The sequence below is a fragment of the Chenopodium album genome, chromosome 13 (assembly GCF_948465745.1).
Source record: "Chenopodium album chromosome 13, dcCheAlbu1.1, whole genome shotgun sequence".
NCBI classification, from domain to species: Eukaryota; Viridiplantae; Streptophyta; class Magnoliopsida; order Caryophyllales; family Amaranthaceae; genus Chenopodium; species Chenopodium album.
Genome location: NC_137846.1, coordinates 8526522 through 8598610, shown reverse-complemented (window position 1 = coordinate 8598610; position 72089 = coordinate 8526522). Strand labels below are relative to the sequence as shown.

Below are 72089 nucleotides of genomic sequence, written 5' to 3'. Positions count from 1 at the left end.
CACGGCTAATACCCCGTGTACCCCAACCCCTGATTGTCATTACTCCAGATGTGCACAAATCTAGAGTTTTATTGCTCATCCATCTTGCACTTTACGTGATTTACAAGTTTAGACTTGGTGATGACTCATATGCAAGCAATACAATCAATCCAATATCCATTCAATCAAGTACACCAAATTTCCAATTCAATTCTTGATTAATTAGTGACAAGCAATGTTCATTATTGGTTCCTTTAACTACCTCGGTGTATAAACACCTTGAGTGCATAAGGCACCCCCAAAACCTTAACCTCGTCTCATAAGACTTGAGTTCTTCCTTTACTCATTCTATTTCAATAATCATAAATGAGTAATAAATAAATCATTTCACCAATCACATACCTTTGCCTCTAAGCGCACCTTGCATAATTAGAGCATAAACAATACTTGCAATATAGAATAGTGCACGTCATACGAAAATTCACAATGTATAACCAAACAATTTAACCCAGTCATCCCTATACATGATACTAAGTTCTCGATCAGTCCTTAAACATGCACCTAAAAGCAAGGTTTCGTAACTCATACGTACCTTGAATAAACGAATTGGTATGCCATTTTACTAACTAGAAATCACCTTCTATAAAGTCCTCCCCTAAACAAAACAACAATAATTTAATAAATACCCAAGCAATTAAATTTACAGCAGTACTAACTTACTTAAAAACCTTCAAAATCCAATTAAACAACACTTTAAAACTTTTCCTTTAGTTAAAATTAAAGGCTTATATATAGTTCTTTAAATTTTCTTCATAAAAACCTTAAAATACACTCTTATACATGAAATTATAGCAAGTTTAAAGTTTAATAAAAATCTAAAAATTATTTAAAAACCCCTAATAATCTCCCTTTTTAATGGGTGATTAAACCCTCTTTATAAAACATCAAAAGTAGTACTTAGAAACTATTTCCATCACTTTAGATTAATTAAAAACCCTTCAAAACTTTATCAACACATCACTTTTATACTCAATTAAAAGTCTCTTAGGAAATAATCACTTCCTAAAAAACAACCAACAATTAATATTACTAACCCAAGTAATTTCCAACAATATAATATGATGAAAAACCTCTTAAAGCTTCAATAAAAACATATATTTATGCTTAATTAACTTTAAACATAATTAATTTTATTAATCAAACTCAAGGATAAAATTTTAAGCATAAAAAAAACGAGGTTGCCCAGGTTACTCATCATGAGTAACATAAAATGCAACTCAAATGGCATTAAGCGTAAATAAGTGCATTGCTTGCAGTTAAATATTATTTTTAAATTTGGCTAGGTGATTTGGCAAGTGGGAATGTACAGTAAATTTGTTAACGTCGTTATTTTGAAGGTTTGAAGGGTAAGAAATTAGAGTAGATCGAAGAGAGACTCATAACACAGTAGGTCGACGACGGCGGTAGTTATGGTGTTAGCTTAGCTAAGCTTAGTGATCGGTGAATCTCCTCTGGTCGTTGGCTATTAACGGCTTAGTTTAAGGTGCGTAATTGCCGGTCTCTTGTACCCGGAAAAATTTAACTTTTTTATTTCTAATTTTTTCGGACATATTTGGTTGTAATTGTTTGAATGAAGTTTAAAATTGCTGATTTTGGGGTTGTTTGGTGAATTAATCGCTAAATTGATGGTGATTTTGGTTGGAGTTTGGTTTGGTTTGCTTTTGGTTGGAGTTTGCTATAGTTAGCTTTGAATTTTGGTCTGAATTGGTTTCGTTTGGGTGAATTAATCGCTAATGAGCTTAGCTTGCATTGAATTTTTGTTTGATCAAGCACTCCATTGCAATTGCATAATGATTTGGTGTTTCAATTAGTTGAGTTTGCATTGTATTTTCTTTTGGTTTGATTTTGTACTCCATTTTAGTGTGCTTGAGTTTAATGTTGTTTTGAAGCACTTGAAGAATGTTTGACTGTGCACTTATTACCTCAATTTTGTTTGGGTGTTGTAGCTTAATTTTCTGTTGTTTTATTTTACGTGGACGGTGGTTTGGTCTGCAATTGCAGTGTGGATTTGATTTTGTTTCTGGTTTAGTTATGGTTTTTAATTTGTGAATGTAAGGAAAAATGGATGCAATTGATGGTGATTTGAGTGATTCTATGGCATTTATGCAAAATGAGTTTTGTAGCAGTCCTAGTACATCCCCATTGGTTCCAATTCTTGAAAATAAATGCATTACTCCCCAGAGTGGAACTTCACTGGTTCCAGATTCTGTAGAAACTTCACTGTTGTCATGTCACCACCTATTGGTACTGTTCAAACAGTTGACACCATACATTCTAGTAATAGGGGTGTTCTTGTGTTAGAGCCTCCGAAGTTAGGTATGATTTTCAAAAACAAGTTGGTTTTGGGGTGACTAGGTGTCAGTGGTCTTCGTCTAAGAAAGACAAGAATGTAAAGCTTTGTTGTACTTGGAGGTGTGAGTGTTGGGGTGCACCTAACCTCAGGGCCAGAAGGGAAGCAAAAAAACGGGCGAAGGCCATGGGTGAGGGTAGTACTGGAGGTGTTGTGAATGGTGTAATTGGTGAGGATGAGCTTGCTCGTGGGAAAAGGAAGTCCAAGAAATGCTTTTGCCTTGCAATGTTATATGCTGGTGTTACTGCAGAAGGTTCTTGGGAGGTCCGGAAGGTTGAGTTAAATCATGTGCATGAGGTGAACCCTGATTTGTCTAAATTAGTCAAAGAATACCGTATGAAGAATTACACCGCTACATTGAGGAGGAGGTGCCTCAATTATTATGAAGTAGGGGTTCCTGTTAAAAAGATCCATGGTTGCTTAGCTGTGGATAAAGGCGGTGTTGAAAACATGCCAAATGTTAAGGACCTCCAACATGAGGTGTACAAGGAGAGGAGGCTTAAAATGCAAGGTGGAGATGCTGCAGCCATGATGAGGTACTTTCAATACATGCAACGGGACAACCAAAATTTTTATCATGCTATTCAGTTAGATGAAGAGGGTCGATTGAAAGACGTTATGTGGGTTGATGCTCGTAGCCGTGTTGCTTATGAGGAATTTGGTGATGCGGTGTGCTTTGATGCAACGTACTTGACGAACGAGTATGAGTTGCCGTTTGCTAATTTTGTGGGGGTCAACCATCACGGCCAATCCATCCTGCTTGGATGTGCTCTTGTCCCTCATGAAACCACAGAGACTTATATATGGGTGTTTAAGCAGTGGTTGTTGGCCATGAACAACAAACCACCCCGGGCAATACTCACCGATCAAGCACCTGCAATGTGTAGAGCATTGGCTGAAGTTATGCCCGGTTCTAGGCACAGATGGTGCATTTGGCATATTTTGAAGAAACTGCCAGAGAAACTTGGGAAGCTTGAGTTGTAAGTTGTTCACTTATCCTTGTTTGTGTATGTTTTAATGTTTATTAGTTTAGTTTAAAATTGATTATCCCTATATGGTTGCTGGTAACTTATATTGTTTGCAATGTCTCTTGTGTGAGAGGTCTTAGGCTCATTCTTTGCTATAGTTGGTTGCTCATTATTAAACTTGAAAGAACTTAACTTGTCATAATACATAAATAAGAACATGCATCTGACATCTGTCATAATACATAAATATCAATTGGGAAATAGATAAAATCATGATGACAAAGCATGCCATTATAAAGATTGTCAAACAATTTTTGTTATTCAATATTAATATTAATTTTTTTATGAAGCATATTGAACTATTATAGAATTTAGACCCTTAATGGTGGATATTTTATAGCTTAGATTATAACATATCATAAACTCTTTTGTTTCAGACCTATTTTTCTACAATATAGATTTGATGGTTAATTGCAGGCAACCTTTGTTGGTAATCTAATTGATTTTGTTTGCATTTTGCGGCCTAAACTTTTTAACACCATCAATCATTTTCCAATAATTATATACAAAGATTCCATTACTCGCTCAATGGCCATATATCTCTCTCATTTGTTTAATTGATACACATTATGCTCCCAAGTTTAGGATTCGATTTGCATCTAGAGGATGTTATGGAAATGATACAAGATTTGCCTTATAAATTGAGGTCAATAATCAAAGGGTGTCATGTGAATTTTAGCAAATCTATGTCCATCTTCCGTGGCTCTTGAAATCTAAAAATATTGATGTCAAGGTTGATTCATAAATTTTGTAATGTTTTGAGCAGATACCATGATTTCAAAAATCCCTTGAAGGCCGTCATATACGAGAGCTTTACGGCGGAAGAGTTTGAAAGTAGTTGGTGTTCTTTAATGAAAGAGTATGACCTTGAGGGAAATGATTGGTTGGAGGGTTTGTATGATGAGAGACACATGTGGGTGCCAGCCTTCATGAAAGATTATTTTTGGGCAGGAATGAAGACCACCCAACGGGTGGAAAGCATTAACAGTTTTTTCGATGGATTTGTTACAAGGAAAACCAAATTATTTAAGTTTCCACAACAGTATTGCAAAGCTATGGAGAAGCGTGTCGAAGATGAAACAACTGCAGATGACAAGGGGATGAAGTATGTGAGGAGGCTAGTTAGTGGTTTCAGGCTTGAAGAGTTATTCCAAAAACTTTATACCGATGCAAAATTTCAAGAAGTGCAACAGGAGTGCGCACGCATGTTGTACGTTGTTTATCACTTTCATCGACAATTAGATGAAAGTAATTGGGAGTATGTGATGGAGGATAGGGTCTGGATTGTTCCTGAAGGTTGTAGCGAGGAAAAACTGACGAAGATGAGAAGGTTGTACTCTGTGACATTTAATTCTGTCACAAAAGAAGTAAAATGTGACTGTTGCAAGTTTGAAACATTTGGCATCCTTTGCAAACACTGCATTCGTGTACTTGATCAAAATTACGTCAATGATTTGCCTAAGAAGTACATCCTTGATCGGTGGAGGAAAGACTTGCCAAGGAAGCATGTCCGGGTCGTAGTGCCATATCATGACCCCACCAAAAGTATTGAAGTGAAGAGGTTCAACTTGATGTTGTCTGAGTATGAGGCCGTGCTTGACGATGCAGCTACGGCCGATGATGCAACAGTTGAAATTGTTATGAACAATTTAGCTAAGTTAAAAATTGATGTCAAGGAAAGTAGGGAGAAGTTTAGGAACAGACAATTAATTGACTGTTCGGAATTACCTCCACCTTCTGAAATTGGATCTAACAGTCAACAGAAACAACATGGTAGTACTCCTACATCAGCTTTTGTGATAGGGCATGAGGCTGCGGGATCAGATTTCCCTTCGGTGATGGAGGTAGGTTTTCAGTCCAACAACACCAATATTGTGAAGGATCCAAAGACTTTGAAGAGGCCAAGGGAAGTAGGAACAAGTCGTTGGCGGAGACAGGTTTCAAGTTGCCTAAATGTAAACCGGGTGCTACCAACAAAAATGTTTCACGTGGACATGAAGTTCCAAATGTGCTTCCCAAGAATCAAGTCAGTTGTTTTGTTAATTTTTTTTTTTATTATGTTTATGTTAGTGTGTGTTATGTGTCTGTATTGGGGTAATGATTTTGTTGTCTTATATTTTGGGGTTATGAATTCAGGGAAAAAAAATTGCGGTAAGAGGTGTAACGGAGGCAAGGCTGCTACAGCCAGTAATGGAAACGGGAAGCGCGCAACAAAGGATGGAGATACTGTCGTGAAAAGGAAACGATATAAACGTGTGATTGATGTGTCATCTCCAACCCATTCATTTGAGTTCTGATGTGGTGGCCATATGGGGTGTTTAATTGTAATGGGCTATTGTGTAATTGTGTAATTGTAATGGGCTTATATATCCATTGTAATGGGCAAAATGATTTCCCAACATTTTGGACTACTATGGATTGTTCATCATTTTAGACCCATTTGTTTAAATATGGGTTGTATTTAAGTATGGATTGTATTTAAATTGTTATGTTTTTTAAATATAAACTTTTTTTATATGGGCCAAAATAGCTTTTACACCCATTTTAGACCCATTTGTTTCAATATGGGTTGTATTTAAGTATGGACTGTATTTAAATTGATATGTTTAAATATGGACCATTTTTTAATATGGGCCAAATAGCTTTTACACCCATTTCACTAGATTAGCCAAATGCCAAAATCATAATGGGCCAAATAGCTTTTACACTCGTTTCACCAGATTAGCCAAATGGCAAAAGGCCCAAGTTTTATCCAAACATATTGTATATAATTATTTAAATTCCTTCCAAAATTAGTTTGAGATCAATTAAATAACGAATATGGTAAAATAATATGATGTGTACTCTAACGAGATCAATTATCAAATATGATGTGTACTTATTTCAAATTCCACTAACATTCAAAATAATTGAAACAAAATCAAAATAATACCAATCACAAAAGGCAAAGTTACCAAAATAAAGAGTAACATCCCATCTACATCATAATATATTACAAAAGTTCATATCCAAATTAACCAAAAGTTGACTACTAACACATATTGGTGTACTAACATCAGACTACAAATCATCTAATGAACTTCAAACCTACAAGGATACTACCCACCATTTAATAAAGCAAAAGAAGGTGGATGTCAATGGAGTCCATGATACTCGAGGTTCACATTTGCCTTAACACTTCCAAAAGGGTGGACCTAATCCGCATCCAACTTAGTAAGCATTGTTGAAAGCCACCACCTTATCATTGTTACGAATCCCGGCATCGCTCACGGTCTGGCTTGGCTTTAAGTACTTTCTCTCATGCATAAGTGTGATGTTTGATGGGTCAGCTCCAATCCTGTTTTCCCACACGAAGAACACTCGATTCATGGAAGTGTGGATACGACCTTTCACCCTCTGTTCAATAGGATCCCTCGATATATCAACAATTGAAAACTTTTTTATTCTTGTATCAAGGTTGACTACGCCCACATGGTCATATAAAATACGTGTAAATCTTACTGCAATGTTGACTTAATTGATTAAAAAAACAAAAAATAAAAAAATTGCATACGAGAATTTTGAAAATTAAAAGGAGAATTTTGTATTATTTTCAAAAGGGTATAACTTTTGGGCTTTCACCATCCTAGCAATGTGATTGGCCCATCAACTTAGGCCCACTGCTAAAAAAACCCTACTTTTTTTTGTTTTTTTTTTTTGGACGGGAAACAAGCTCAATTATTATTAAGAAGAAGAGAGGCAGCAATAAGCCATTACAAGTTCATGAATATCACTAGGATACTCCTCCAACCATACACGAAGACTATCAAAGGTACTACTAAGTTTTGCCAAGCTATGTGCCACTTTTTTGCCATCACGTTTCACAAACTCCAACCCTACTATAAAGTTATTTGCTTAAAAATAAAACAAAGTCTCCATTCCATTCATGATCATAAATATATTTAGGTCGAAAAAAAATTAAATAAATAAAATGGAGCTTAGTGCAATTTTGACTTAATTTATTAAAACATTTGAATTAAAATATTAAAACAAAATATAATAAAAATGTAGCTAAGTGCAATTTTGGGATAATTAATTTAAACAAAACATAATAACATAAAATAAAAACAAAACATAATAAATAATAAAAAAAAAACAAAATAATTAGAAATACCAGTCCATGGACCAACAACACATAATAAAATAAAAACAAAATAATTAGAAATACCAGTCCATGGACCAACAACACATCCCCAGTATGAACACCCGCAGCTGCTGGTGTAGCATGGCGCACAATAAGGTTACCCAGCTTGAACAAGTTAATTTGATGAGGTCCGACGTCTATCTTTGATGAGTAGTCTCTGTAGATTCCCATGAAGGTTTCATTATCAGCAATCTCATACATAACTCCAAGATCACCTGGTTCTTCGCTCTTCACCAATATTGAATGTCGTGGAACTTCTTCTTCAATATTTGGATGCTCAAGAAGGTCCATATCAATATCAGGCGCGGGTTCCCTGATATTAGGTTCATCATCAGAGTCAGTAGTATCGACATCCCCATTGTAGACCCGCATATCAGCTTCAACAGGGATACCCGTAGTATCAACATTCATTCGTCGAGATAGTGTTCGTGCAAAGCTAGGAATCATGAAGGCTCGTGGGAGCCGCAGAGATTCCTCCCTGCTGATGAAGCGAATTCTCGGTCGTAAAGCAGGTGAGCCAGCAACAATCGGAATCCGACGAGGTCGTCTTCTTTTGGACCTCCTCCTATTCGAAGGTGGTCGGAGAGGTAGAGGTACAGCAGATTGTTGCTGCGCTTGGGAGGTAAGCGTAGGCAGTGTCAAAGGGGGGGGCTTGCGGCTGGCTACCTGAAGACTCACCTTCGCAAGTTATCGAAGGCAAAGTCAGGCGGGAACGCTTCTTGGATGGTGCCATGTTTGTAAATTTTATAATTAGTTTATTTTAGTGAAAGGTCTAGACAAAGAAGAAGAAGAAAGGTGCATATATATAGCAAAACTAGCAAAACAAATGAACAATATACCTTGGCTTCTTACCAAATTACCACTTGACACTTGTCATATTTTGGGCATATGTAGCAATTTCTCATTTATTAACCATAAAATGTAGAATACAAAGGATTAATCATAAAGTTTTTAGATTAATTGGAGTAAAAAAAAGTATTAATCATATACTCTAAATTAATTTAATTCTAAATAACTTTAATAATCAAAAGTAAGCATTATTGAACCTATTAAATTTGCGATTTTACATCAAACCATATGAATAATGTCGCTTTTCATAACTAGTCAATTTCATTAATGATCTATCGATGATAACTATTTGTATTTTGAATATTTACAATCATGTGATATGTACGGGTTTTTTGAAATTTCTATCGTTGATAAGTACCGGTCACATAAATTTTAACGGGACGATAATTATTTTATCTTTGTATGACTTATCGACGAGTTCTTATTGCAATCGATGACCTACCTTAGATTTGTTCTTAAGATTATTGAACTTATTAAATTTGCGATTTTACATCAAACCGTATAAATATTGTTGCTTTTCAATAATGATGACCTACCGTAGTCAGTTTCAATAATGATCTATCGATGATAACTATGTGTATTACGAATATTTATAATCATGTGATATGTACGGGTCCTATGAAATTTAAATAATGATCTATCGATGATAAGTACCGATTTTTAACGGGACGATAATTATCTTTGCTGTGGTGCCATTTTAATAATGACCTATCGACGAGTTATCATTGCAATTGAATTGAAATTGAAGTACAGGACCAACGCATTACCGATGACCTACCCTAGATCTTAAGATTATTGATGACATCATCATCTCAACTTCACACTGAATTCAACATTGAGTCAAATTGTTTTTAAAATGTTAAAAAAATATAATAATTTCTTTTATACTAAGTTGCGATACACTTTATCGAGTCATAAGGAGTCTTTACATATTCTTTACATAGTATTTTTATTTATAAAATTTGCATGATAAATTACATGCTTTACGTTTATACCATTACCTATAAATATAATAATCCAAAAATGTCGTAAAATTACTAATATAACATTATTTCAACAAATTTAAAACCCAAAAATGTCGTAACATTACTAATATAACATTATCTCAAAAAGTTTGTAATATGTTCCATTTTTTATTTATACTTTATCGCTCATTACCATAGCTAAATAAAATATTAATATCATTAGTTGTAAATAATATTGTCAATTTATTCCAATATTAATATCATTATCTGTAAACGTTTGTAATTTATGAAATTTGACTGAATATTTATAATCATATTCAATTTGCAAATATTTGTTTCTACTACAATTGCTAAATTAATATCACATTTGAATTGAAATAATAATATATTAAACACTTCTAGAGCTTCGTGCACAACACTTCATTACCCCAAGGGGTACTTTGTTACAGTCACATCTACTTAAAAAAGTACAATTGTTAACAGCTAATAAGATTTACTCTTATTTTAAAACAACAAATATATAGGATTACGAGAGCCATTGTACACATGGTTCAACCTTTAATAAGCAACAGTAGAACTAGTAGGATTATAAGAGCCGCCCACTTCATACAGCCTGCTCCAACGTTGTGTTGTGGTTGCGGGTTAGTCGGGTCAGGGTGGTCGCCACTTATGAGGTTCACATCACCTTTATAAATGACATCTGCAGGATTGATCCACCTGAAATACCCACAAGCAGAACAACAAAAATATGCCCTTCTCGGATTTGTAATAGTTGTTGAAACTCGGACATCAGTGAATCTGGGTGGGTGACAACCACACAAAGGTGTGTTCAACACCACTGGAGAAGCAAGATCATTAACTACTTGCGTGCGCCGCCCAGGTCTCATCATTGATTTGGCAAAAAAAAAAAAAAATAGGAGAGGTAGGAGTAGGTTTGGTAGGGAGTGGAGTGTGTTGGTAAAAATTTCAATTTATATAAAGATCTTGGTTGATAATATTGGGACACTTGTAAAGGTACTCTACTAGATTGTTGACATTTGTAAAGGCAAATTTTTTTTTGGAAGGGAAATGTCATACTTTAAGTTTGGATGTGAAAAGAAGTACATTAGGATTGACTCTCTATTAGACTACAAGACATGAATTTAGACTAGAACTCCACCTAACCAACCTTGAACTAACTTCTACATTTAATCATTCATTAAAAAAGTTTCAAAAATTACTTCCTGTATTTTGTTATTATTTCTAATTATTAATCCAGGTTTTATATTACGAGTACATAATAAATGTGAATGGGCTAATTCTTTTGTTAAATGTTTCATTTCTTTTATTAGAGGTCAATTATATATACGAGTACATAATAAATGTGAATGGCCTAATTCTTTTGGTAATTGTTTCATTTCTTTTATTACATAATTAGAGGTCAATTATATTAGGTTATTTTTTTACTACATATTTCATACTTATAAGTACTAGCCTATCAATTAGACTACATGAATGGACTTTAGACTAGATATTGCACTTCTCAATAAAATTAAAGTTGTGATTTAAACTAGAATTACAATTTTCAATATCTTATTGTGTCGATTTGACAACACAATGCAAACTTTAATTTTTAACATAATAACACAACACATGTATAGAGATTATGTACTAAGTATTAAAAAGTGTGTTGATTTGACAACACAATGCATATGTCTTTGTACCTTTTCAATCAAATTTCACATCAAAGATTTTTGAAGCTCAATGCCAGTTTCCACCAATTCAATTAACAAAGATGTCTTCATTATTCAAGATCAATTGTCTTAATTATTTGATTTATTTTTTCAACTAATAAATCAAAATTAAGAAACATACACCTTGTTAATTAATTTATTGATTTGTTTTAGAGAACCTATTATACTCCCTATATTAGTCTGTATGTAAATAATTAACTTTTTATTTATGCGCATTTTATAAACATTGGATTTAGTTCATTCTTGGAGTTTGTATGTTTAATTTTGCAATCAAATTGGCTCAATTCTTTAAATAATTTTATAAACATACGAGATACAATCGATCATATTATAAACATTGGGTTTAGTTCATTCTTGGAGTTTGTATGTTTAATTTTGCAATCAAATTGGCTCAATTCTTTAAATAATTTTATAAACATACGAGATACAATCGATCATATTCTTACATTCACACACATAAATAATTTTGTTCATGATTAGCATTATTATCTTCATAAGTTGATGCATATATATAGTTAGCTTTGTTAATATACATTACCTCAAATGTATTTCAGGTATCTAGTTGTTAACTGTTAAACTTTTCTTAAAGTGAAGTTAGTCAATTTTATTAATTGATTTAAAAAAAAAAACAATATTTCATACATATAAGTATTATCAATTAGACTTCATAAAAGGACTTTAGACCATATATTGCACTTCATAAAAGATGTAGTACTATTAAAATATTTTATGATTTGACAACACAATGCCCTTGACTTTCAACCTTTCCAATCAACTTTTGTAGTATAATTTCTTTTGTTTAAAAACTATCATACTCAAGAGTAGTACATTTAAAAGTAGTACACTTCTCACCCAATAAAAGTAGTAAACTAGAGGCTTCAATTAAAAAATAAAATAAAAATCAAAACTAGGCAACTAGGAGACTATGAGTCTATGACTGCAACAACAACAGTCTTTAGACTACAAAAATTAAAAAGGACTTTAGACTTTATACTACAAAAACAATATTTCATACATATAAGTATTAATAAGGACTTTAAACTACAAAAACAATATTTCATCATAAAAGGACTTTAGACCATATATTGCACTTCATAACAGATGTAGTACTATTAAAATATTTTATGATTTGACAACACAACGCCCTTGACTTTCAACCTTTCCAATCAACTTTTGTAGTATAATTTTTTTTGTTTAAAAACTATCATACTTAAGAGTAGTACATTTAAAAGTAGTATAATATTCATTTGTAATATTCATTTGCTTCATTGCATTCTTCAAGACAAAATATCAATCTTAACTAGTAAGCATTGAAACAAATCTCTTCCAAGATTTCACTTACTTTTGATTAATATCAAGATCCAACTTGAGGATATGGTCTTATATACTTCGTATTAGTTAAAAAATTTGGTCAAAATTTTCATACTTAGACTATAAAAGCTACAATGAGGCTAATAGAAAGGACGGAGGGAGTATAATTAACTTACCAAATGAAGTCAAAATACAAGTAACATATAAGCTTATCTATTAAAATGAAAAGGTTTATATACTCCGTATTATATTTAAATAGTCAAGTGAAACTTATCATATTCGTATATTGACTATATGTAAGACTTTTAATGTCTTTTACCAATAGATAATCAAAGATATGTAGATCATTACTAACTAGTAAAAATCGATGGCATTCCAAAGGTTGTATACATTGCTTGATTTGTTAGAGATGCAACATACTTACATACATTATTTACTTCATATGTTGGATAATCCTTAACTTAAAGTATAACCAACATAAATAGACTAATAATATATAATGTTTAACTTAAAGTAGACTAGGATTGATTATCTATTAGACTACAAGGACAGGCTTTAGACTAGATTTTGTACTTGTCTGTAATAAAAGTTGGGACTTAAAAATAACAAAAGTGTCGATTTGACAACACAATGCCAACTTTTGCTAAAACTAACCCAACTGATACACTACTCAAGTGTCTGGAATACAATAATGCTTTTGTTTTTTTTAAAAAAAAAATTGATTAAAATAAAAATAAAAAAGCAGTAAAAATACTACATCAACTACAAATCGTAATCATGAGACCCAATTGGCACATATATTACTTCAGCTAACAAAGTATATGAAAAGAAATTGTACGTAGAATATACGATTATATTGTTACAAATATAATTAAAATATTTAAAATGTGATTTTAAATATAAAAAAAAAATTATAAAAAAAATGAAACATTTAGGTAGTCGTGCACACTGCCTTGGTGTGGTAGAAAAGATTTTTTTGTGCTAAAATCAACACGGTCAAAGACTGTCACAATGGCACATGGTACTACACAATCTCCTCCTTCTATCCACCACACATCAAGGGTTCGAATCCTGCTACACCCCCCCATCCCCAATTTTTTTTTTTTTTTTTTTTTTTTTTTTTTTTTTTTTTGGTTATTGTATATTTTTGTTGCTTATTCCAATGTATTCAGAAATTATTTTTTTTTTAATATTTATGAAAATTTTGCCTTCGTGTTGTTAAAATAGTGTCAACTTTTATTTGTAATTTAGTAGTTGTGATATATTTCCTAAAAAAAAAAGGTTGTGATACATTGTCACATTTTACCCTTAACATTAGAATTAAACTAATAAATACGTAGTAGTACGAAGTACCTATAGTTTTTTTTAATTTTAATTATTTTAAGATGGAAAAAGTTAATTGGTGTTAGGAGTTAATTGGTGTGAACTTGTACTTGTCTTAGAACTTGTTTTAGACTACATGACCAAGGTGTAGACTGAAATTGGCAAGGGCTGTGAAAATATTGATAGGACAACTCACACTCTTACAAGGTGTGAATGTGTGATTGGACAACTCAGAACTGTGACATTGATTGGACAATGCAAATCTTACAAAGTTATAATGCATAAAGAGCAATATGGGACAATAATTAACGTTTAATTTATTAACAAAACATTAAAGAAGATCAAGTACAATGGCTTGTAACAATGTTCAACAACAATAGTTGAATTGAAGTAGCATGGCTTTTACAATTTTTAAAAAAAGATACGGATCAGACCATTTTTTGAACTTAATCCTAATGGTAATACATGTGAAAAATGGGAGGGTTGTCGTCGTAAAATTCTACAACAAATTCTTGCGTAGCCCGGATATTTTTTTTGTTGAATCAGATCCGTAATCCCCTTGTTAATGAAACAAGTAATGATTTTATTCCAACCATCACGTTCTATTTGCAAATTCACATCCCACTAATTATCTCCAAATCGTAATAAAGCAACGGTGTCCTCAGGGAAATCGATGAAGTTCTCCCGAGCGAATTCAATTGGAACACTCTACACAATAATGTAAACATCAATAACAAGTTTGACACATTTAGAATAATATGAGTCGGTTTAAGAAAAATACATTAAAAAATTGAATTAGCCTTTTACCATTATGCCTAGATGCATGTAAGACCTCGTAAAAGTTGACAAAAACCACGGTCTTTCTTCTTCTACAATGTTTGGGATATCATTTGGGGCTAAGACAATAGGATCCACAACCTCTACACCGGCTCTAAACACCCTAACACGAACACATGTGTTATGGCAAAAATAAATTTTTAAGACATCACCAAGTCTTATGTCATGTTCGGTCACAAAATTTTCCCAACCGTCTTCCAAAGAATACTTCCACTTGGATCCCAAATCCACGATTCGGAGGAGTACGTTCCACGATACGATACCATATCCCCTAAATACTTCAAGATTTCCATTCACACCTTGCATTTCTTCAATTAAAGTACCCGGAATACGCTACAATTCGGTGTCCAAAAAACCATGATTTTTTAAAAACAAAAAAAAATTTAAATAACGAATGCTAGATATTATAAAAACTTACCACGCCAACAAGCCTTCTTTCGTTCACCTCCACTTCAAAATTCAGGTGATTCCATGTCGCCTACAAAAAATTTTGAATAAATTGTTTAAACTTTAATGTTAAAGATTTAATACCTAACAAATCATACGGACGAAGTTCACACGAGATTACGAATTCAAAACAATACCATATCAAAATTATTGCTAACACTCTTATAAAATTTTGTAGATTTTTAGCGTTTGGTAATTTGTTGCTAAAACCGTAATGCTTGAGTTATGAGATTTGTCCATCTTCCTTTTATAGGATAGAAAAGTAAGTAACGACGAGACCCGTCAATAAAAGAATCTTGCGTACAATTATTGTGTTTTGTTGCTTGAAATTAAAAAGTAGAAAATAAAATTTGTAGCTTTAGCAATACTAAGTTACGTTAAGACGTGGAATGAGCGTACAATAAAACCTTATTTTGTTGTTATTTTTAATAATTTCTGAATTTAACCATACTTAACCGCACTAATTTAATTGACAAAAACCAGATTAACTATACCAACTATTTCAAAAATAAAAATTTGCAAAAATAATAATTTATACCATACTTAAGCATTTCCAAATTGACATCCAATAGACTTGATTTGATGTACTTGTGCACCACTCAATTGTGGTGTTGATATTAGGTTAAAAAAGCACTATTTCCATCAATGACAAGTCACATCCAAATAGGCATCTAATCTAATAAAACATTTCTAGTCTAAACTAAGTTGCAATGTAAGGGCCTATTCTCTTCCGTTGAAATTCAGTTCAGTTCAGCTCCTAATTTATGTCTAATGATATTGCTAATGATATAAAGCCAAATTTCATTCTTTTAAGCTCTTATTACAACAACAACAACAACAACAACAACAACAATAATAATAATAATAATAATAATAATAATAATAATAATAATAATAATAAGTAATAAATAATAATAATAATAATCATTAATAAATAATAATAATAATAATCAATAATAATCAATAATTAATTATATTAATAATAATAATAATATTAATTATATTAATAATAATAATAATAATAATAATAAATAGTCAATAAATAATCAAAGATCACTAATCCGTAGTTAAATATCACTAATTAATAAGTTCAGTTCAGTTCAATTCAGTTCAGTTCAGCTCAGTTCAGTTCAGTCAGCTCAGTTCAGTTCAGTTCATTTCAGTTTAGTTCAGCTGAATTCAGTCAATCAGAACAGGCCCTAAGTGTAATGCTCAACCTTTGCCAATTGTAACTGTATCTGAACTACATGTGTATTGATTTTGTAAAAATTGCTTTATACAAAAAGTGGACACATTTTATTTTCCTTGTTTATTCAATGTAGTCTTACAAATTTAACTAACTAAATATTTAATTAAACTTGTAATTTTAAAATCATACAGATTGTACTTTAACTAACTAAATATTTAATTAAACTTGTAATTTAGCAAATTAATTTAATCACCTACTATATTAGCTAATTATTTATATCACTTAACTACTACTCCGTACAACTATTAATTAATCTATGTCTAATTTCGACCCTTACGAATAATAATCAATAATTACATATTGTACTTAGAATTAACCACAAGTACAGTTAATTACTACCTAATAATTAATGTCAAACATACAATATTACACAAACATACTAAATTACTAAATTACATAAAAGCATTGTTAATAGATAAATGGGGCAAAATAGTATGATAGCAATACAAAATACGCCCCTTAATTACAAAATAGGACAAGGAGTTCTTCACACCAACTTCTAATTAATTAACTAAAACAACAACTAAACCAAGTTCTTAAAATATGATAACATGGATCCGAGCTTAGCTTAACTCAACCAAAAGTACTAGCTAGCTTAGCTCATTGCACGCCATTGGACACCATTCCTGCTCATTCACCTCGCTGCTGGGGGATAGCCCTATTGACAAAACAGAGTTTATTTAATAATTAGCTAAATTAACAACAAAATTTCAATATTTAACTCACATAGGTAAACCCATCACCTGAACAAAGGCTTCTAAAATGCAAAGCAACCCCGGACCCTAGTAGTGGGTCTGAGTCTGAAGGACTTCAGACCGCCATAGCAGCGCTGCCCCTCCTTCAAAGGAGTTAAGAACAGAGTGTGCGCAGCTAAAATTACCACCAACCCTTGCAACCGTTTCAACAAGATTACCAACGCTGTTTCTAATTTCTAACAGAATGACAACATCAGGATGATGCATTTCTAACATGAAGTTGAAATTTCGAACAAAGGAAGGTTGACCCACCCCTCGCACATTCCAGCAAACAAGCTTAGTTGCAGGAGGCATTGGAAGCATGTGCGCATCTCTTCGATTGCACCGTATTGGTTGAATGACTGCACAAGTATAACTTGGCACTTCAAGAGGGAGAGACTCAATGACATAGAGATGTAGAAAGCGTGGTGCAGAGGGGAGATAGACCACCTGGAAAGCATCACAGAAGGAAGTCATCCAGAGGCGCAAATCATCATCGTGCATAATAAATGGAGGGGCTGCAAAATTAATTACAGGCTCAGGGTCTATTAAATGCATCAAGAACGACGACAATAGGGTTTGTGTTTCCTCCTTCTCTAGTGCTGAGATGAAGTACCAGTCGAGCAAGATTTTAAACTTCTCGTCCATTCCCAGCCAGTCGTTGATGGATAGGAGGTGTGCTGGTCGTAGTGGACCACCAGCTTTAGGAGCCATTTTCAAGTTTGAAGGTTCATTGTCGAAACGGATTGAGGGGTCAAACACTGCCTTCCAGAGGTCCTTAATTTCAGTTGGGCTAGTTTTGAGGTTGGTTTGGGTGTAGTAAACCATCTCATTCATGTCAAACTCGGCATTCAAACCACCTTGTGGGGCGGTGTAGTATAGTATAACGGGGCTACCTAAAGGGGTGAAGCTTAATATAGGAGGCATAATTAGTGAGTGGCTTTCGAATGTGAAAAAATTTTATGAAGGGGAAGAGCAACTTTTATAGTTATAAAGTACCTTTTATAGATATAAAGCCCAATGGAAAAAGGTGACATGTGGCCACTTATGGGGGGAAATTGAAATTTTAATTTTGGAACCCAATCCATATTCAATTCAATGACACAATTCATATGCAATTCGATAATGTTACAATACTTTTGCGAAAAAAATATTAATTATTTCAAATGACCACATCAAATTGCAAATTCGTATAAGGTATTCGAATGAAGTAGTTGTCGATCACAATATGAATCATAAGTATAATTTAAAAATTATAGTAATAACTATTCGATAAATTATAATCATAATCATTTTCTTAATAATTACTTAATTCAAAAATCAACACATTCATTTTTTTACAATGACTGTTGAAAGAATGGATTCGGCCTAATTGATTCCCATCAAAGGTTATTCGGTCAAAGGTTTAATGGTAGTTTGGTTAGTAGTCGTATTTGTAACAATTAATGAATTTCCGTATTTTGTTCGATCGATCAAAGTACTCGGTTTTGCAAGAATGAATTTATTTCCTTATTTTGATCCCTCAATCAAAGTAATCGATTTTGTAACCATGAATGAATTTCCTTATTTTGATCGATCAATCAAAATAGTCAATTTTTTAACAATGGTTGGATTTCAATTGTTTGTTCGATCATTGTAACAGTGAATTGAAGTTTGTTCTATTGATTCACTATTAAAATGTTGAATTTGTAACAATGAATGAATGTCCATATTTTGTTCGATTAATCAAAGTACTCGGTACTTTGGTCGAAGGTCCTTCAGACAACTGATTTCGACCAAAGCTTTATCGGTAGCTTGGTTTAATCACCCATGAATTGAAAACTAAACGTATGCGAACAGACCCTTAATTTAATCACTTAACTGGGTTTTGGGCCCGGGCTTTGGTTTTACATATTTTTTTTTTTAAAAAAAAATTTTAGAGCTTGGGTATTTTAATTACATTAATTTCGTTTGGGATTTACAGGTTTTCTTTTTTTTTTTTATTAAAAGAGGTGTTGCATACTTGGATCATATAAGGAGAAAAATTGACCAATCAAAGACAAGCAAAGCAATCATGACAGATTCTTGAAAGAATAAAGAACTAAGACTTTATGACTTCCTAGATACAGCCATTCTACATCTTTACATATTCTATAATTGTACTTACGTTTTTATTGCAGAAATAGAAAGTGGCTTTTCTTAAATCTACTTATATGCAAAATGTCCACGCACACGTGTGCTATCTGTTTTTCCTATTTTTAGATTTATATAATAATTTGTCGCACAGCGTAACATTTTTCCCCGGTTTTACTATTTTTAAACAGAAATTAGTCACACACTATAATATTTCGTTTTACAAAATAAGACATAATTAATAAAATTAATACTTTAGTACCAACACATGGTACATCCTAAATTTATAATGCTCACCAATAACTCGGTATCTCCTGATCTTAAGACATAATACCCATCCTATTCAATACTTACATCTAAACTCGATTTTAACACAAAATCTAATAATATTACACCGCCCATTACATACAATGCTGAAATTGGATAAATATGATTCATAAATTTAACGACACCACTAAATTCACCTAATCCGTGTTTATTGGGCTATGTGCGCGCGATGCCTCAACTAGTACAAAAAAGGGACATAAAGTTAAACAACTAATTAATACTCCGTATGATCTACTAGAATAACAAATTTAAAAATATTGAGGATATAATAGACGATATATGTTAACGAAACCCGTTTAAAACAGGCAACACTAGTTGTCAAACCGACTACAGTCAACTCGAACCGATTACAGCCCGAACCGATTACAACTGTCATATAACTAGGATGACCCGATTAGGACCCGATATGTGTTGACCCAAAACCCTCTTTAAACTGTCAAACCCCGTTTTTCAACCTACCGAATTTAACCACCCGACCCGAAATTATTTAAAACCGACCCGAACTGACCCGTTAACAATGGGGTGAAACTACTGATCTCTAAAATATACCCGAACAATGGGTTGAAACATGTGATTTGTAACACGACCCGAACCTGACCTGATGTTAATCGAAAACCGATTGGATCTAATACTTTAATACTTTAATACCCAATTGTAACCGTCAACCGATTTAATCAGACTCGATAACACAATCTAGTACCCAATTAAAACTTGTACCCGATTCATGGAAGGTTTAATAATTTTTTTAATATCTTTTATTCAGCTTATATATGGTTATTATTTTGTAAACCCTCAATCCGATTTAATAAAATCTTTTGTTCAGCTTATATACCCCTTTGTCTCTATTACTCGTATATAGGTTTAATAAAATCTTGATGATGCTTGACCAAATAGTTCAATTTGACCACATTGATATTTATTAGAATTGAACTTAAACCAAAACCCGAATGCACCATGTTATTAACCCATTCAAACCCGACTCAAAACAATCCGAACATGACATTGAACCCGATCTGAATTTGACTTGAATTGAACCCAACCTAAATTAAGAAAAGGTGAATGACTCACTATAACTTGAAATGAAATTGACCCGACCCGATCTTGTTTAAACCCAACATTTGATTTGACCTGACCCGAACCCGACGTGAATACCCAAAATGACAGCTCTATATTCGCCAATGGGGTGTGATGATTACGAATTTTAATGTATTTTATTTTTTTACGGAAATTTTTTTTTTAATTAATGGTTTATCTGATGAAGTTGTGTTGGTTTTAGCAAATGGTTGTGTGTTGGTTTTAGCAAAAGGTTGCATTGTGTTGTCAAATCCACACTTTTTTATGTTTTTAAAGCACAACTTTTATTACAGACAAGTACAATATATAGCCTAAACCCTTTCCTTGAAGTATAATAGATAATCATTCCTAGTCTATCAAGTTGTAGTGTAAATGTTTTTTATTTTTTTTTATTTATATTTTATAAACTTTATTAAATTTAGAATAATACAAATAAAATAAAATTACATAAAAAGTGGATTGCAAGTTACCAAGACAAGTGCCACTTACTTTATTTTATTAATTCGAGCTTACATTTTCATCAAAATGTTATTTGCATTGTGTGGTCAAATCAATATTAAGTTATTGATATTTGTAATCCTAAATAAAACTTTATTAATTGACCAATTTGTATTCGGAAGTCCTGTTGTTTGAGAAGTACAATTTGTGATGTATACACCTTTTTTATTTTTAGAAGTTTATAGTCTAAAGTCTTTGAAATTGAATATACAATAATAAGGTTTTACCTTTAATTATCAATTTATACCGAGTTTGACTCAAATTTCTTTAATTATAAATTGATGAAGCTAATTTAACGTCACCATTATGAGAAGAGTTACAACCTATCATCTCTTCTATTTTCTATACAACTTATACATTGCAAATTTATAATTGTAACTATTTAGTGAAATCAAAGTAACCTTTATAAGGGAGTTACAATGGGGGCTTCAAAATTAAGTAAAAGTTATAATACTAAAAGAATACAAAAGAGTATCTTAGATTAGAGTTAAACTATCAAACTAGGATTTCAATAGGACTTCAGTAGTCAAAATACGTTAGATTAGCATTAACTGTGATAGAGTTTAAAGAAACTTAGATTACGAGTTACAAAGGGGGTTACAAAAACAAGTAGTAATGCTAAAAGAGTACAAAAATGTAATGGAGGTACATTAATATATACTTTTTGAGTCGTTTTTTATTTTTTAAAGGGAACATTAATATACATTTATATGAAATTATTTATTTATTTATTTTTTAACAAGAATTAATATGAAATTATTAGTGTACTGCAATTGGGTATGAAATTATTAGTATTACTTTTAAAAAAATATTAATTGTATATAAACAATAAAAATTTAAAAAAATAAAAAAAAAGAAATAGAAAAAACTAACTATAGTATGGAACTGATTTCTTATTACATTATATTCCTTTAAATAAATTAAAAAAAAAGGACCCTTAGATTTACTTATTACAGTACATACTAAATCTTAAGGGCCCACGTGTTAAGACTTACCCTACTAATTCATCCCCTTTATAAATATCAATTTTTCCTTTTCTCACTCCAAACTCAATTCACTCTCCAACTTCTAGTTCTAACCAAGCCAAGCTCTGTCAAGGTACATTTCCGCCATTTTTGCTTCATTTTATTAAATTATTTCAGTATTTTGTTCTTTACTATTGCTTGTAGAACATAGTTCATGTTTATTTTCTATTTTTTTCAACTTCATTTAGGATTTTAATAAACACTTTATTGCAGAAATTGATTCTACATTATTAACCTTAGACCCATACAAGTAATATATGATAAATTTAAGGTTCTCTAGACATTGATGATGAAGATGCTACTCGTTATGGTATAAGTAGCATTTCTAGTGTGGTAATTTGTATAAATTTAGGGTTTTAATTCTCCAAGTAGGATATGTTTTATGTTGAATTGATGTGGATGGATTTCAAGTTAGTGGTTTTGTATTTTCATGGTAATTGTTTGAAATGGTTTTATTCTGTGAAAAATGTAGATGTTTTAGGTTAATTTGGGATGGTTAGTGGTTTTGAGATGCATGCACAGAGGCTATGGATAGAGTGTGTAAGCGTTTATGGTGGTTGTATAGTTGTGTTGCCTCTTGATTGTGAAATATGCTTGTTGGGAGAGCTTTGGTGAGAGATTTAGTTCATTTTTGGGAATTTATGGTTTTATAGGCCTCTATAAAACATGGGTTGTTGTTGTCTCTGTTAATTGCTTTTTTTAGTGTAATGTACCTATGGTTTTATCAACTACAATGGCTTATTTACTAAGCAACAAATAATTTGGTTTATTTATATTTAAAATTCTTACATTGAGTTTGGCAGTAAATGCTTGATAAATAAATTGATTATTTATATTTTTAATTGTTACATTGAGTTTGGCAACATTCGCTTTATAATTGTTCACATTATAGGTTGTGAAGTGAAGGAGGTGGTTGTGAAGTGAAGGAGGTGAAGCATGTCAGCTTGGCACTATGAATTCATAATCGACAATGATCGTCTATTAAGAAAAGTTGTAAGTTATTGTTGCTATGGTTGCTCTGTTTTCATAATTTTTTACAAAAAAACAATAATTCCTTCTAATTGCTCTGTTTTGGTTGGCAACCGCTACCTAAGCGTATGGCCAAGGAGGTGAAGGAGGTATGGACTAAGGAGAAGGGTGAAGCGGGCGTTTTACGCATTCATCGGGGTACAGAGAATAGAAAATACTCTATTAGGATGGGGGAACGGATGAGGAGCAGTGGTAATGTTCAAACTGTTCTGTCTGAGGGGTGGAGCGAGTTTGTTAGCTCAAACAACTTGCAGATTGGGGACCGAGTACAATTTGTTCTAGAGGAGATAGATGAAATGTTGTATCGGGTTCGGATTTGGCATGATGATGAAGAAATAACAGTTGTTGACCCACACACCGTGATAGAGCACGACCAGTCTATTAGTGACGCCGAGTCCTTCGATTATGTGCCCATCGACCTTCTTTATAAAGATCCGTTCTTCCATTTCACTTTCACCAAAGGCTACCTTGACAAACCCACAATCGTATGTTTTCAATTCTAATCTATCTTTTTTTCATTCTAATCTATATTTTTTTCAATCTAATCTCAATTATATCATTAAAGCTTTGGTGTCTTTTGTATTTGTCAGCAACTTTGATATTTTGGTTGTTAAGCTTGTTTCTTGTGTGTGTAGTGTGATGATGGTCTTAAGGGTCATGGCATTATGGTGCCTTTTGATCCAATTTTTATAATGAAAAGGTTTATTCGTTTAAATAATTACTCTTCCTTTTCCCTTAAAAGAAAAAGTGTTGACTTATGAGTTGTGCTATATATGTGTTTTAATTTTTTGGAGTTGTGCTATTCCCAAGTATATGTTAAATACTTAAACAATTATAATTACAATTACAATTAATGGAATATGAATTTTAGTCTCAAAATCAAAATATCAATTGAAGCACAAATTTTGGTTGAGCTACTGCTTTTGCTATGTTTATTAAATTTTGTTTAATGGATTTATGAATTGGGCTAAGTGTGATATGAGTTGGGCTATGTTTGCTATATGTGGGCTATGCGTGTTACATATGTGTAAATTCTTAAATCAGAAGAATTTGGTCTGAATTTTTAAGCCTAACTTGATAATCGACCCAAAGTTGGTTACACCCCTTGAATTGGGCTATGTGTGCTATAAGTTGGGCTATGTCAGTTGGGCTATGTGTGATAACTGAGTCAAATTTGGTTAAAACCCTTGAATTGGGCTATGTGTGCTATGAGTTGGGCTACGTGGGTTGGGCTATGTGTGATAACTGAGTCAAATTTTCCAGCTGAGTTGCAAGGATTTCAGTTTCAAATAGGAATACCTAACATTTGTAAAATTCCGATTCTGATTTCTGTTATATTGCTTGATTGATCATTATCCAGATATTCTGTGAGTCTAAATAGCAGACTATGCGATATGATGTCTCCGTCTTTAAGTGAACGTTAAGCTGAATAAATGTAAAATTTAAAATGAACTATATTTAAGGCCAATGCTCATTCTTGTTTTTCCTTAACATGCTGTTTCTAAATGTAAAATTGTAAAATGAGGATGTTAAATGTCCCAAGTCTATATTTAAGGCCAATGCTCATTCTTATTTTCCCTTAACATGCTGTTTCTAAAGGCATAACTCTTTTTAGCCACCACAAGTTGTATTTCTTTAACAAACACTTCGCATCTGACCACAAGTTGTTGATATGCAGAACGTTCCTTCGGACTTCGCTAGAAAACATTTTCATGGTTTTAAAAACCAGTCTCCAGTTGTGTTGTATTTAAATAATCGACATTGGGATGCCACAATGAGGATCAAGTACAACAACAACAAGAAGAACAAAATTATCACCAAATGTGAGATCAAGAAAGGGATTCGGAAATTGATTGACGGGGAGAAGATTGAAGAAGGTGAGAAAGCAGTGATTGAGTTGGCAATGATGGATCCCCCGTTCCTGGTCATTATCTTCAGTTGATCTTTGATCTTTGATGATTGCGGGTAGAATTCGTAGTATTTAGGGGTTTTAAACCTTTGATTAATCATGTATTAATCATGTGTATTCGTAGATTATCGTTGTTGGACTTTTGTTTTATTTTATTTTCAAAACTATGTTAAGCCTGACTAGACTTTTGAGACTTTTGGGTTGCACAACTTTGTTCTCCTTAATCTAACTTTCAGTCATGTAATATATACTATTAATGTAAGGAGAATTGATCAGATATTTTGTGGTCCTTATCCTTCCAATAATATTTCAACTTTTAAATTGTTATCCTTACAAAAAATTTTCAATTTTGAAAAATGTTTTCGTCGAAACAAATATGTAATTATCTTATCAACTCTTAAAAATGGTATCCTTACAAAAAAATTTTAAATTATTATAAATGATTATGTACTACTATTAAAAAAATGTATAGGGAAACTAAACTGGGCCAAACATGACAATTATACTAAGGAACAAAGTTTATCAAACTAAGGAACAAAGTTTATCAACTGGGCCCTTATTCTAAACTGGGCCCTTATGCTAAATTGGCCCCATTAGCTTAACTCCGCCATTATGCTAAATTGGGCTAGAGGATTTGTCACATGCTAAATTGGGCCAGAGGATTTGTCACATGCTAAATTGGGCCTTATTCTAAATTGGGAAAATTGGGCCAGATAGTAATGATACAAGGTTTGCAAACAAACAACGCCCTTAAGGTAAGCCATAAAATTAATACAACACAAATTGGTTGGGTTAGGCCCTAATTGTATTATACAGCAACATAATATTCACAATTTCTAACACTTAAGTTAAGCCTTAAGACCATCATATGTCACACTTTTGTATTGAGACAAGATTTTGTTGAAATCATTATCGTCCATATGGATTCACCTATAAGTTATTGTTAGATAGAAGAATGAGGTTTCTCGTTAGTTGGCAAAAAGTTAAGCCTAGCATACAACTTTTGTGGATTTCATCCTCCATATGTCTCGGGAGATGAATCTGCAAGAACAACAACATTTCAATACTCACAATTGCAAAATCAGAAGACTACTACTACAATCTATACCTTACCGTCTTTGACTTCTGAAAGGAGCTTGCTGTCACAGAATCTAACACTGTGAACAAGTACTCAGAAGACGGGACTGCTTTACAAACAACACAAATCCTAAATAGTATGGGTTGAGAAAGATTTTCACCCAATGCATCGGCACCAACAACTAGTTCGCGATGCAGCTGAGAATACAACCAAAATAAAATTAACTCCACACTAAAAACTCCTCCAGAACTCTAAAACAAAATTTAAGTAAAGAATACAAAAATATACCTCGGATAAAACCACAAGGACAAGGGACCCTTTGTCCTCCATAAAACGCAGTATGGATGATTGCGTCGCTGACACTGATTCACTCCCTCCGATGAAATATACGACTTCTTGCTGGAAAAGGTCAACGAAAAAAAAACAATGACATCTAGAAGGAGCTTCAATGTAAAAGGGGAGGTACGATACCTAACTACTTTACCTGTACAAGTCTTGGAAGGAACTCTCGTTGGTGCTAATTACAAGAACCAGTTGTCCATTTAGAAAGCTTACATATAGAGTCAAAGTTATCATTAAAGGATGAAAAAAAAATTACAATTATAAGCATTATTACATATATACATACAATTATAAGCATTATTACATATATGCATACCAAGGATGTTAGCAGGGACAGAGCATCTGTTGAGATTCACCTGTTGAGAACAAGGGCAGAACAAGGGGTCAAAAAGAAAGAAGTTCAACAATTTCACCGTTTGCGTACAATGTTGAGAACCAAGATCAAACCTAACAAACACATCCATTAGGGGACTAGGTTGTGTTCCACCGTTTTCATGATATTTCCTTGAATCCTCAGATGTATGAGCCTCAGATGTGGCCTCAGATGTATGAGCCTCTGTTGGTGTTGCTGAAATGTTGTCAGAGTTAATATCATTGTTATTTCTAGTGATGCAGCATTTCTTCACTACCCTGGTGTCCACCAAACCAGGTTCATCTCCATCCATGTTGCAAAAATTAGGTGTGGATTCCTTTTCAACTTTCTTCTTCTTTGTGTATCGACGTCGTGCTCTACGTTTCGGAACATACGGCACATACAGAGAAGAAGCATCCTGGATTCCTGGTCCACTGCTATCTCTGGCATCTTTTGGATGAGTCTCACCATATGTAACATCCAACACCTGTGCGGCATGAACATTTTAAATATTAAGCACATTCCCAAATTAAGATACAAACATTTTAAATATTAAGCACCACCCAAATTATATTAAGCACCACCCAAATTGAATATCACCTACCCCTATATGTCCAAAGTCTCCCGCCGTATTTGGCCGATCTAGCTTGCTAGCAGCCCATATCTGTTTCATGTTCCACACCTTCAATCTAGGGAACATACCCCACCTAACCTGCTCCCTACGCAGCCTGTCAAGGTAGAAAACCTATTCAAGATGCAATTTCACTATCGTTAGTATCAACCAATACTGTTATCATCAACCAAAAAATAAACTTAAAAGCTAAATTACGGGAGTTACCACTATAAAAATTACACATCCGCCACATCCACCAGCATAGCCTTCACGGTAAAACCGACGTGCAAATGACATGACACTAGCCATCAGCTTTTCTAGCACTAATTCACACCAATCATACTCAGTAGCTTGTACAGCACAACAAAGCGCAGGAACCAGATCAGAAGCCAACCGAGGAGACTGCGTTGGAGTTAATATCATCTCCAAAACAACTAACAGAAACAACGTCTTGAACTCTTCCTCCTCATGTACCTCCCACCGCCCTTCTAACCGCTCCAATACTTTTGAAGTCACTGGAATTCCATTTAATGTGTACAACCTACCACCATGGTTTGATTTAGTCACCCATGTCTTCCCATACTGTTTCTGAATTTGCATCACCTTGTCCTTCATTTCTTTATTTAATGTTTTCCAAGTTGGTATTTCCTTCCCACCATTGGGAATCCCCAGAACCCAATGAACTTGATTAGGAGACAACTTCATACGCAACCCATCAGGAGCAATTAGTACCTTACCAAACGGATCAATTCGTGTCATTAGCCAGTATCCCAACTGCCTAGGCAGATACATCTCAACAAGATTTAATAGGCTCCCGAACCCCATTTCCCTGACCCACCGCTGCCGTTGCTCATCAAATGTTTGACATATCCATCTAAAACTCTCAACCCGACAATTGATATTGGGTGCCTATTAATAAAACATCAACCTTAGGTTGCATCACCATACTCATTAGAACATAAAAAAGGATCAAACAACTTTCTTACCCTCCTCCCAAGCTTAGTCAATTCCTTAAGAACTTTGCCTTTGCGTTTTACAACTCCACCAATTGTCGAATTATCATCCTGTTAATAATAATGCATGCTTATATGAGAAACGATTCCTAATGTATCAGAAACAATTACCAAGCTTTCACACAATATTTAAGATACCTGAAACATTTCAGGGACCAATGGGTGTCGATCCTTCATCACCACAGTATTCAACAACCCACCAAAGGGTATTCAACAACCTATCACAAAGAATCAATGAACACAACCCTATCACCACTGACAGGCATATTCCTTCTTCAATGGCATGCATATTCCATCTTTAATGGCAATGAGTTTCTTAGATAACAAAACACTTTAGGTCTTCAATGGCCAACAATTTACAAATTCAAGTAATGAATGAACTTACTAACTTTATGTATTAACCTTACACATTTCGATTTTCACAACATTATACAAATATAAAAAATAACAATAACACATTCATAACATTGATAAATCGCAGAAAATGAACACTATACCAAATCTAGATTACAGAACCATATCAATTTGATCAAATTAACTAAACACTTTAGCATATGAGGTTACTCATCAAATCAATTAACACCAACATAGGTACATCAACAACTTACCTTCAAAAACCACAATTTGGAGATCGCAAACACAAGTGGAAATTGGCCAACACCGACGATTTGGACCTCCCACACCTAACACCAACCTCCGACTCTAATTCACAATCCCGGCGACACCACTGTTACACTGCACACCCCCACCCGAATTCACAATCTCATCCCCGGCGACACCACTATCTTACTTAAATACACCCCCACCCGAATTCACAATCTCATCCCCGACGACACCACTATCTTACTTGAATTCAGACTCTCGTTCCACTCTGTTTCTTGAATTCGATAACTAAAAACAAACCCTAACTTTTCTTACCTCAAAATTAACTTTAATGGCAGAAAACTCATCCATTGCTATAAAATATGTTGTGGACGTTTTTACCCCCAACTTAAAAGCACGAAATTACATCCGCGCCCCTTGAGTTACATTTGTTGCTACTCAGGATGAGTAACTTGTATTTTCCCAAAAAAAACTTTGTTAAAAATCAAAAACTGCCCGAAAATCATATTTAGAGGTTGAATTTGGCCACGAGAGGGTGGTACTCACTACCATAGGTAGTGAGTCTTTCTTAAAACGTTGTTTCCACATGGAAAACACTACTTTTTTTTTTATCAAAATCGGATGAGTTCAGAACCTGATCGGGATTAAAACGGGATTAATATTAACAAGAGGAAATCTAAAAATTAAAACACGAATTTACGTGTTCAAAATAATCTGGAATTAAGTTAAACTAATCATTAGTTATAATCACCAAAATTTCAAAACATCATTACTATAAAAGCCCTAAATAAATTGTTCATAAAAACCCTAAAATCACGATTTCAATAATTAAAAACCCTAGGCTATAAAATTTACAAAATCTGAAAATTATGACATTTATAAAATTTGCAATTATAAAGTTTAATCATCAAAATACAATTTGATACTAATTAAATAAATTTCAAACAATAAAATCAAAACCCATAAAACAATAATTATAATTACACAAATTAATAAAACAAAGGAGAAAATAAGACTAACCTTTTTGTGTGGGAAATTTTTGGGGATTCATGGGGTATTTATAGGAGAGAATTGTAGGGTAGAATTAGGCCTGATGAAAATAATGAGCCAATTAAATAAACAAATGGGTTAGGCTTTGTTTTTATGATCATGGATTGTAGGCTATAGGTTTATAAAATAATTTGTGCTAACATGATTATTATTATTTTTTTTTGACCTAAATTAATAATTTGAAACTTTTAAAATTAAATTTCGAAAAAATACAAATAAATATTATAAATTAAATAAAATTTCATTTATAAAATATTTAAAAATACAGGGGATTACAAACTACATATGAATATCTAAAGCTTAGTCACACACGTAACCTTAAAACCAGCATTAGAAATCCTATATTTACTACATTATTTCAGCTTAGCACTGGCGTCGGAATTGGAGGTTAGGGCACGCTGGCGTGGGAGCCTGGGGGGGAGGAGTAGGGAGGTTGAGCGTGGAGGGGCAAGGGGTGGCTGGTTACTTGGTGTGGGAGAGGGGTGGGTTTTATTTTATTTTAAAAAATAATTTAATTATTAAAGAAATAAAAAAAACATAACCTTACTTAAAGATTTTTATCAAATATACATTAATGTTATAATTAGCATATCTTTTAAGAGTTGTTTTTCTAGGGCAAGATTAGCCCTAGGTCTTAACACTCTAGATAATATCATGAATTTCTAATTTTGTGGTCTTAAGATAAGACTAATTTTTTTTAATGCATTTAGGTAGTTTGATCTTAACAAAATCTAAAGAGTAGTCTTGAAATTACAACAACTTTTTGGTGCAGTAGGACACACCATGTAGCAAGGGTTACCCGAGTTTTTTTTATTAGGGGTTACCCGAGTTTTTTTTGTCAATGGTTACCCGAGTCTTTTTGTCAGTGGTTACCCGAGTTACTCGGTTAGGGGTTACTTGAGGGGCTCGGTCATGGGTTACTCGAGGGGTTACTTGATCAAGGGTTACTTGAGTTACTCGGTTAGGGTTACTCGGCCATGAGTTTATCGAGTTACTCGGTCAGGGGTTACTCGAGTTACTCGCTCAGGGATTATTTATGGAGTTTGGTCAGAGGTTACTCGAGTAATTCGATCAAGGGTTACTTACGGAGTTCGGTCTAAGGTTACTTAAGGGTTCAGTTAGGGGTTACTTGAGGGGTTACTCAGTGAGGTTACTCGATTAGGGGTTACTCGGTAATGAGTTTCTCGGTCAGGGGTTACTCGAGTTACTCGCTCAGGGGTTATTTATGGAGTTCGGTCAGAGGTTAATCGAGTAATTCGGTCAAGGGTTACTTAAGAAGTTCGGTCTAGGGTTACTTGAGGGTTCAGTCAGGGGTTACTCAGTGAGGTTACTCGGTCAGGGGTTACTTGAGGGGTTTGGCCATGGATTACTCGAGGGGTTACTCAGTCAGGGGTTACTTGAGGGTCGGGATTACTCGGTCAGGAGTAACTTAAGTAACCCCTGACCGAGAAACTCGAGTAACCTCTGACCTAGAAACTCGAGTAACTCTGGCAATTCAAGTAACCCTTGACCGAGAAACATGAGTAACTCCTGACCGAGAAACTCGAGTAACCCCGGAAACTCGAGTAACCCCTGACTGAGAAAGTCGGGTAACCACTGCTACACGGTACAACAAGCCACTTACAAAATTTTGTGCTCAACTTAACACTTAATTAACTTTTTTATTAAAAAAAAACATCAATAATTTGATTTATATTAAAAAAAAAAAAAAAAAAAAAAAAGGAGTTTTGAGGGGTAAAGAGATAAATTTTATTATTAGTACAAGTAGTGCCTCCCAATCTCCTATAATACGGGGGGAGAATATATATTATACTGAAAGTACCAATATGTCCCTAAGCCTCCTAATTAATCAATTTAGCCGGAGCAGTTGGTAGGTATGCTTGGGGTTCGCATCGTGGACATTCATGATCGGTATTTAGGGCTCCCTACTATTGTTGGGAGGTCGAAGAAGGTAATTACGAAGGGTGTAAAGGAGAAGCTTTGGAAGAAGGTCCAAGGATGGAAGGGGATGGTGCTTTCCAAGGCAGGTAGGGAGGTTATGATAAAGGCGGTGGCCCAATCTCTCCCTACCTACGCGATGAGTGTTTTTAAGTTTCCGTCTTCTTTTTGTGATGACTTACGGTCCTTGGTTTCTCAGTTTTGGTGGGGTCAAAAGCATGGTGAGCGAAAGATTCACTGGCTAGCTTGGAAGAAGCTTTGCAAACCCAAGAATGAGGGTGGCTTGGGTTTTCGGGACTTTAAACTGTTCAATTGGGCATTGTTAGGAAAGCAGGCGTGGAGGCTTTTGTTGAAGCCAGGTAGTCTTGTGGAACAAGTGCTTAAAGGTCGATATTACCCTAATTCTTCTTTTATGGAGGCTGATTTTGGTACAAACCCGAGCTATACATGGAGGGGTATCGCGGAAGCAAGGTGGGTGGTTCGGAGGGGTATGAGATGGAGAGTTGGTAACGGTGCAACTATTCGGGTTTGGGGTGATCCTTGGATTCCCGATACTCAGTCACATTTGGTTGTTTCTCCGCGTGGTGAAGCAAATTCTGATATGAGGGTTAGTTCTTTGTTGTTGCCGGATGTTGCCTCCTGGGATTTTGACAGGCTCCGTCAACTTTTTTTGCCTTTTGAGTGTGATCGTATTGCGAGTATCCCCTTGAGTTCTAGGCTGCCCAGTGATAGTATCTGTTGGGATTTGGAGAAGAGTGGTGTTTACTCTGTAAAGTCAGCTTATAAGGCTTTGTTTGAAGATAGTTGGAGGCGAGATGAAGAGGCCCCATCGACTGATGCGCATACCATTTGGAAAAGAATCTGGCAGCTTCAAGCTATTCCCCGGGTCAAGGTCTTTGCTTGGAGAGCTTGTCAAAATGCACTTCCTACTCTTTGTAATTTGATGATTCTGATGCAGTGTGTATTATTACCTTCAGCCATGGGAGGTTGGTTGCCGTTTGTGGAGCAGTGATTTTCCAGCCCGTGTTCTTGAACTTGCTTCGTTCGATTTAATGAATTAGTTCTGCCCTTTGGGGTTTTATCAAAAAAAAATACTCGAGAGGATAGGAATAGAGATTGGGTTAGGGTTTGTAATCGAGACCGGTGGTATGAAAGGCGGCGAAAGCATGGCGCAGAGGATGAAATCGCGGCCACGAAGGAAGCTGAAGCGGCCGCAATTTAAAGAGGACGATATACCTGTTGAACAATATGTTCCTAAAACTAAAATTCATAGAAATCTAAAGCTTTTTTCCTGTGATTATGAGCCTCTTGACACCATTCACGCTTTTCCTATCATCTATAATCATCTTCAAGACCTCGAATTTCTAGGACTCGACCTCAAACAATTTGGGTTTTTCGTCAAACTCTGCTACAATAAGCGTACTTTGGAGGTAATTTCTTACTTATGTTGATTCAATTCATTCATGTAAACATGGTTAATTTAAGGGTTTCATCATTAATTATTAGATTTTAATTTTGAATGTATATGTACTTATGTTTAGTTTTGGGACTAAAGCTTTATTTAATGTTGTTGCTGTTGTTGTAGGGTTCTGATGTTAAGTTGAAGATGGTCACTAAGATGAGTTGCTCTCCTATAAGTGAACCCATCTATTATGTAACTTTTACAGTGGTTGATGTGGATGGAAATGAGAAGACCCTTCAAGCTATGGTTTTGCAATTTGGGATACCAAGACAATTTCTGTTGGGTATGCTTAGAGATGCCTCTCATGATAAAGTTTTGGCAATTATCCGTTTTAAGGAAGGTTTGTAACACCTACCATGATTAAAGCATCTAATTTTTATTTTTTGACCTTGTTAGATGTTCTGCTTTTCTCATTTTCTATTATGGTCCTGTTTATGCATTTTTTCTTTTGTACTTATAGGTCTTAGGCCTTGTTTAGTTCAACTTATTTTTACTTATTTTAGAAGAAATAAGCTCACATCAGATTAGACAAAAATAAGTTCAGTTTAGATCATTGCTTTGTGTGTGATTTTTTACCGTTAATTATCTTCAATTACGTAATGAAAAAAATTACATATTAATGAAATATACATTAATACGAATCTAACAAAAGTCCACTTGATATATTTCTTCTTTATAGATTATTATACGCATATGGTCAAAGTGATAAACTTGATCTAGGCTATATACTTGATCAAGTTTATTTTGAACTTTATTTAGAACTCTAATATTCCAAGGGCAAATATCAATTTAGGTTTTGCACCCTAGGATCCCCATAACACCCTCTGTGGGTTCAAAAAAATAGAGATCTCTTGATCAATCAACACACAATCTTGAGTCTTCCTACACACCCACTATCAAGATCTGAGTTTAAAATGATGATGACAGGATCAGGAACTGCGGCAGATGCAGTATCATCAATTCTTGCTTAGGAAATCACCTTTTCAGCATCTTTCTTCACTAGTAGAAAAATACAAAAAAACACCGCTCTATGGCCACCGGTTTTTGAAAACCGGTGGCTTAAAAAATGGGCGGGTTAGGCTAATTCACATTGCCACAGGTTCAAACCGAACCGGTGGCCTTTACCATTTATGCCACCGGTTTGAACCCGTGGCAATTAGCAATATAAAAAAAAAAAAAAAACCCTCCCTTAAATACCCCAAACCCTACCTCAATACACTCTCAGCCGTCCCTCTCCTCTTTCTCTCTCCTGTTCCCCCTCTCTTCTTTCTCTTTCTCTTTCATTTCTCTTTCTCTTTCACTCTCAGCCGATCCTCCTTCTCTTTCTCATCTAATCTCCTCCTTCTCTTTCCTTCTCTTTCGATCTCCTCCTTCTCATCTCCTTCTCTTCTCATCTCCTTCGTCTCCTTCTCCCTCTTCTCCTTCGATCTCCTCTTCTCCTTCGATCTCCTCTTTGAGTTCGTGCACCATCATCAAGACCACAACGAAGACATGCACAACGAAGACATGCACGAGGTTTGTTTTTGATTTTTGATTCTTGGTTTTTGATTTTAAATTCTGGGTTTTTGTTTTTTGAATCTGGGTTTTTGTTTAATCAATTAATTCTGGGTTTTTACTCGATTTTAATCAATTAATTCTGGGTTTGTGTTTTGGGTATTTGTTTCATTACTAGTTATTGATTTTTTTGGGTTAATTAGTCGATTTTGGATTATTTTTTTTAGTGTTTTCGTCGATTTAAATCGATTTTTAATTGATTTTAATCGATTCTAAGTGGATCTCCTTTTGGGTCCTATTCGATTTAATTCTCATTTTGTTTTTAGTTCTCGTTTTGCAAATCATTTTAATTTTTTTTAGTTCGATTTAACTCTCGGGTTTTCACTAATTCCTAGGATTTTTGTTTAATTTTTTTCTGGTTTTTTTTTTCTTTTTTTTTTTTTTTCTGGGTTTTAGTTTTCTGGGTTAATTTTCTGGGTTTTTGTTTAATTTCTGGGTTTTGTTTATATTTTGTGTGTTTTTTCTGGGTTTATTTAACCTATTTAAATCGATTTATGGGTTTTTTTTTGTTCTCAGCTTATACAGTTGTTTTTATCTTTTTTTCGCATCTTATTTTTTTTATTTAATCGAATTTTTTTTTGATGCAGGTGTATTGATTTGGATGTAGATGTTAAATCGAAGAAAAAAGATGCAGGATTATTGATTTAGGTGTTATATGGTTGTTTTTTAATTTTAATGTTGTAATTTTTTTTGGTTTTTATTGTAAATTTGTTTTTTTGGTTTTTAATGTTGGAATTTTAGTTTTGTGTAATTTGATTAATTTAGTTGTAGTTATTAATTTGGTTTTATCACTCTTAAAAAGTGTACAATTATTAGATACTATGAATATATATGTGTTTTTACATATAATTTACATATATGTATAATTTCTGCTACAATTGAAGTGAAATAAATGAAAAAAAAAAAAAAAAAATTTTTGTTTTTTATGAACATTATTGCCACCGGTTAACCGGTGGCAATACTTTTTAATACCATTAAAAAAAAATTGCGGGAAGCAATTATTGCCACCGGTTAACCGGTGGCAATAATTGTTTTTGCCACCGGTTTTGAACCGGTGGCTTTTTAATAATATTATTGCCACCCCCCACCTGGCCACCGGTTCAAAACCGGTGGCATAGGGGGTTTTGAACCGGTGGCCAATTCATATTTTCGTCTAGTGCTTACAGGGTTGTAAAATGAATGTCTTGTGTGAGTTTCAGCATCACAGCTGTGACTGACACATGCTTACATTACAAAATAGAGGGTTTAATTATAATCAACCTTTTGCTCCATGTCATGGCCATTAGGTTTTTCATTGACATGTTTTTGGTGTAATTTAGTTGTTTATTTCAACGACTTTTGTCAAGTAGATGTACTTTTATTAAGCTACTAATGTGACCGAGTGAATCGTTAACTCAGTGATTGAGAGGTAATTGTGACCTATAGCCTTCTATCCTGTCTATAATGATGACGCCCTTGGCATTGCTAGTTCGCTACTAGTCTATTACCAGTTAGCTAGAGCTGTAAGTTTTTTGCAGAGAACCCGGACTTTCAAGTAGATGATTTATCCTTTTATCTTTCCTAATTAGTATATGCAAGCAGATCCCATTTCCTTTATTAATCTGACACTTTCCTAATTGGCCATAATCATGATTAGAGTCTTCCATTTGCTGAAAACATTGTGTACAATATACTATATAGCCAACATATGCTTATGAATGCTGCTTTGTTACCCCCCTGCTGATATGATACTTCTGGACGCCAACTCTTGGGATGGCCAATTAATTTCATGAAACTAGAGCCTCGTAGGATTCTTGTACACCACCAATTTACAAGTAGCTTCACTCTGTAAGAACAAAATGTAAGGTCTTTATACTAAAAGTAGTCTTCATTTAACTTGGTCATCATATGACAATAATATTGTGGTCCCACTTGATTCTCTTGGAACATTTGTTTCGATAAACTATTCTTTAATACTTTTTATTCATGTTGTATATCTTGCTATGAGTAAGCCACCATATTAAGAATTTCCAGTTGTAGTAGCTTTTAACATTAGTGTGTATATCTGAATGCAGCACCTACTGAAGTCGTTGCTCAAAAACTTGAGGCCGTTCTGAAGAAAGTTGGCGAGGAAGTCTTGTTCAAGACTTAGACGGATGCACATCTGAATGGTTATGTGTATATATTTGCTTCTGATGTTGCTTTTCGGGTGAAGTATGACGAAGTTGACTCTGATTTGTAGTTTCAGTTTGCTATCCGTTCTGTGATCATGGATTGTAGCCTATGATCTATGCTTAGATTCTTAGTTTGCATATTGTGTGAGTTTATGGGATGGTTGTGTACATTTAAATAATACTAGTATGAAGTAAAATTATATGAAAGGTATTTGAAAGATATTTTAACTATTTACTAACATTTATTTCTTCAGTTCTTGACCAATCAGGCAGTCACCCTTTGTAAAATCAAAATTCCTATTACAGCTCCTATTACAGTTTGTTTGTAGAAATTTTACAGTTAAACTTTGTCATAAAGTTAATTATAATTTCCCCTCAAAAAAAAAAAAAAAAAAAAAATGTTAATTATAATTGGCAGCTGAATTATGACTCTGACTTATAATAGATCTACTAGCTGAAGTCTCATGCCACGCCACTACACCCCACTTAAGATTCTCAATAAAACAATGTGAAGATATTTGAGGACTGCCTTAAATAACTCAAATCTCTGATCTGAATTAACTCCATATATTCCTAGCCAATCTGCTGCTCAGTTAACCTTCTTGTAGCAATGATTAATTGTAATATTCCATTCCTTTTGTGTAATAAGAGCCTTACATTTTCAGATGAGATGTATTCAAGGCCATAAAAGGGAGTTAATTGGATGGCTCCTTCTCTATAAAATCAGCTTATTTCTCCTCCATTTCCCCCCTCTCTCCCCTTAGCTCATTTCTAAAAAAAAATTCCTGGAAAGTTATATGGAAAAAAAAATGTCCTCTTAAGGCCCCGTTTGGTTTAATGTAAAACATTTTCAATGGAAAATTAGTTTTTATGGAAAACATATTTTCAAGAAAAAGTACTATTGCAAATTAGTTTTCCTTTGTTTAAACCAAATTTAAATCTGGACATTTTTTTTAAGCTTGCTTTGAAAATTGGCTGAATTTAACCTCCGCTATGATAACTCTTGGAAAGTAATCTTTACTGTAGCCCTTTGGCACCTTTGGTCTATGAGAAATAAAATGGTTTTTGACCAAGCAATGGACTCCATTTACACTTGTTTTAATGATGTTTCAATTAGATTACGGTTTTGCTGTCAAGCTGCGCAGCTTGATACTCATGCGCCATCTTCTAGCTCTGGGCCAAGGAATCGAGTCTGGGCTCCCCCTCAGTAGGGATACTATAAACTCAACACCGATGGCTCATGGATTTCTATGGGACTGGCTGGAGCAGGGGGTCTCATCCGCCGCCACAAAGGGAAGTGGCAGATCGGATTCTCTTTAAAGATAACAACTCTTTGGGGAGCTTCTTCAAAACTCATTGCTATTCGTGAAGGGCTAACTACTGCTTGGGAAAGGGGTATAAGATTCATTGAGGTTGAGACGGATGCAGAGGCCATTCGCTACATGATCGAAAATCCCCAACACTAAATGGATCACGAACTGGTGGTTCTTATTAATGATTTTGCAAAGCTAATCAGAAGGGAATGGAGCTTTACCTTGCTACATGTCAAACGGGATGTGAATAGGCTAGCTCACGGCCTTGCTAACACTGGTAGAAACCAAGCTGACGATCGAGTCTACCATTTCTACTCTCCTCCTGGCCTAACACAAGTTAAAACCGAAGAATTGGCTAACACTATGGCCATTATGAATGGCAACTCCACAACCTGATGCCGCTGCGCCTCCTGGGCCTTGTTATGGCTCCTTCCTATCTGCGAACTTTGTTTCAATTTTAAGTACTCTATTATTCAGTCTTGTAATTTCGGTTTAAGCTTCCATCTAGCGATGGTGGGTAGCATGCTTGCTTATTTTCCCCTTACTAGCGACAGGCCTACCTCTTTTGAATTCCGTCATGGTCTTTATTTGGCGAGTTTTTCTCACTTGATGTAATATAATTCTCGATTTCTTGGTAAAAAAAAATAGTATTCAAGGGGAGTTGGTTGGAGTTGTCTCAACCAACACACAAACAACCACCTAGGAATTCACCGTAAGCTGAACCTTATGATGTCCTCCATCCCAAGCCACTCAAAACAGCACACAATTCAGCTTTATTACAGGTGCACCTCTGTGGCCCCTTATTACTTCTACAACCCTGCTCTTTCAGGATCTTCTTATCTCCTTTAAAAGCACCATCAGTATTCAATCTCACCCACTTTAAGCTCAATGTTTTGCTTAGCTATGTCTTTATATGAATTACAAAAATCAAGATGAGAACACATGATCAGAAGCAGAAAGCAAGCAATATGTACCTGCAAGCATAGAACTAGCTGCCAAACCAAGTCTGTTTGTATCAGGTTGATCTGTCGGCAGCTGCTGCTTCATTAGGTCTAGCAAATGCGTATATTGATCAACTGTGGATTCGGCACTTATCATATCAGTCTCTGTATTATATTAGTGTCACTGTGTCAGTAGATTGTTCATTCAAGTGAGCTACTGCAGCAACTCTTTTCCCTTTGTCCTTTTCAGATAGATATCCATGGAGTTTCCAGCACTTTTCTATTGTGTGATTTTTCATATTACAATGCTAACATAATATATTATTCCTACTGTAGGGTTTTTTTTTTTTTTTTTGACATAAATTCCTATCATAAGTGAAACCACTCTGAGTGCTATTATTATAGTCTCCAATATACTTTGAAGCAGAATTATTATAGAGAGCCTTGTAGCTTTCTTGCATGTTGCCACTTCCTTCTAGCCATGAAAGCAATATTCTTAGCTAAATCCTCTCCTCTAATGTTATTGACTACTGAGTTCTTGATGCTTCTCATCTTGCAGCAGTGTTGGATTCATCATTTGATATTGTTAACACCGAAATTTTGTTAATTATTAGGTGTCAGATATATTTAAATTAGAAGATAATCAAAAAATATAAGATATTTATCTTCAAAATCTTATAAATTATTATCTTTTACTCTACGACACTCTATATAAAGAGGTCGTTTCTAGGGTTTAAGCAGGCTCAGATGGAACAAGTCTCAAAGACCCCATCTCCTCCCTACTACCAAACATTGTAGGTTCATAGTATGGAATAAGCCGACAAGGCCCCGTACTATAAACTAATATATCAAAACCCTAACTCTTTGGAGAGAGGAATCAAGAGATCTATGAGAGTTATAACCCACAAATTATCAATAAAATAATTGTTCCCGTATATTTTTCTACCTCTTTAATTATGTATTGCAGGTTTGAAATTTTATGGTTTACAAATTGTGGTGGGTTCATTCGTGAAGTCAAATACCCTACATGGATAGCAAACATTGTCCCTGTGAGGAAGAAAAATGGGCAACTGCGAATTTGTGTGGACTTCCCCGATTTGAATGAAGCATGTCCCAAGAATGACTTCCCACTTCCAGTCACAGAAATCATGATCGATGCCACCACTGGACATGAAGCATTGTCATTCATGGATTGCACAGTTGGATACAATCAAATTCACATGGCGCCTAAAGATCAAGAAGCCACGGCGTTTCGCACCCCAAAAGGGATATTTTGCTACAAAGTTATGCCGTTCGGTTTAAAAAATGCTGGGGCTACGTATCAACGTGCAATGCAAAAGATCTTCGAAGATATGATGCACAAAATAGTAGAGTGATATGTAGACGATTTGGTGGTTAAGTCTAAAAAGAGGGAGGATCACCTAGGTGACCTTCGCAAAATCTTTGAAAGACTACGCTAATGTCAATTGAAAATGAATCCTCTCAAATGTGCGTTCGGTGTTACCTCGGGAAAATTTTTAGGTTTCATCGTAAAACAAAGGGGAATTGAAATTGACCAAACCAAAATTAAGGCAATTCAAGAAATGCCTGTACCATGAAATCTCAAAGAACTTCGCAGTCTCCAAGGGCGCCTTGCATATATTCGGAGGTTCATCTCCAATCTTGCAGGCAGATGTCAACCATTTAGTCATCTCATGAAAAAGGATGCTCCATTCAAATGGGATGAGACATGTCAAAAAGCGTTCGACAATATAAAGAAGTATTTGTCCTCTCTGCCGGTTTTGGGGGCACCAGTTAAAGGAAAACCTCTAATCCTTTACATTTCTGCTCAAGAAAGATCATTGGCGGCAATTTGTGCTCAAGAAATTGAAGATCGCAAGGAGATAACTCTTTATTACTTGAGTCGAACATTGGTGGGTGCTGAGCTGAATTATTCACCAATTGAAAAAATTTGTCTTGCGTTAATTTTTGCCATTCAAAAGTTAAAGCATTACATGCAAGCTCATGCAGTCCATGTCGTCTCAAAAGCCGACCCAATCAAGTACATCCTCTCAAGACCAGTGTTGTCAGGAAGACTAGCTAAATGGGTTGTACACATCAAACAGTACGATATAGTGTTCGTACGACAAAAGTTTGTCAAAGGACAAGCTATCGCTGACTTCTTTGCCGACCACCCAGTACCACCTGAATGGGAGATGTCCGTTGATTTGCCTGGAGAAGATGTGTTTAACATCGAGATACTACCACCATGGGAAATGTATTTTGACGGGGCTGCTCGTCAAGATGGCGCAGGACCAGGGGTAGTCTTTGTATCGCCAGAAAAGCACGTTTTACCTTACTCGTTTGTGTTAACTCAATTGTGCTCAAACAACATGGCTGAGTACCAAGCACTCATTCGGTTGAAATGGGAATTCAAGATCTTGATGTTTATGGAGATTCGCAACTCGTTATAAGTCAACTTTTAGGCGAATATGAAGTCAAGAAAGACGATTTAATTCCTTATCACAAACATGCATCAAGATTGTTTGACAAGTTTGACATTGTCAAGCTAAGCCATGTTCCAAGGAGTGCCAACAAGATGGCTGACGCGCTTGCCGGTCTTGCAGCCACTTTGGCTCTAGGGGCAGAGGAAACCATGTTTGTGCCTATTTGCAATCGTTGGGTAGTTGCACCTAAAGAATATGAAGTTGAAGATGACGAGGTCGAGCAGGTTGACATGAATACTGTCTGCCAAATTGACAAAGAAGATTGGCGTCAACCAATCATCGACTATTTGGATCACCAAAAGCTGTCTAATGATCCACGACATCGAATAGAAATCCGCCGTCGAGCCTCTCGTTTTATTCTCTTCAAAGGGACTCTTTATAGACGATCTTTTGACAAGCTATGGTCAAGATGTCTAGAAGATGAAGAGACAGCCAAAATAATAGAGGAATTTCATTCAGGGATTTGTGGAGCTCATCAATCTGGTCCTAAGCTGCACCATCGTATCAAAAGGGCGGGGTATTACTGGACCTCAATGGTTCAAGATTGCATGGAGTTCGTTAAAAAGTGTGAAGCATGTCAATTTCATGCAAACTTCATTCACCAACCTCCAGAACCACTACATCCAACTGTGACATCATGGCCATTCGAAGGATGGGGTCTTGACGTGGTTGGTCCGATCACACCAAAGTCATCTGGTGGTCACGCTTATATACCGGCTGCCACAGATTACTTTTCTAAGTGGGGTGAAGCTATTCCCCTTCGTGAGGTGAAAAAAGAAAATGTTGTCGATTTCATTTGCACCCATATCATTTACAGGTATGGAATACCTCAAAGAATCGTCACTGATAATGAAAAGCCATTCGTCAACAACTTGATGGATAGCCTTTGCCAAAAGTTCAAGTTCACGCAACATAAGTCATCCATGTACAATGCTCCTGCAAATGGTCCAGCTGAAGCATTTAACAAAACGCTTTGTAATTTGCTAAGCAAAGTCGTTGCAAAGTCTAAGCGTGACTGGCATGAAAAGATAGGGGAAGCACTTTGGGCATATAGGACGACATACAAGAATGCAACACAATCTACCCCATACTTGTTGGTGTATGGTGTTGAGGTTGTCCTACCCTTAGAAGTTCAAATTCCATCACTAAGAATTGCCATTCAAGAGGGTTTAACTAGTGATGAAAATGACAAGCTTCGATTGGTTGAGCTTGAAGCACTTGATGAGAAAAGACTACAAGCTCAACAAAAATTGCAATGCTATCAAGCTCGCATGACACGTGCATTCAATAAAAAGGTTCGACCTCGTTCTTTTCAAGTGGGAGACATGGTCCTGGCAGTGAGAAGGCCTATCATTACTTCGCGCAAAACTGGAAATAAGTTCACATCAAAATGGGATGGTCCTTATATGGTATAAGAAGTCTACACTAATGGAGCATACAAAATTGTTGATGCTGAGGGATTGCGCGTAGGTCCAATTAATGGCAAGTTTTTAAAGCGCTATTATTCATGAAGTGAAAGCCTTGTAAACTCCTAAGTAAGAGGAAAAATTGCTTACCAAAAAAAAAATGCATTGTTTGAACTACGTTGGCTTGATCTTGCAAGATAACTTGTTTATTTAGCAAGTACGTAGGCAACTTGAAAAAAAAATCAAGTGCAGCCACATTAAAAAAAAAAAATCATCCTCATTATACTACTCGTGGCCCGCAAGAGTATAAACTATGTACGGCTAAAAAAAAAACAACATACTCCTGGCCCGCAAGAGTATAAACTGTGTACGGCGAAATAATAATGAAATAAATTCATATGATAGAGATGAATAAAACAAAATGTTAAGATCAAAATGAACAGAATGTCAAAAAAAAAAAAAGAAAAAGAAGTGTTGTTCGACTGCTAAAGTAAACCATGAAAAAAAGGGGGGTAGTCTATTCTCAATCCATCCACTCAAAAGGTTTGAGCAGTGATTGAAGCTCTTGAAGTTGAACTTTCTGTTGCTCCAATTGGACTATCTCATCAGCACTCAGAATAGGAGTTGAATGTAGGTCATCCAAAGTCTGCTTCACAGCCTTCATTTGTTCTTCAATTGATGTGATAGATCCTTTGCTAGCCACTAAGTCATCTGTCAGACGATTCTTCTCTTCGCAAGCTTTCGTCAATTCAGCTTCAAGATCTTCTACTCTTTTTGTGAGTAAGGCATCTTGTTCCTTCAATTGCTCTTGCCTTTTCTGCTCATTAGCAAGGTTGGACTCCGCTTGCTTGAGAACCTCAGATTAAGCAAGTATGTCTCTTGTTACTTGTTCAGATATTTGTCGTTTCGCTGCAGCCTCCTCCAAAGCAAGGTAGGATTTGAATGAACAAACATAAGACTCAACTTTACGCTTCAGCGTAGCCGGGTCACCCTTGAGGTTTTGTATACCTCGATACACCATGGAAGGTTCTTCAAACCTTTTGGGTACCTCCGAATAAGGTGACGCTTGCAACATTGCCAAATATTGAGCGCGTATCTGTTTTATTGCATCTGCAAAAATAGTACAAGAAAAGGGGCCTGGTCGAAACGTGTTTGCAGACATAGTCGGAGCGCAGACACGCTGAGATGAAGTTGTACGGTCATCAGCAACTGACTGTCGAACCTCTAAAGCGTTGGAGGCAAGCTCAAGAGAATGAGGACCATCTCTAGATGTCGTCGATTTAGAGTTGCCTTGATTGGACAGAGGCTCATGACTCCTTTTACTACCAGTATTGGTCTTCGGTCGAGGAACACTTGTGTCACCAGTATGTTCCTGGCTCTTCCTAGACTTGTTGGGATCAGCTTCAATACTTGCGCAAAGGACGTCAACCTTGTCTCTAAGGTCATTAACTGTCACTTTAGACCACCAAGACCGAAAAGCCTGAGTTACAAGGTCACACCAATTCAGGGAAAGACTAGGAGTCAACACCCGAGATTGACTGCCACAAAACAAAATCAAGTCCCAATGCCGAAGAGCTTCATAATAGCCTACAGATTGACGATCACCTATGGCACGCGTAAGCATACCGGGAACATCTTGACAAAACCCAAATTGTCTACCAAATCGATAAGGATTATAAGGCTCTATGAAAAATTTGTCACCGGAACGTACAAGAATGTAGCTAGAGCGAAGGGAGATGAGATAGCCAAACTGTGGAATCTCAAGCTTCCCATCATCAAACAAAGCGATGTTCTTATTCTTGTTCGGCACGGTACATCCAACCCTTGTTGTGGTCCCTTCATGTATCAGATCTCGTGCTTCTTTATCCTTAAAATGCTTTAAACTTTGAGAACCCGAGAATACAGTCATTAAAGGGCCTGGGAGAGCTAGATCCAGATTGTGATGAGTTTCAAAATAGTATGCGAGCCAACTATACAAGTAATGGGCTAGGAAGAATGAACCAGAATAAGAAGGTTTGGGAGACCTCGAAATGTTGTTCAGACCATGATAAATGCCTCCCAGGACAGACACTGCCAAGCTGAACGGTTTACCACAAGCCATCAAGGTTGCAATCTTAAACGTCGCAGGTCTTATCGATCTACTATCACACTTCGGAAGTACAAATGCGCATAACCAACAAGACAAGAAAGCAGCAGTATAGGCTGTTCCCCTTCTATTGTTGCCGGGAAGACCTAAACGCTCAAACATGGGTAACTCATCATTCGTCCACGCCGGAGGTACATCTGGTAACGTTCCGCCAGGGTCATGTGTAGATTGTGGAGGAGTCGAGAGATATCTTGTCCTCTTTGGCGGTGCGGCATAGCGAATTTTCTTCTGGTACCAAAATCTAATCCATTCTTTGGCTGAATCCTCCCTCCTTGAACCCGACTCTTTGTAAAGGCAATGATAAGCAACAAACAAATGCTCACAAGCCTTCAAAATGTACCGTTTGTTGTCCTCATTTGTTGCTATTAGGGTCGCAGAATGAGGGACAGTCTCATCATAAATTTCCCCATAAATGGGTAAGCCACCTAGTCTATGCAAATCCCACAGTGAAATGGACCACTCTCCTGCCATTGTATGGAGTGTGTTTTTGGTAGGGCACCAACTCTCACAGAATGCTCGTAAAATATGCGAATTTTTGTCATAGGATTAAAGTGAGGCATAGACAGCGTTGTAGATTGATGCGGATTCCAGATAGTCCCTCGAGCGACACAGAACGTCCTGAGTCCACTCTCGATAGCCTGGGATGAAGCATGATTCACCATACATCTTTAGAACAGCAGATCCCTATCTCACGGACCCTTCAATAATGGAACGACCCAATCAGGGAAGTAAGTTATCTGTTGCAGGTCTACTCTGAAGGGTGTCTTGGAGCTTGTAAACCTTTATGGTGTTGGAGACATTAGCAATCTCAACAGACATGTCACTGCGGAAATTTTGCTTACAAATACTTGTTTGCATGCCATTAGGCCGTCGCAATGATTGTCGAATTTGTAGACGCATGCCAATCTTGGGGTTGTCACTCTCTTGGTCGACGAGAGAAAGATAGGATCGAGAACCTTCATTGAATTCCACTACGTACACCTTGTCCATGATCAAAGACTAAAAAAATAAAATAAAATAAAAAATTCGTTAGAGTGCTTGACATGGCACATGTATAATGAATATGTCATGAAGTCAATCTCGTATTGGAATTTCGAGTAGGCCAGTCTTAAGATGTCAAGTTCATAACGACTGGCATACATGACTTGACATCTCCGATGGGTTCATAACAAAGAGTCCTGACCCATCGCGACGTGGGCGACTCAAATCTTCAAGTTATCAGACCTGTCTTAAAGACGTCAAGATCATAACGACTGGCATACATGACTCGACGTCTCCGATGAGTTCATAACAAAGGGTCCTAACTCATCGCGACAAGGGCGACTTCAAATTTTCAAGTTATCAGACCTGTCTTAAAGACGTCAAGATCATAACGACTGGCATACATGACTTGACATCTCCGATGAGTTCATAACAAAGGGTCCTGACTCATCGCGACAAGGGCGACTTCAAATCTTCAAGTTATCCGGCCAGTCTTAAGATGTCAAGTTCATAACAACTGGCATACATGACTTGACATCCTCGATGGGTTCATAACAAAGAGTCCTGACCCATCGCGACATGGGCGGCAACGTATGGTTACCTTGTGATCTGTTATATGCACAAACGCTACAAAGAACAAACACATATGCATATATATATATAATTATAATATGTACGTACAATGCCATGTAAATCATGGAATAAAGTGGCACAAGGTAAACATAAGTCATCCGAGCCCTCGGAAGTATTGGTCGACAATTGGTACGCTAAAGTAAATGCATCAAGTTGCAACAAGAATCAGGCAATAGTAAAACACAAGTACTAAATACAGTACAAAATAACCTAAATGCAGAAAAAATAAAAAAATCTGTAAATTAAAAAAGACAAAAATATCCTCTTCGAAATCAATTCCTCTGTTTCAATATTGACTCTTCACTCTTCCCCTAATCAGCCTAATGTAATCCTCCAAACCACTTCTACATTGACTTCATCTCTCAAACACTTTGGATTGCTTAATCGATTAAATAAACAAAGTGTATTGATTGTTTCCGGTATTTGCCGTGATTAAATAAAAAAAATGGTCACTCCAAAGTCAGAGTACTCCAAATCCTCTGCTTTTATTTCTGAAAATTCATGGAGTATTATTCATGGTTGACCCATATTGATGGGAATTGATTAATTAACATAGGAAAAGCAAAGTTAGGTATCCATTACCTTTAATTTCTTGATTTGCTGCAATACACAAATCACCAAATTTCTCTTGCGACCACAATCGAAAGTGTCAGGGAAAATTCTTAAAGACTGCAAACAAATTCGAAAGTCGCAATAATTGAGTAATGGTTAAATAATATTAGCATGAATTAACTTGTCAAAGGAAGTTCAAGTGCGGTGATGTTTACCGTTGCGGTTGCAAGTTCAAGAAGAACAAATAACAAGCGGTTGCAGGGGAAATCGGCTGTCTTGTTCGTCAAAAGTATGTCTACCGTAAATCCGTAATAATGTGATATAGAGGGGTCAAATTCCTTATTTTTATAGGTTTCGATTGACAATTATCTTTTAAGAGATTAAAACCTACTGTAATTGGGAGTCTAACCTTGGTGCTCAAGAATTCCCATAAATCAAATTCAGTACTTAAAAAAAAAAAAAAAAAGTACTAGTGACTTCCAAGTCAAATAAAAGGGTCGAGACCTTGTCACGCCAAACACTTCAAATCGTGTATGTGACACAGTCTCGAGGGGGTAATTTGTAGACGCGGAAATTTTATAAGTGTTATACATTAAATTAACTAAATTAATTTGGGTTAAATCATGTTAATGATCCATTTTAATTATTTTTTGGCCCACCCAAATAAATAATCTGAATTAATCAAATACAATTCGGGTTATAAAATAAATTAAACGGACCAGGTTAAAAGACTTCTAAGTCATAAAATGGGCTAGGCCCAAACCTACTAAGTCCACTCAAGGGGTTTCATCTCCTATAAATACACCATTCCTCCATCAGTTGAAGGGATCCAGAAATCATTATTTCAAGAGCTCATAAAACTCAAACGGAATTCTCTCTGAAGTAAGTCAACAAGCACATCAAACTCGTGCCGACTTGTTTAGATACACTCAAACATATTTGAACTGGATTAAGCTTCATAAGCCCTCGTTCAGGTGTATTCAAACAAAACCCCTCAATACAGGTTGACATCATCAAACGTCACCCTGCATTCAAACTCAAGTCGACGTCATCAAACGTCACCCTACAGGTGTCACACACGTGTCATCGTCAAGCTGCGGAACAGAATCAGAGGACTTAGTTTATTTTATTATAAACTTTTATACAGATATTGTACCCAAAAATCAAATATTAATATAAATTCATTTGTTACTTTATTTCCCGTCTTTATTTATTTAGACTCGAAATTTGTGTAAACAGATATATTTGGCAAGGGTTTCCTCATTAGGATAGGGCTCTTAGTATGAGCATAAATATCATTCACTTTCATAAAAAAAATGTATCAGCCTCTGATTCTGCTGTGATTTCAACAATTGTTGAGTTAGATTACAATAGCTACCTGTAGTAACACAAGAAGGAAAAGGATCCAAACCATCAAGTTGATCCCAAAGAAGCTTTATCCTAGTATAGAACTCTGAAATTCCTTCATCATTGTTCTGCAGAATCTCAGTTATTTGTTGCAAATAACTGAGGTCCTTGTCTTCAATTGAAGGTGAAAAAGACTGCAAAAACCATGGGAATTTTCAATAGATAGCCGAATCTGACACTTAGACATGCACCCCTGTCGAACATGGGTACCTGTGTCTGACTAACACAACGAAATTACCAGACCATTGCACCTATTCCATATTCTGAAATTTGCAGAATTTATTGGTGCTGGTTGAGCCAAACTGCCATCACTAAAAAATCATTGAATCGTTTTGAGTCACTGTAAGCTGAACCATTTAAGACTGTATTTACCAATTTGTAGTGAAGTAACATCTGAATTGTTCAGTTAATTCACAGAATTTGGATTCTGAGAAGAATCTAAACCTGTTTGTTCATTTCTAGGAGCCATGTTTGAACAAAATTATTTGACTTGAAAAATATATGAACCAATTTTTTTAAAAGAGAAATCTATTGCAATTTTCATATAATTGTATGTTTGATCTGTGAAAAATCAACTAGCCTGCTTTGAAACCACATTGAAGTTAACAATGGATAGAATTCTGTGTTTCCATGGAGAAACATAGAGAAAAGAAGAAGATAAAATTGACAGGAAAAATGAGAGAGATTTTATTATCATTGAATGAATTATTACAAAGTTCAACTTGCTTGAATGAATATCCCAAAAACATGCTTATCACTACATCAGAATTAAAACTCACAATCTTCTGGATGAGGCACGTGAAGCTTTATTTCTGCGACCAGAATCAGCAACATGCCTTGATTTCCACTTAAGAGGGAACTGGAAGGTCCTTAACTGAATCAAAATCCATATCATCATCCCCCGAATCAGATACAGATCCTTGTTGATTTAAAGACTGCTAAATACTGGAATATCATCATCACCTTCAGGCTTCAGCATCAGAAAAGCCTTCATTTTTTACGTCAGAAAAGCGATGAGGTGAAGCTTCCTGAGGTCCTGGTTCTGATTTCTGTTTTGATTATCTACTTGATAGCTATCAATGTCATTGTCAAAATCATCAAAGCCAATACAGTGTTTTGCTTGCACAGGCATTGTAGGCTCTTGGGGTTCTGATGATGAATCCATATTGGTTGTCCTGACTCCTCAGGCCAACTGAAGTTACAAATTTCTTGCGGATTGTCCAGATGATGATCTTCATTCATTTCATGAGCATCTGCTTCCTCAAATGATGCAACATTTGCCCCATCTGATTCATCAACATCAAAATCAAAGTTCCAGGTTGTTCCTTTTCTGGAGCTTTTTCCAGTCTTGTAACTGGTCTCTGCTGCCTGCTTTGCATCTGATTCCCCATGTATTCATCAGGTGGTCGCTTGTGCTCGCAGTTGAAACAAGTCATATGACTTCTGTAATTCAGAAAGTTGCATCTACCAACAGATAGTTGTATTTTAAACAACAGTATTAGGGAACTAATAAACATACATATAAGAGATCGATTGGACTCTATTCCATTGATGTATTCTGTACTTTTACACTCCATTTTAATTAGTACTCAATATATAGGTGGAATGATATTCGAGGTCAAACATTGTCAGAAATGAATATGAAAGTAAATATAATATCGCTTTTTAAGAATATTTCCTTCTAATACCAAGTACACAGCATCTATAATAACAAACTGTGCATGGTGAACACTATTCCATAGCTTTGTGCAGTTCTGCCGAGGAATACAACTCTTACTAGTATCAATCGGCAATCTGAGCAGCAAAAACACATTTTAGTGCACCAATTTCATCACTCTGTAGACTTGATTCCCGGACAACCTTGTAATCCCCGTTGTTTGGAGCACTTCCTACATTACTATCACGGGCTTGATAGTAATTAGTCCCTAGTTCATCAGTTCCCCAACCTGTAATCAAAATCCCATGATCCCAATGATAAAGACTTGTGCCATATGGGTCACGTCGAGGATATTGATTTCTCTTGATCCGATACACTCCCTCAGGCCTCAGGGTAATTCTGTCAGCAATGAAAGTATATTTATTAGATAAAATTTAGTTACAAGTTTAAGAATAAAATGTAACATTAACTTACACATATCATATCATATCATATCATATCATAATAAACCACCCCATCGTACTTGAGGTGTGCTGCCAAAGGCATTTTTGCCAGAGACTTAAGCACCTTTTTTTTCATCTGCAACAAAACATTCGATGTGCTCCAGATGTATGATTGTTGCACCCTAAGAATTATAAGGAGGAGGTCACCATAAACAATTTAAAAAAACACAAGCTAAGCATTCATTATTTACCTGACCATTATAATATAATACGACTCAACGAAAATACCTCTCGTCTTTTTTGCGGTTTTTGTTTTTTTCTCTTCCAAACTCAACCCATTTTTCTCAACCCATTCTAAAACTTCTTCTAGCTGGGCTACGTACTCGAAATCAGGTTGATACTGTCAACCAGTTCTTGAATGGAGAGCTTGACTCTCTTTCCATGTTTCTGATAATACAGAGTTTGCATCCAATCTACAGTCAAATATGCCCAGCATAACCCTATAGATAAATCGTAATTATTTACTTTGAAATATTTTTTACAACATAATTATATCATAATCAATTATCAATTATACTCACAGTTATCTTGTTTTTGGGGAATATCAAATAAATTCGTCCAAGTTCTCACTTCTCTGAAAACAAAAATAATTCTCACTGTCAAATCTCAAATCATTATAACAGATTATTCCCACTAAAATGCATAAAAAAAAAAAAAAAAAAAAAAAAAAAAAAAAAAAAAAAAACCCACATTAAGCTTGTACTTTTTGTAGATCATTTCAAAAAAATAAAACCCAGAAATATCTAAAGTCGTGATTTTTTATTTTATTTTTTTTTGTTAAAATGGAGCAGAGGAAAATGAAGTTACCGGGAGTAGTTCTTCTCCTACGAGTTGGGGTTCTTCTACCTTCAACTTCTTTTCTTCCTTGGAGCTCGAAATTTCTTCTTTGAACAGTCTTCGGTTCAATTTTCGTTTAGGAGCCATTGTTGAAAGCTGGCAGGACGTTGGAGAGATAAAGTGTGTAGTGTGTACTGTGTACTGTGTGTCTGTGTAGTATGTTGATGTTCTTTGTATTAGCACCAGTCCGCCAAATGATGTAACAAATAAAATTCATCAAAGTATCCCTACCTCCCTACCTTATTAAAAGTATGAGGAACTCTTATGATAGTGCTTCGTTAATTATATCTTCTAAATTGTTTATTTACTTATTTGCCCTTATTAATATTAAATGTTTTTTTTTTTAATTCTAAATTGTTTATTCAATTATTTGCCTCATTATTGTTAAATGTCTATTTTTTATATAATACTTTTTAAGAATATAGATGGATATTTATACCCCTAAAATTTAATTTAATAAAGGTCATTATGTTTATATATATACATATATATATATATATATATATATATATATATATATATATATATATATATATATATATATATATATATATATATATATATATATATATATTAACATAATGACCAACCAGTTTTATATTAAAAAAACATGCAAAAATTTAGTAAGTATATTATAAGACAGGGTACCTAAATTAGAACCGGAACCTACAGGTTCCGGTTCTCAATTTTCAGGAACCTGTTCAACAGATTTCGATTCTCGTTCCTATTTTAAGGAACCTGTTGCAACAGGTTCCGATTCCGGTTCTGGAATTTTAACAGGGTACCCTGTTATGCTTACTCCTAGGATCAATAAAACAAGTTTTTTCCTAATAAAATTGTTGTTGGTACAAATAAAGAGAATATTTAAGTTGATTTTTGTGATAAACATGTGAAATATATCAAGGGGCATATTTGACTTTATACCAGATGTTGAGGATAAAATTGTCATTTACGAATAAAATTTTGCTACCAGAGTATTCTCTGAGCTACTGCTGCAGATGGGAGAAGGGGCAGCGAAGCCACCATACATGCCGGAGATCCCTAAACGTAAGTTTAACCCTTCTTTACACACTTTGATACTAGGGTGTCGTCTTATTTGGTAAGTTGGTTTACAGCTACAAAGTTTGTTACTCCGTAATACCACCTCTGTTTTTTTTAGTAGACACGTTTTGACTTAGTCCACTATTTACATAACCTATAGTTGTAAGATTCATCTCAATATGTATTTTACAGATGTCAAAATATCATAATTTTTTTATAATAAGTAACTAAAGATATTGAAGTATACATTTAAAATTATACATTGGCAAACGTGTCTAGATAATATGTGCCAACTAATAAAAAAACAAAGGAAGCACTCAACACTCAAAAAATACCCCTTTGCAATTAAAATTAACCCTTGACAACCCATATTGTGTATAACCACAGCAAATTAAGATTTGATATGTGATTCATAATGACAATTTTATCCTCAACATATTATCTAAAGGTTCATAAATTTGCTGGTTTTCATTCAAGACTAGTCCTTAAAAACACTTTGATATGTGACTTTACATAATTTTGAATATGTAGTATCAAGAGCACATTGCGAAAAATAGAAGCACTCCGCACAAGGTAAATTTCGCATAGCATTTGTGACTTGTGAGGACATTAATCCTACCAATTTAGATGAATGCTGCAACAAATACACTCGCATTAGATATAAGAGTTTTATTTTCTTCTTTCTTTTGAATATTTTGATTTTTTTTTTTTTTTTATGTAAACCTAGTGGTAAGCCAATGCAGCACCGTGAGGGAATCGACATAAATTCTGGTTATAAAAAAAGGTGAAATGGGAAAATTTCCAATCTCTTCAATTTACAAATTTTTTTTTTTTTTGTTCTTTTTTTTTTTTTTTCCTTGCCCTGTATCCTAAAAACAATGGAGCTCGAAAGAACATCGCCCACAAGAACAATCAAGGACTAATGCAACTAATTAAGCCATCTGTCACATGTGAAGGCACGGCAGAGTTACAGGGGTGTTTACATTATGGATGAATTGCTCCAAAGTTTCTATGCCAAGAACATTTGAGCAGAACGCTAGCCAAGCAAGAATCTGAATACATCGCTCAATGTAATAATGCCTTCAACACGCTTGCTGCCGGCTTCCACAATCACAAGCCTTCTGACACCTGAGGACAAGTATCAATAGGAAAATGATCACTTGGCCAAAGTGAGCTTACATGAATGTGAAAATAAGTTTTGTAGTATCGGCATACCTGGATTTGCAAGCCGCTCCATGACCTTTTGTAGAGAGTCTGAGGACAAGCACATCTGACATCTTTGTCCATTGAATACTCCTGATGGAGAAGTAGCGTCTTGTCCTAGTTGAAGTGCCTGCACAACAGCAAAATTAAGTGTGTAAGTAAAAGCTCAGTCAAGTTATATTAAATATCAGATGAATCTTTTACCGTTACCGGAAAGTGCTTTGTTCTCTTCATTGTTATCATTTGTGAAATTGAAAGTGTTGGGGTGGGGGGGGGGGGGGGTTTATTAGGCACTATCGAACAAACATACGGAAACTATGATAGAGAAAGTAACTTAAACAAAGGGGGAGAGAGTTTACTGCAGGGATCTTGTTTAACAAATTACCTGATGAACACTCATTTCATCAAGATGAATTTGTGCATACGCCCTGTCTTTTGCTAAAGAAGTGATATCACTAAGAAAGAGATGAAAAAAAAAATCAGATGATCTAAATGCATACACAGAAGGATCAACCGTCAAATATGAAAATAGAAACACAGCAATACCTTCGAGAATATATATCCAGTAACGAGTCATTTTCATCAACTATAGGTACCGAACTCACATCCGCTGCAAAATTAGCGCAAAACTAACATAAGATGGGTCATGCTGTGTAGAGTTACAAGAGTTCTCAATAAAACTCGCAGTTAAACTGGGACCCAAACAAAAACAAAATACTGACAAAGCTTAGATATCTGATTCAAGAAGCATCAAAGACAAAATAACCTTGGACGAGCAAAGACAGTGCAGCCGCAAGAGAGGCATTTGGTTTCAAGGTAGCAAATGGCAGTTGACTTGATTCCCCAATCTTGGGAACCCAAGTACCCAAAGGAACTGAACAAATTGGTTGCTGAAGAATAGGCAAAGAGCTGCTAGAGTGCTTGAAGTGTCTGCAAATACCTGGAAAAATAGAATGGAAAGCAGTGATTTATAGTATCAAGCTAAGATGTAGCAAGGAGCTGCAATGGTGGAGTTGGGAATAGGAACTTACATTTTAGAATTCCAGACAAGGAAGCAAGATGTAGCAGCTGGGGGAAAGAACCATCTGGGGACGATGAGTGTATAATTGGAACTGTGGATACTTTGTTTTGCAAAATTTTCAAAGCCACATCTTTCAATGAATCATAAGGCCCGGCCTACACAGGTTTAAAATGTACAGATGTCAATCTAGCTAACCATATTGAACATCCCTGACCCCAGCAATTTTAAAAGAAGACCAGAAAGCAGAAAGACTGGAGTACGATTAAAATGTAAATTAGTAAACATTCATTATTCTTTTGAGCATCTTATAAAACATTGCAATTCCAATAAAAAGGACGGTAAAGATCAGTATTCAGACATGTATTATACATGAGAGATACGAAAAAGCTTCAGCTCCACGAAATATATATAGTGAATGCTGAGTATCTCTTAAATAAAACCCAGAAGCCAGTTCCAGTGACTAGGTCAAAATCCATTTGAGCATCTTATAAATCACTTTATAGCTCAAGAAAAAGTTCCTTATTATCACAAATCCATTCACATTGCATAAAGAAGACAGGAACAGGCTCAGGCCAGAATTATTATGCAATTTACTAGAGTACATCACTACTTGATATTTCAATTAGAAGTGCACTGTCACTCTTTTTTTTTTTTTTTTTTTTGAAACAACTGTCACTACCAGCTGTTAATCCTTGATGATGAATGAAATGAATTATAAGTATCACCAACAACTGGAAAGAACTAAAAAGACCGCAAGATCTTGTAAGAGAATCACCAAACCTTCCTAACAGATGAGCTCTAAGGCAGCAATTACAAAGAAGGCAAACAGACCAAGACTCAAATTTTTAGAGAGAGATGAGAACCACCCATTCCAACCCACAAAACACATCCTTCAAAAACTCAAGTCTGAGAAGATTTCTACATGGAGTCCTAGGATATAGATGATTTACTGCATCGTAATTTGGAAACACTAGCTGCAAGCCATAAATGCTTCAAACAAAAGCTGTACAAATAGGACAAATCATTGCACAGCGGCACCTTCATAAGCTAAAGGCGGAAGCACTTACATTTATAAGCTGTCTGGCATACGGCCTCCCACTACCCTCAATTTGTCTGTTGACACGAATTTTTCCATCTTTCCATGCCAATATCGTATGAGTCTCCAGCTCTTCTTCCGTCAAATTTGAGCCATGATTTCCAAGCTAAAAATTATACAATGTTAATAACAAGGAAAGTATTCAAAGAAACTAACCACACAAAAGATCTTTCGCAAGCAACAAAGAATACAATGGTTCAATATTCCATCACGAACATTACCAGATAGGGCAGAAATTATCATAGCAGAATTTAAAAAATCAGCAATCCTAATGTTTAGAACACAGTAAAGTATATTAGGAAAGAAACACAAGAAAAGAGTATATCTTAGTTATACTACAGAGCTCCAGCCTCAAGAAAAATGAAGATATAGGATGTCCGACAAGATTTTGCAAACAAGTTCAGTGCCATATATTTCCTTGAGCAGTGAAGATTGAGGGAAAGGAATACATAACAAAGCTGAATGAGTATATATCCACAGCTGTTAAGCTTATTATGACCCACGTCCAAAGTATTGTCTTTTGAATTGAGAAGTTTCTGACCAAAGTTGTGTTTATGGCTAGAAGGCAAACTTGCATCACATGCCAGCAGATAATTTCTCACAAATTTAAAATTGTAGAAAAAAATCAAATGAATGGTTCTAAGGATTAGCCTCTATCAAAATAACTAAGATCACAAAGTTTCACAATGGCCTAGCTGTACTCAAATAAAGCACAACAGATCACTCTCGCTGATCTAACCCATGACCATTGTCATGAAGCTCACTGAGCAATATCGAATTCAAAACCTACAACTTATCCAGTCAAAATACTTACATTAACTAAAACAGCTTGACAAAATTTAGCAACACGGAAAAAAATTTACAAACTCAACATCACTGCATCATATTTAATTGAATTAACAAATAATGCCGGGAAAGATACAGCCAAATACTGTTCTCATGGGGCACCTACCAAAAAAAACAATAAAAAGATAGGCACATGCAGGAGGTTATAAGAAATGAGTGATGCACCAACAGTGCAAGTGACCACATACCTCTCTCAAGATTAGAATGAAATCAATTGCACTAAGAACTCCAACAAAATGACCCTTGCCAAAATCCCATAAAGGAGCAACAGGGACTCCCTGAAAGTAGATTAAATCAGAATTAGACAAGTTATTCACAAGATCGACAAGGAAAAAGTTGTCTAGGAAGATAGCACCAAGCAAAACACACACATAAAACAGAGTAGCTGATGAACAAAGAAGACAAACAACTATTAATACACAGCATTAAATAATAGCAAACTTCTCATGAATGCTCAAGAAGACAAGAATACAAGAGTGATGAGGGTAAAACAATGGAGAAGCGAGGAAGGTAAGTTCAATATAAAATAACTGGAGATCAACGGGTAGAAGGGAAGGTAATATAAACTTTAATGTACCTAAAAGTGAAACTAAATAAAGGAGATCAAGAAAGAAATGTTCCTTTCCACACAAGTCTCAGCGCATACTTAAATAATTAAATCTCACAAATAGCAAATATTCTCTCAAAACTGGAACAAAGGTTATCAAATGAAAACATTAAAATACTTCCAATGTCCCAAAAATGATGTCAACTTACAACAATGCTCTGCACAAGTTTTGAGAAAGATATGCTGATTTGACTCTTTATTCTTAAACACATTATAGATAAACCATTCACGTCACTTTGAATTCTATGGAGTTGATTAAATCAATGGTGACTGACGTAAAAAAAATACGTACATTAAGATTACTATTATTTTTTTAAAAAAGATTTAAGCACAGAACAAGAGGTTAACCATAGTAATTTCTAGCAAATTAGAAGAGAAACAAAAAAAATAACATTCCCTTTTTTCCCTACCTGGAGAGCTACAAATTAAGTAGAATTAATTAATACAACTCACTGACATATACTAACTTCAACAAGACCTTCCAACAGAGAAACCAGACACGAATATGCTAGCTTTGTACTTAAATTAACAACGGCTCTAATCATAATTGAGGGGCTGATAGTATGATCTTGAAATTATGTAGAATTTATTTCTATAACTCACTGAAACACACTCACTGCAACAAGACCTTCCAATAGAGAAACCGGACACAAAGATGCTAGCTTCTGTATCTGAGGGAAAAAAATTCATGATCTAGATATCAAAAAAACGATGACCAACATTCTCACATTAGTGATGAGGTTGCTCAAGAGATCATGAGCCACCAATAAGATAGTTTTCTTTGGAAAATCTTCATACTCAAACAGAATACACATAGACATGTATGTGTATATTTATTTCACTACAGAAGATCACACAAGTCAAACTGCAGATCCCATGTTGAAATTTTGTCTAGACACACCAGTTGCATGCATCCCCAAAGCAGCAGCAGGCACACTTAATCAAGAGAAATCCAACTTTTTTCTTGGTTACTTCAACTTGTCAATTGAATCCTAAGTATCAGTTTCAACGACACTCCAACTGCCACAGAGCAGGACAAAACGGTCATATGCCCTAAAGGAATATAAAATTGGCACTTTTTAGGATGGTGCAAATTACAGATCAACTTCAGTATTGCCTCCAGCCCATAGACCCCATACTAAACAAGTATATTGCCATGAAAGACATCATGATTTAAAAAAAAAGTCCCAGTTCACAATTCAATATTCATGCCCTAGATCAGTCATATGAAGATGAAACTTAATAAATCAAGATTCAATAAATAGAGCATAGTCTGACAATTAAAACATTGCATATGCTGCAGTGAGTGTAGTCTGTGCATTGTTGTGGTCATCTTCTCTAGCCATACCTGCGCGCATGCCTCAGTCTTTATTGGCAATTTTTTCTGTTATGCTTGTCGTGTACAGGATTGATTCATCTCAATTTATTTTTGATTACTAATGGAAAAGGAGATGTGAGGCATCTGAACCAATCCTAGGAAGTATTTTTTTTTCTTCTTCTGACTCCTATAATTTTACTGTATGCCTTCTTCTGCAATCTTATTTTCACCTACCATCCTATCAATATTAAGACGCTAGATAGCCTTATGTTATTTCTTCACTTCTTTGAATAATTTGGTGGGGAAATTCAATCAGTTTATCTAAATTATCTTTTTTATATTATTTTTGCCAAGAATGCCAGCTTTTGAAAAATTACCTGGTTGTTCCCCATGTATTTAAAAAAGTAATTAATATAAATAACAATGTAATTATTTTACCAACAAAATAAAGAAAAAAACATAGCACCCCAAAATTGTGACATAATTTAGAGACTGTTTGGTTGAGGGGGATTGGGAAAAGAAAAAGGAACTAAAATCCCCCTTTACGTAACCTATGAGTGTTCGGTACTTAGGTTGCCTTGTTTTTTTTTCTTTCTTTTTTTTTCCATTTCACCCTTTTAATTTTTGGAGATCTCTGGTTTATTATCTTTGTCATTAACCAGCCCCCCAGGACCTATATACCCTGTAATACATCTTCATTACTCCTGCCTTTGACCACTACCACCAACCCCAGCGCTCTCACACCTCCAGCCGCCAACAACCACCGCCCCTCAGCTGCAACAACCCATGAGTACCTATAACCCACTTCCGTCAGCCACCATGTTTGATCACATCACCAACACCATCATCCCACCAGTGAAAACTACCATCATAACCAACTCAACATGCCAATAATCAGCACCTTCCTAACTTTTCTCATCTTCAACGTTCACAACATGCCAGCCCACCAGCCAGCCATTCACACAAAAGAGCAAAGTTTCAAACTGAAACTTCAGTCATTAACAACCACCAAAGAGCCAAAGTTCACACAGATTTATTCATAGTAATGACAAACATGTCTCAAGAGAGATAAAGGGAAAATTTCTGGTAGTTGTGATGTGGAAGGTGAGGGAGAACATAGATGCGAGGAAAGAAAATTAAGGCTGCCATGAAAGCAGAAGTAAGAGATGAATGGTGGGAGGTTACGACATAGAAATTGTAGCAGAGGTAAGTTAGGTAGCCATAGCTTGAAAAAAAAGTGAAGGTATGCTGATTTTTGGGACTTGTTGCCGGTAAATGACAGCTGGAATAGCAGTGAAGTGAATATAGAAGATTTGAATCAAAAAATATAATTTTTCCTTAATTCCCTATCTTGATTCCATTCCAATTCCCGTGCATGAACCAAACAGCCCCTTACAATGTTCCCAAAACATGACATAATGAACCCCTCAAGCTTATCATACATTCAAACGTATAGTAAAATTCAAAGTTGTATTATCTTTCAATTAACTACAAGGGTATAGTGTGACTTGTGTTAAAATTCAAAAGTAAACATAAAAATACCCCTTTTTAGGGAATTTCTGGAACTTGAACATGTTGAAATGAAGATGCCAGGCATGAATTAGGGCTTATGATGGAAATCAGTCACAACAAGAAAGAACTTTAGAGTAAAATGAAAATAATAATAAAAAAAAATAAATAGAAAAAAAAAGGGGAAGGTCAATCACGGAGGCATAAGTGCATGTATAAATTTCACCCAGAAAAGCTGCAAAAGGTACAGCATTCGTCTTATCAGAAGCTCCTCATCTCTAATCTCTAAATTTATATAAAACTGGATATGACTTGGATGCAGAGGTTTATGTAATTCACAATAATATATATATATATATATATATATATATGGTAAAGACACTGAAAGCCTTTCATTCAAAGATAATAATATATGTATATATTATTATATACAATAATACAATAATATATATATATATATACTTCCTCCGTTCTATTAATATTACAACAAGGAGGAAATTACGCATCCCAAAGCACATTTTATATGCTAAATATCTATAATTGTGTAAGAATAAAAATTATAAAAAGTTGATATTGTGAAAGTATTTAATGAGACGAATCCAATAAGATCCCACATGACTATATTTTACTTAACGTGTAAATCTATATTATAAGGTCAAACAAGAGTGATGAATAGTGCAAAAAGTCCATTGTTGCAATATTAATAGAATGGAGGAAGTATATATATATGGTAAAGACACTGAAAGCCTTTCATTCAAAGACTTCCACGTATGACACAAGAGTGAGAGGATGCCTGAAATAAATTATAAATTTCCTCCATGACATGACAAAAAGGATTTTCATTGAATTGGAGGTCCATAAAAGACGGGCAGAATGGCTGATCAAAAATCAGTAAATGAAGCATCATTGCCTCATAGCATCACAAAACATGTTTTTCAGGCAGTATAGCAATTAAAAAGGTTTTACTCTACCAAAAAAAAAACCTCAAGCCCAAACTAACTTCATTATCATCTTATCAGTAACAAATTTACATTTGCTCAGTACACAGGTAGTGAACAAATATCCAAAAACTCAAATCACTGGGAATTCATTTTTTGCAAATACTGGGAATCTGGGATGCTGGAAGTATTGAAATCAAACTAATAGTTAGCAAAAAGCAAACATTCCAGAAATTTAAAGATAGTCTTCTTGTATAAGAGATTTGATCAACTGATTTAGAAATATACTATAACTTGAACGATTTTCGCTAGCTGATATTTTAAATGGGACATTGTGCAAGACTTACTGGATAATTTCTTCATAAATGTGTACTGTAATATTTCAGGACTAAAGTTAGCAATTAACATTATTAGGAAAAAATTTCTTAATTATGTCCCATGGGAGGCCTTGCATGAGAGCTTGAAGAAGGATAGCTTAGTTAATTCTCATAAATATCTTAACCCAAAATCTCGTGCATTTTCATGCCATGACAGGTAAGCAATTATTGCCATGCATATTCTCAGCATACCTAATGCAAATAAACTAAATTGAACACAGATGGCTGAACAGCTAGGCAGACAGATAGCCTCGACCATGATGATTATACAAATTTTTGACTTATTTTTAATTGCTTCACGTTCCCATGTTTAGAAAAGTAAAATTGCAAAAAGGCATAGAGAAACAGCAATACAATCAATTACTTTTTTTTCTTGAACTTCATTCATTGAAAAAACACTGCTAGGTCGTAGTTTTCCATTTTCAGAGGAATCACAAACAAATGCAAAAGAAGACATAATCTTAGCAAGCACATTATTATTAAAACGGATATTGCAAACCTGTTCATAAAGGATATGAAAAGCTTGTTTAACCGGTAAAGTGACATCCAAGGCCACAACCTACAATTGCAACACAGACAAGTGTCAAAGGCCGACCTCATCTAACAAAAGAATGCAAGTCTCGAGAACGGAAAATGAGAAGATCACAGAAGGAAAAATATCCAAACCTTGCCTGACTCTGGCAATAACTCATATGCTGTGTGTTGTGACAAAAACAGAGATATACGATGACGAGAAAGCTGTACATCAGCATCTGAAACTTGCTCACGCAACATTCCATCAGGTGTAGCCGCCTGTTGCCATATATGGGACAAAAGAGGAAACTAAGGCAAAACTCATTTGTTTAAGACCTCAAGAAATAAATAGATGACAGGATACTGATTATACTTGAAATACAAGCACATCAAACCAGCCTCATAATTTCACAAAATTGTAAGTAAAGTTCACACAAAATGATTTAAAGGGGGTAACAAAATGTCATGTTTGTTAGGCACCTAGCTCCGACTCAGATATCAGAAAAATGAGAGAACTATATTCTCCATCAAACAAGATACCATGTACCAACATTCTACCATCAAATAATAGCATGGAATGCTACGAGAGCAAACCAATCCCAAATATCATTAAATTATTTAACACAATACTTACCGCACGAACAAACATGTTCTCATCCACCTCCATGTTGGATCTACCGGGAGTATCAGCACTGAATACAGTAGGACCCATGTCAGAATCCCTCGCTAGAAGCACAGTGTTGACAACTCCATAAGTTCCACTAACAAAAGGCTGATGTTCATCATGACGCCATTCACCATCAACATTAAACTTGTACTGCATATAAAGAAAAATAGCTTCAAATAAACAGCAGGCATCTCAATACATTCCAGACAGAAATCAAACTTTGGTTATGCAACTTAGAGAGGCGGGCAAAGCAATAAAATCATTGCCATGCAAACTACTACATTTACATATTTGGAAAGATTTCACATGATGTGTAGCAAGGTAGGTATGACAGACTACTCCAAACAACTAACCCGACAATTTATCACTTAAAGCTGTCAAGAAATTGCATACATCCCGAACAAAGAAAGTGATACACGGCAATACTCATTACCATGACTAAGAATGCAAGAAAATGAAGAAGACTACCAAAGCAATAACTACTCCCCCTGTCCGCAAATTATGTCCACATATAATATTCTTGAGATTCTTTTAAGGATGTCCACCCAAAATCTTTTTGTTGCTTAAAACGAAAATCTTTCCCACTCAACCGATCTGACGTGGATCCCTCCACTAACCATCGTTCTCTAAATTATCACCCCACCCTACTAAATTCCTTAATATGTGTGTCGAAACCTAACATGAAGATTATTTGTGGATGAAAAGAGTTGCAAGATTACAAAAGGTATAAGATATTCAAATAACAAAGCTCAATTAACAAGGGAAAGGAAAGTGATGTTGAATAAGTAAACCTAAACACCTAATGATCTATATTCTCAATAATAATAATAATAATAATAATAATAATAATAATAATAATAATAATAATAATAAAGTAATAAAATAAAAAAAAATAAAAAAAAAAATAAAAGGTTGAAAGGATAAGGGAAAAACATTATTCTCACACCTTGCCCCATAAAACAGCATACAGTGTGCTAGAATATGCCTTTATAAAGATGTGTTCAGCGGATTACAGTCTCCATCAAAATAACAGTAATGTGACAATTTTTAGCATTGTCTCTCTTCCGATATCAATGACAATTACACTCTTGTCCATATATATAAGCAAGTGTTTTAATGACCTGAAGCCCCAATATATATCCTACCTAGAGTACTTAATAAGCTTAACCACACACCAGTATAATTCTCAAAACTGTTCTAATTATTCCATCTATGTACCCCGTTAAAAACAAAAATAAGGTAAAAAGAAAAAAGAAAAAAAAAGGCAACGAAATCTGCTGTCACTCACCAAATTAAAGCCTTGTAAACAAAACCATAAAAGAGATATAGGAGCAACAAACTCATTAAAAAAGGAGAATCCGTCAACAAACCTAGGCTAAAAAGTTAATGGTTTCTTAAAAGATGAACAACAGCAGGCCAGACTCCACTTCTCACTGCAATTAAAGTTTACAGCCTAATGCTGTCTTAACAACATAAAACTCTAAGTTGATGTTTAATTGAACAATTAAGTGACAAAAGCGACCATAAATTCATGTCTTATTGTATGTCCTATTGTGAATAAAAATCTCCAAGCACGTGAATGAGATACTTTCACTCTTCTTGAGTCTAAAAGTAAGATCTTGAAATACTAATTTCAACATATCAGCCACAAGATTTTAAGCTCCGTAAGATTTCCTCCCTAATAACTAATCACTTGTAGAGGGAAATAAACGGACATAATCATGTTCACAGTGCTATATGTTCGTGGCACTACCGCAGCCCTAATTGTAAATATGATTTCATCCTATTGCATACAGCAACCAGATCACCATCAAACACTGCCACTGAAACCTGGACCAGTTTTTAACGTAGATAAACCAATACCAAGCACGATAATTTGACTATAATCAAGTAATAACTCCAACAACCATTACGAAGCTAGTAAAAAGCACGAATATAACCTGATGATATCCCGGGGTTAAGTTCCAAACAACTTGAAATGCAGTAGGGCACCCCTCCACTGGTGACATGAGTATATGCTCCGACCACCTACATCAATTACACAAAAAACATCAAATTAAAAACCCACTTCAAACTCGATAGTTAACATCAACAATTCATCATCCAACACCATAAATTATGTCGAAAGCCAAGCCCCTTACCCGGTGAACGAACCGGTGAGGTAAACCCTCCTTCCTCCATACGGCCATACGAAACGAAACGGAATTAAAATGTTCCCAGGAAGTCCAGTGTTACCATGATTACCAGAATCCGGATTGGATCCAAACATTGCCCCTCAACAACAAATTATTAATCTAAACAACAACTAATTATAATCTAAACACCACCAAATTACAGCAACAACGACAACAGCAGCAGCAGCAAAATGATTTCCCTAAACTCGCAAAATTATCAACTAAACCTAACAACCAAATACAATGTCTTAATCTTCAACTCATTCGTCGGCCGATTCACCAAACTTCGACCCATGCCCCAATCTCAACTTCGATTTTCAGCTACCTGAAAAAATTATATCAAATTAATTGAATTTCATAGGATCAAGCAAAATAAGAACCCTAATTTGAAGTAGAAAATGCAGAAAAAATGAGAGAAAATTCTCACCGATTGCGAAGAAAATTCACATCGAACAATTCAGAAAATCCCTAAATTGAGGAGAGAGAAAGAGAATAATGCGAGACAACCACCAGATCGACGGCTGAAGATGGCGGAGACCACGGTGGTCGTACGGCGGAGATTTTATTAATTTTTGGGTTGAATTTTTTTTAATTTATTTCTAACATATAAAAGAAAAAAGGGAAATGAAAAAAGAAAATGGAGAGATAAATAGCGGCCGGCGGCGAAAGAACCAACAGAAGAACGAGATGAAGAAAAACCCGAACTTCTGCTCCTCCCTCCAATCTTATGAATGAAATTTTTATTTTTTATTTTTTTTTGTTTTTTTATTTTGAGGAAAATAGATAAAATCTGAGTAATTTTTTCAAATTTTTTTTTTTTTTTTTTTTTTGGTTGTTTCTACCACTCGTGTGTTTCTGTGTTTTGTGATTTGTGATTTGTGGTTTTTTTTTACTCCCTTATCTAATTTCTTTTACATTTTTTTAGGGGTAGTATTTTTATTTTATTCTTTCAAAAAAAAAAAGTATTTTTATTTTATTTATTTTATTTTTTACTCTTGTGGATTTGAAGTGAGATGATTCTTTGTATATTTATATATGAAAGTGTCAATTTTGGCATAAAGTTAATACGGAGTAACAAATTTGATAAAGGAATTAATGAGGTATTATTTCCGCAATCTCACAAAAAGACAAACGCGTAGGTCAATCAGATCCTATCAGATAGAATAAACAAGGTATTATATGTATATTCATGATTTATAATACTTAACTCTTTTTTGCGCTATAGGGAGATCACGAACAAAATGTATTCCAAAGCTAATACTTAGATTCAACGCATATTTAACAAATTTTCAACTTGACTTTATCCCTCTCACAATAATAAAAAAAAATGACCAAATGCATTGATCACAATGATAGACATACTGATATACATCGAACATTCTCGTAATTAGATGAATGAAACACAATAAAAAAAAAAAAAAAAAAAAAAAAAAAGAGATCTTCTTGCCTTATATTTGCCCTGGAGGACAACTAACAGCTTGAAGTAATTAACAAGTCCAAACAACGTTGGAGTATACTCTACAAAACTAGATTCGAACATTCACTTGGCCTACTGCAAAGTATAACATACACTGAGCTACCTACTACACTACTCCGTAATACATTCCTTGGGCGGCTTAGATATATCCACCACTATAACTACACTAATACATAAGACACCATGTCTTAACAACTGTACCTTATGCTTAGTAAGAGCTAAATTAGGCTGAATCGGTCCTGACAACAACAACTGTAGTGATTTAGATTTTTATGGTCGGTGTTGACTAAATTCTCTCTAATGTAGTTCATCACTCTCACCAAGAGTAACCTGTTGTTCCACTTGTGTCTCAACACTACAACACCACCACAAACTGACAATATGACAACAAAAAGTCCATACAACGTAGATCGTACCCTTGTAACACATGCAATGTCTCTCATTTAACACCCTTCACTTCTTTAGAAATATCTGTAAACCCCTACAAACATACAACGCTCCACCTTCACCTATGTAATCAAACCCCTTGATGTCTAAAAGACTTAGTGAAGTCGAATTCTTCATCATGAGTACATGGACACATGCCTCACATTGTTCAACATACAAATTTAAATCATGTGTGTGTATTCTAATGGAACTTATACCAACCGTATGTATCGTAAACTCCATTATTGGCCTACTGTAATAAATCTCCAATTTCGTTGTACTCTATAGCCCACTCTATGAGAGAACGCATATGATAAAATGCCCTCGAGTCAAGAACCCACATATACATCATAGTGACGCGTTTGTTGATTAGCAACTAGGGGTAATATATCATCTTTTGAATTGGTATCTTCTTCTGCTATAACGACAAATTCAAATTTATCCTATCGTCTAATCTTATTGGGATAATTCAACACCCCATCTCTCTACGGTAATTACAGACATTGTCAGGTCTAAGACTTCACCCAGAAGACAATTTTCTAAATTTCTTACTCCTCAGATTTCCTTATCCCAACCCTTTCCTTAACTGGCTATCTACTAATCCAACAACCTCATTGTTTGTTCATGTACTTGTATCAAACACCTTACGGCGTAATTCTTTAACATGAAAAGCAAATCTAACCTCTACTAGATACATTGTATCTTTACCAATACAACATTGTACAAAATTCCGATATGACAATAAATGTAAAGTTCTTAACCTAATATAAATAATAGTTATATCCTATATTAATATCCCAAAAATATTTTAAGTAATAACAACTTCAGACTTAACAACTAAAAAAAATTAATGCAACATCCAATAACATAATACTTAAACAAACACCAAGAATGACACATATCACTTCTTGGTACTGTTTTTTTTCCTCCAAAACTTTTTTTTTTTATTCTCTTCCTAAAAAAAGAAAATCACTTCTTTACACAATTGTGATTTACTTCCTAAAAAAAATTATTCACCAAATCATATAATTGTGATTCACTTCCTTAAAAAATTCACTTCTTCAGATAATTGTGATTTACTTACAAAAATTATTCACCAATTCATATAATTGTGATTAACTTCCTAAACAAATTCATTTCTTTTCATAATTATGATTCTCTTCCTTAAAAAAATTACTGGTGTGATTCTCCTTGGTGGAGGCTTAAACGGTATATATAGGTGAATATATACAAGGTTATTTTAAAATCGATTTTATATACACTATCACGCCCCTTCATATGAGAGGCACTTAGGGATTGAAATGTGGATGCGGCATGTGTCTTTCTCATACCCAGTGCTTAAATTTCACTTTAAAAGGATGGGTGGATGAGGTTCAAACCCGTGACTTTTGTGTCACGTTAACTCTTTATATCAAGTTAAAGGACCATCTCAACCAAAAGGTTAAGCTGATGGTTGAGGTTCAGGAATATGTTTTACATACTCTATCAACAAATATAGTGTTGAATTCAGAATAATAGTGAAATATAATACGAGCCTCTAACTTTTTTTTTTGGAATATTATAATTAATTTTAGTTATAAAAAGTCATACAACATCTACAACGATAATCGAGTTTAATAAATACATAATTTGAATCGAATAAAAATTTCTTCTATGAAAACTACGATCGTCGAAAACAAATTTTGCAATGTGAAACATCTACCACTTATATCGCTGAAAAATACAGTCTTTCTAGAGAGCAATCTAACGATCATTGTAGCCGTGAGAAGGAGCCTCTAACTTAATCATGGATTAAAGGGCTAAAACAAATTAAACAATGATAAATAGATATTTTGCTTGATTAAAATTCACTTAGCTAATGATTGAATATGTTATAACTACAATACTTTAAATAGACTTGGGTCTTGTTCATTTCACCTTATTTTTGCTGAACAGAAATTATTTTATTGAACTGAAATTACTTATACATATTCTCTATAATATTTTTTTTTTCTTTGAAGTTATTGATTTTTACTCAACTGAGCTTATTTTATTGGATTGAAATTATTTGTTTTTGAAAGAAATAATGGATTGAAATTATTTTTACTAATTCTTTCAAAAATAAAAATAAAAATATTTTACTAAATATTATTTTTCTATGGTGAAGTAAACAGGACCTTATACGGGAGTACACTATATAGATTCAAATAAAGTTTGCCTAAAATCTCTATTACTGTTAAATACAAAGGGTGAGCATAACTGGGTGCCCTATTAATATTCCTAAAATCGAAATTTGAATCTGTTGCAACAGGTTCCTCAAAATGGGAACCAGAACAGGTTTTATGTTAAATGTGAACTGGAATCCATACTTATCTTTTAAAATACTTCGTATTTTTTTGCAAAATTATTTCAAAAAAATTCTGATGGTTACAAATTTAGAATTCTTAAACTTGCAAATACAACAAACCAAAAAAAATTGTTTAAAAAATTTATTACATAATATTTATACCTGTTATTTACATTTTTATTTTTTAAAAAAAGTTGGGCTTGAATTCATGTATAATTTGGGTTTAAATGACACGTTTGTCGGGTTACAAGGTACCATAAAAGAAACTGAGAACTTGAACCAAAACTTGTTGCAATATTAGGTAGAAAGTGCTCACCTTATAGCTAACCAATGTTTTTTTTTTTTTTTTTTTTTTTTTTTTGAAACCAAGCTGCGAATTTCATTAAATAAGATCGATTTCCGCCAAAGTTGTTAGGCTTTTGAGGGAAAGGACCAAGACAAACAAATTCAGTACAACCTCTAGTATCCCATCTTGAAACATTATGTGCTAGAGTATTACCCGCACACTTGACAAGAGGAAAATAAAACTCACTAAAACACAAAGCTAAGCGACTAATATCATCATAAAACATGAAAATAAACAGGGGAGAAGCCCATAGCTTTATTCATGACGGCTCTCACCACATTGCTCGAATCAATCTTAAGGTGAACTCTTTCATATCCCAGTCTTCTTGCTAGCACCAACCCGAAGAAACAAGCAGCAGCTTTAGCTAACTCCACACCCCAACTAGCAGATTCCTGTCGTACAGCAGCCGCCAAAACAGTCCCCTAGTCATCCTAATCACTACTCCCAGCCCGGTTTTTGCACCCTAATGAGCATCGGAATTAATCTTAACCCTTCCTTGATTCGGACATCTCCAAGAACTAGCTGATGTGCTGCCTGGTATGACAGCTCTGGTCAAGACCATGCCCGCATATTCATTGCATTCACGAACCAGGTTTACCCATCCCTTAGCAATTTCCACCGCATTAAAAGAAGCCTGCTCAAAAATTACTTTGTTCATACAGTGCCACGAGGCCCACGCTAAGGCAGCGATAGTCACCAGCTCTCCTCTGGAGGTATTCTTAGACAGCCATAAGAATCTCTCCAAAAAGCTCAACGTGGGAGCCTGTTGAATCAGAGACACGTAAGAGCTGGCAACCCAAATTTCTTTAGCAGTTGTACACTCAAAAGTAGAGTTTATAATGGATTCCTCTAGGCAATCACAAATTGAGCACGACATATCAGTAACAATGTGGCGGTAAAAAAGACGCTCTTTTACAGCCAGAAATCCCTTCTATACCTCACTCATATCCGGGCAATCACAAATTGAGCACGACAGATCAGCTCTCCATAGAAAATGTTCGAGCTTTGGGACCCACCAAGGACCAAATTAGCTTCTATACCTCACCCATATCCACTATATCAGATGAGCTATGTGCCTTCTTGCATAACCAATACCCTGATTTAACATTGTAGGCGCCATCTTTAGACGGCCACCAATACATTATATCAGGTGGGCAATTGGGGGATAAGGGGATTGAGAGGATCATATGCTTCTCTTCCACATTAAAATTGCTGGCAATAGTATAAACATCCCACGAGTTGTTTTGGTGATCTATCAGTTCGCAAACTCGCATCTCCATGTTACTTGTAGCCATTGGAATAGGCACAAGCGAAGATGTATTGCCCGGCAACCACACGTCTCTGCACACGTTAATTTTGCACCCATTTCCAACTCTCCATTTAAGACCTTTAAGAAGCAACTCCTTTGCACTCCACATACTCCTCCAAGCATAGCTCAAGTCATATCCTAGGCTTGCCTCAAGTACATCACACTTTTTGAAATATTTAGCTTTTAAAATTGAGTGAATAATAGTACCCAGATTGTGGTGAAGCCGCCACATTTGTTTGGCAAGTAGGGCTTTGTTGAAACACTTGAGATCACAATATCCTAATCCACCGAGAGCTTTTGGTCGACACAAGAGATCCCACCTTTGCTAGTGCATCTTACTTGTAGACTCCGTTGACCCCTACCAAAATCGTGCAAGCGTAGCATGTATTTCATCAACAAGGCCCTCGCGAAGCTTAAAAATTCTCATCATATACGTCCGGATAGCTTGAGTCACAGCTTTAATGAGATCTTCCTTACCTGGTCTAGATAAGAGCTTTTCCTTCCACCCCTGCAACTTTTTCCTTAATCTTTTCTTTAACCCTGTAAAAATCGCTTTCTTCAATCTCCCAATAATGGTCAGCAAATCAAGATACTTCTCATGTCTTTCAACTTCCCGAACACCCAGAATATCTATGATCTTTTGCCTTCGGCTTGTGCACACTTTTTTGCTAAATCAGACTTCTGTTTTGCTCAGATTGACGTCCTTACCCGATGCTTTCTCGTATTTGCTGATAATATTAGCAATAATTGAGCATTTTTGCAAAGTAGCCCTAGCAAAAAGTATACTATCATCAACAAAAAATAAATGAGACACCCCGGGAGCATTTCTGTAGATTCTAGCCCCATGAATGAG

General features: G+C 35.0%; 3 protein-coding genes across 3 annotated transcripts; 1 reads left to right on the top strand and 2 right to left on the bottom strand.

The window, feature by feature from the left end:
• Positions 1 to 2100: 2100 nt before the first annotated feature.
• Positions 2101 to 5714, top strand: LOC145575157 (protein FAR1-RELATED SEQUENCE 6-like). The gene is made up of 4 exons (XM_081633065.1): positions 2101 to 2261; positions 2395 to 3369; positions 4184 to 5361; positions 5554 to 5714. The coding sequence occupies exons 1-4, from the start codon at positions 2101 to 2103 to the stop codon at positions 5712 to 5714; spliced, it is 2475 nt and encodes an 824-aa protein (XP_081489191.1).
• A 48117-nt stretch (positions 5715 to 53831) lies between these two features.
• On the bottom strand, positions 53832 to 66106 carry LOC145576216 (sucrose nonfermenting 4-like protein). The gene is made up of 14 exons (XM_081634000.1): positions 65780 to 66106; positions 65320 to 65677; positions 65119 to 65206; positions 63146 to 63328; positions 62665 to 62790; positions 62498 to 62557; positions 57438 to 57527; positions 56375 to 56509; positions 55318 to 55462; positions 55053 to 55226; positions 54833 to 54896; positions 54672 to 54741; positions 54299 to 54416; positions 53832 to 54211 (listed from the first exon to the last, which is right to left on the bottom strand). Exons 2-14 carry the CDS (start codon positions 65445 to 65447, stop codon positions 54120 to 54122), a joined length of 1473 nt encoding a protein of 490 aa, XP_081490126.1. The 5' UTR covers positions 65448 to 65677; positions 65780 to 66106; the 3' UTR covers positions 53832 to 54119.
• A 4284-nt stretch (positions 66107 to 70390) lies between these two features.
• LOC145575156 (uncharacterized) lies at positions 70391 to 71468 on the bottom strand. Its single transcript, XM_081633064.1, has 2 exons — positions 70968 to 71468; positions 70391 to 70858 (listed from the first exon to the last, which is right to left on the bottom strand). The coding sequence occupies exons 1-2, from the start codon at positions 71466 to 71468 to the stop codon at positions 70391 to 70393; spliced, it is 969 nt and encodes a 322-aa protein (XP_081489190.1).
• Between the last annotated feature and the right edge of the window lie 621 nt (positions 71469 to 72089).

Excerpts from the sequence above, each read along its gene's own strand:
- LOC145575156 (XM_081633064.1), bottom strand. The coding sequence starts at position 71,468 with ATGTGGCGGCTTCACCACAATCTGGGTACTATTATTCACTCAATTTTA. Across the intron at positions 70,859-70,967 it reads ATATAGTGGATATGGGTGAG|AAGGGATTTCTGGCTGTAAA; the intron begins GTATAGAAGCTA and ends AGTGAGGTATAG.
- LOC145576216 (XM_081634000.1), bottom strand. The coding sequence starts at position 65,447 with ATGTTTGGATCCAATCCGGATTCTGGTAATCATGGTAACACTGGACTT. Across the intron at positions 55,463-56,374 it reads ATGCCAGACAGCTTATAAAT|GCCGGGCCTTATGATTCATT; the intron begins GTAAGTGCTTCC and ends AAACCTGTGTAG. Across the intron at positions 54,742-54,832 it reads CTGGATATATATTCTCGAAG|TGATATCACTTCTTTAGCAA; the intron begins GTATTGCTGTGT and ends TCTCTTTCTTAG.
- LOC145575157 (XM_081633065.1), top strand. The coding sequence starts at position 2,101 with ATGGATGCAATTGATGGTGATTTGAGTGATTCTATGGCATTTATGCAA. Across the intron at positions 2,262-2,394 it reads GATTCTGTAGAAACTTCACT|GTGTCAGTGGTCTTCGTCTA; the intron begins GTTGTCATGTCA and ends TGGGGTGACTAG. Across the intron at positions 5,362-5,553 it reads TTGGCGGAGACAGGTTTCAA|GGAAAAAAAATTGCGGTAAG; the intron begins GTTGCCTAAATG and ends TTATGAATTCAG.